At 39.9% G+C, this 72,089-nt stretch overlaps 4 protein-coding genes across 8 annotated transcripts; all 4 read right to left on the reverse strand.

Moving 5' to 3' along the window:
* Positions 1-1,538: 1,538 nt before the first annotated feature.
* On the reverse strand, positions 1,539-7,096 carry LOC135508743 (troponin I, fast skeletal muscle-like). Its single transcript, XM_064928972.1, has 7 exons — positions 6,994-7,096; positions 5,558-5,590; positions 5,367-5,403; positions 2,662-2,787; positions 2,344-2,433; positions 2,092-2,265; positions 1,539-1,797 (listed from the first exon to the last, which is right to left on the reverse strand). The coding sequence occupies exons 2-7, from the start codon at positions 5,563-5,565 to the stop codon at positions 1,714-1,716; spliced, it is 519 nt and encodes a 172-aa protein (XP_064785044.1). The 5' UTR covers positions 5,566-5,590; positions 6,994-7,096; the 3' UTR covers positions 1,539-1,713.
* Positions 7,097-8,433: 1,337 nt separating this feature from the next.
* On the reverse strand, positions 8,434-21,825 carry LOC135509561 (troponin I, fast skeletal muscle-like). Of its 2 annotated transcripts, none has more exons than XM_064930316.1 (7): positions 21,754-21,825; positions 14,325-14,357; positions 13,507-13,543; positions 12,080-12,205; positions 8,948-9,037; positions 8,685-8,858; positions 8,434-8,585 (listed from the first exon to the last, which is right to left on the reverse strand). In XM_064930316.1, exons 2-7 carry the CDS (start codon positions 14,330-14,332, stop codon positions 8,505-8,507), a joined length of 516 nt encoding a protein of 171 aa, XP_064786388.1. In that variant the 5' UTR covers positions 14,333-14,357; positions 21,754-21,825; the 3' UTR covers positions 8,434-8,504. The 2 variants fall into 2 exon arrangements, with proteins under 2 accessions (XP_064786388.1, XP_064786389.1); XM_064930317.1 differs by lacking the exon at positions 21,754-21,825 and adding an exon at positions 15,977-16,093.
* Positions 21,826-29,568: 7,743 nt separating this feature from the next.
* On the reverse strand, positions 29,569-45,292 carry LOC135509559 (troponin I, fast skeletal muscle-like). 3 transcript variants are annotated; one of them, XM_064930312.1, is made up of 7 exons: positions 45,257-45,292; positions 34,902-34,938; positions 33,115-33,151; positions 32,825-32,953; positions 31,344-31,433; positions 31,055-31,228; positions 29,569-29,846 (listed from the first exon to the last, which is right to left on the reverse strand). In XM_064930312.1, exons 2-7 carry the CDS (start codon positions 34,907-34,909, stop codon positions 29,760-29,762), a joined length of 525 nt encoding a protein of 174 aa, XP_064786384.1. In that variant the 5' UTR covers positions 34,910-34,938; positions 45,257-45,292; the 3' UTR covers positions 29,569-29,759. The 3 variants fall into 3 exon arrangements, with proteins under 3 accessions (XP_064786384.1, XP_064786383.1, XP_064786382.1); XM_064930311.1 differs by lacking the exon at positions 45,257-45,292 and adding an exon at positions 44,400-44,505; XM_064930310.1 differs by lacking the exon at positions 45,257-45,292 and adding an exon at positions 44,249-44,376.
* Positions 45,293-45,880: 588 nt separating this feature from the next.
* Positions 45,881-59,794, reverse strand: LOC135509560 (troponin I, fast skeletal muscle-like). 2 transcript variants are annotated; one of them, XM_064930314.1, is made up of 7 exons: positions 59,710-59,759; positions 54,084-54,107; positions 53,594-53,636; positions 53,322-53,450; positions 53,060-53,149; positions 46,473-46,649; positions 45,881-46,335 (listed from the first exon to the last, which is right to left on the reverse strand). In XM_064930314.1, exons 2-7 carry the CDS (start codon positions 54,089-54,091, stop codon positions 46,240-46,242), a joined length of 543 nt encoding a protein of 180 aa, XP_064786386.1. In that variant the 5' UTR covers positions 54,092-54,107; positions 59,710-59,759; the 3' UTR covers positions 45,881-46,239. The 2 variants fall into 2 exon arrangements, with proteins under 2 accessions (XP_064786386.1, XP_064786385.1); XM_064930313.1 differs by having other exon boundaries at positions 45,883-46,335; positions 54,084-54,110; positions 59,710-59,794.
* Between the last annotated feature and the right edge of the window lie 12,295 nt (positions 59,795-72,089).

Consider the following 72,089-nt stretch of genomic DNA (forward strand, 5'->3'; position numbering starts at 1 on the left):
AAGTATCTGACTGAGCAGTGGTAGGCATAAGCAGGCGCGTAAACATTCATTCAAACAACACTTTTGTGCGTTTTGCCTGCAGCTCTTTGATGTGCGTCAAACATTGCGCTGTTTATGACTTCAAGCCTATCAACTCCCGAGATAAGGCTGGTGTAACCGAAGTGAAATGGCTAGCTAGTTAGCGCGCACTAATAGCGTTTCAAACGTCACTCACTCTGAGCCTTGGGGTGGTTGTTTCCCTTGCTCTGCATGGGTAACGCTGCTTCGATGGTGGCTGTTGCCATTGTGTTGCTGGTTCGAGCCCAGGGAGGAGCGAGGAGAGGGACGGATGCTATACTGTTACACTGGCAATACTAAAGTGCCTATAAGAACATCTAATAGTCAAAGGTTAATGAAATACAAATGGTATAGAGGGAAATAGTCCCATAATTCCTATAATAACCACAACCTAAAACTTCTTACCTGGGAATTTTGAAGACTCATGTTAAAAGGAACCACCAGCTTTCATATGTTCTCATGTTCTGAGCAAGGAACTTAAAAGTTAGCTTTCTTACATGGCACATATTGCACTTTTGCTTTCTTCTCCAACACTTTGTTTTTGCATTATTTAAACCAAATTGAACATGTTTCATTATTTACTTGAGGTTAAATAGATTTTATTGATGTATTATATTAAGTTATAATAAGTGTTCATTCAGTATTGTTGTAATTGTCATTACTACAAGTTAATAACCGGCCGAGTAATCGGTATCGGCTGTTTTGGTCCTCCAATAATCGGTATCGGCGTTGAAAAATCATAATCGGTCAACCTCTACTTATTTATTTAATCAATTTTAGAATAAGGCTGTAACGTAACAAAATGTGGAGAAAGTCAAGAGGTCTGAAAACTTTCCCAAGGCACTGTACATAGAGAGGTAGGCCAGGTTTTAGAACGTCCATGTTCGCACCAATTTTGAAAATTATTCTTGAAAAGTTGGTGTATCCATGTCTTTACTGTGTCAACAAATTGCATATCTGCTTTCACTGGACATCTTCACAGGTTTTGAAAATGATTTGAAATAAACAGCACAACACAGAAGCGTTAATTGTCCCTTAGCAACCGCTATGGATGATAAAGTTGTGCTATCTGAACATTTAAACACATTGACCTAATTCTCTATATACTGTATATGGCTCTGGCTAAAACTGTTAGCACATCAGATGTTAAGAACAGTATTATTACGAACTTCAGATTACATCCGCAACAATTTCCTAATCTGGATGAAAAATGAGGTTGGCTATTTACTGAATAATAATTGGTTGTTCAATCCAGGGTTGTGTGTTTGTTGTTGTATCTCAATTATATATATATTTTTTAATAAAAAACTATCAATCAAACAATATATATTTTGTATATAATACTTTGCTAAATCTCAATTATATTTATTGTATTGGATTTAGCCACTGTACAGGTTCAATTTCCAGATCTAAAAATATGCAAACGGATAACAAAAACTTTCACAAGCTTTTTAATTTTTTTTATTGTTTTATTTGGCGGAGACAGCGAGACAGAGAGAGAAAGAGATCCAAAACCATAGTGTCGAATACTTGAACAGCTACAGTATAAAAAAATAACAGCATTTCGGATCAAAGATCCTCTTCCTGCAGGGATTCCTAACAACAAGGTCAAGTAAATCCATCTCTGCACCACAATACGACAAAAGACAGCTGTGTTTAACCCTGAAACTTTTTCATCCTGCCGTCCATGCCAGCCTGTTCATCAACGTTCTTGCGCCAGTCACCAACTGCATCCGCTGCCTGCATGACAGAAAGTTTGTGATAGATGATATGTCAGAGACATATTGAGGATATACTATCAACAGATCCTTTCATATAAAAAAAGGTTTCAGTCATTTTGCAGACACTATTATCCAGAGTGACTTACAGTAATGAGTGCATAGATTTATACGGGTCCCCCGTGTGAATCAAACCCACAACCCTGGTGTTGCAAGTACCATGCTCTACCAACTGAGCCACATTGGACAGTCAAAGCTCAGTACAGATTCGGTACACAGTACTTTCTGCTTTGCAGGTTTCCACACAAATACCCACCTCCTCTTTGACCTCCTTCTTCACTTCTTTCAAGTTCGCTCTGAAATCCATGGAAGCCTTGTGCTTGGTACCCAGCAGAGCCTGGAGCATAGCATCAGCAGACATACGCACTTTCTTCAGGGCTGGCTTCTTCATGCCCTGGATCTCAATCACTTTCATCTTCAAGTCCTCAATCTGGGAGGTGAGAAAGTCAGGAGAAAGATTAGATTTGCAATCTATATGAGGAAAGATACAAGATACAATGCAATCTACCTCTTTGTCAGCCTTCATCACTTTTGCTTCTGCATCATATCTGTCCTCATCAATCTTGTCAATGGTATGGGCCATCTTTTTGAGCATTTCCTGTTGGTACACAAACACATCAGTCATAGAATTTGTAACACAAACTTCTCCTGAAGGAATCCGTCTCTCCAGGCAACAGTTATTTAGAGTGAAGGAATTGGAGTCTGTGTACTTTGTATGCAAATACACATAGCTTATTACAAGAACCACCAATGGTACACTGCAGGCCTAGAACATTGGACTAGATGTGCAAAGCTTGTGTAAATGAATGAATGACTAGTATCGTACCATCAGCGCCGCTTGATCTCCAGACAAATCCAGGCCAGGGATCTCAGCCATGAAATTTTTTTTCACCTGCTCAGCCTCCTTTTTCTCGACTTCAATCAGCTCAAATGCTATCTGGAGCACCAAGCTCTGGAGAACAAAGACACACAGTATGGCCAAACCCAGTCTACAACATAGTATTGGTGAACAAAATGTGACTTAAAGTGGAAATCTTTGATTGCTACATACATGTTTGGACTTTTAAATCAATAATATATACCCATTGGGCCTATTACAATGCATTTTGGCCATTAGATTATCTCCAGTGTGTCTCTTGTTAAACCATCAATATGCACTGAATTAACCCATGCAGCTGATTTCAACTGCAACAACATTGGCAACTGATTTACTACTCCGTAACTCAGATGTTAGGGTAATTGTTTAGCACAGATTTTCCATTATATTGACCAGATAGGTTCTAGTGGCTGCTCTAACAATGAAAAGAAATGTCCTCATGGAAGGGAGTTGGGAGGAGGCACGATCAGGTGGGTACATTCTAGCCAATGAGTGGCAGAAACATGTGGTACAAAGGATTCCACTAATTATCACAGCCACAAAGTAGAAATTGGCTATATTGTAAAGATTCATGAAAACAAACATTTGCTTTTTGGTCTTAATTTAAGGTTAGGCACAAGGTTAGCAGTGTGGTCAAAGTTAGGTTGAAAATGACCTTTTATGAAGATACATTTTTAGAAATGGGCAGGGTTTGGGACTTTGTGACTGTGGTAACTATTGCACAACTATAACTATTGCACAACAACCAAGCACAACTCTGATATAAAGTGTTTTTTTCCATCTCAAAGTTGCTGAGATGTCACTTGTCCTACGTATATCAAAGCACTCCTAACAATCTTATCATTGTGAAACTTCTATTCGATCAAATAAGCCACACGTAGAAAATAAGCCATTACAGTTTTGTTAACCAAGTTCAACACTTTCTCATTGACTGACAAAAACGAATCACTTGGTGAAATCAGGATAAAACACCATATGTTAGAGAAGACAGGTTATCCCTATCTCTTCGCCTCTTCTTCTGGGCTTTTAGTCCTTATTGCAACCAACATTTTCCAAGAAAATGTTGCCCTCTGGTGAGTATTATCATCGGAACAATTTGATCCGGCAATTTTACCTAAGCCGGTTTATCTATATAGCAATTCTGTATTACTGAACTAAAGTATTTCATTTTTTTATTTACCATGGCAAATCTACTATGGAAATATATCATACCCCACACATTGTATGAATGTTTCTGATGTATGCATGTAATTCATTCATGATTTTACTTGTCTGAATCTAATATGGACATTTCTTATCAAAAGTGGGAAATTAAATATTCCCGAACTGTAGGCTACACATTTGACATTTGAAACTAAATTGTGTTGTATTTTGAATTAAATTCAAAATAACATTATTTAAAGTTGACAAATTACTGTATATTCCATTTTTTTTAGAAGGTGGTTATGCTGGTATAAGAGTAGCCTAACATTTCTTATGTTTTATGGCTAGCTAAGATGATTTCTTTATTTGTAGAACAAGTGAATAACCTCTATATTTTCTTACAGGCCAAGAAGACCAGTAGGCCCACTGTGGTATAAATGCCTCATGAACTTAGCTCAACTGTCATGCCCCATCAGAAGCCAAAGTATATGCTTGTTTACTCCATTGTTTGAAAATAATGTTAACTGCAAACAAACACTGAATAGCCCCAAAAAATAGTCTAATTTTGATATCATGAATGGTCCTTGAACCTATAACTTTGTCTTTGAATTTGAGAGTGGTTACATTTCTCCAGGCCCAAACCACATTGTTTTATTTATGGAAAAACCACAAGTTTTAGTAATTTAGTAGTATATGCTCTTACCTAGAGCGACTTACAGTAAGTGCATAAATTGTTGTACTTTTATTTATTTTTGTACCGGTCCCCCGTGGGATTCAAACCCACAACACTGGAGTTGCAAGCGCCATGCTCTACCAACTAAGTAAGCCATGAGGGACCATCCCTTAGCATTTTACCAAAACAGTGGTGAGGTGTTCACTGTGTTATTGTTTGAAGTGCAGATTTCCCCTTTAAAGTATTAAAGAGGGGCCTCCCGAGTGGGGAAGTGGTCTAAGGCACTGCATCACAGTGCTAGCTGTGCCACTAGAGATCCTGTTTCGAAACCAGGCTCTGTTGCATCCGGCCGCGACCGGGAGACCCATGGGGTGGGGCACAATTGGCCCAGCATCATCCGTGATAGGGGAGGGCTTGGCCCGGCAGGGATGCTCTTGTCCCATCGCACACTAGCGACTCCTGTGGCGGGCTGGACACATTGCACGCTGACATGGTCACCACGTGTAGGGTGTTTCCACCGACAAATTGGTACGGCTGGCTTCCCGGGTTAAGCGGACATTGTGTCAAGAAGCAGTGCGGCTTGGCTGGGATGTGTTTCGGGAAGACGGCTCTCGACCTTCACTTCTCCCGTACGGGAGTTGCATCGATGGGACAAGACTGTAACTACCAATTGGATACCAAACAGGGGTAAAGAAAATAATTATATAAAGTATTAAAGAGGTGAAAAGTTTTTAAACCAGTCGTGTGAAAGCCAAACTATTCTACTCAAGTGCTGGGTATTGGTGTGCCTGTGATGATTCTTTCAGACAATGGACCACAATTCATTGTATTCGTTTACCTTCAGATGATGCCTGCGACTCGACGTCATCTTTTTTCTATGAAGAAAGGTGGATTTGACATGTTGTTAGGTATAGAAGCGGCATTTGCATTACTGAGAGAATTTATGGCTGGATCAGACATGTTTTGTGTCAGGCTGAAAGTCTGGAATGCAACTTTTAGTGAATAAAAAAAAAATGTGCCAAGACTTACTCTGACATCTTGGCTGTTGTTGTGCTTCACACTCTGAATAGAAGACAGAAGAAAGAAGACTTGTTTTAATATTCATGATAAAAACCTTTCTATAATATCATTAGGGTGCAGTAAGTTCAAAAACGAGAGACAAGTCTGGTCTAAAGATCACGCTGTGATATTTAGCTGAAGATTGATAGGGTTTCACACGCTAACAACCATCAACCATTAAAAAAGTCAGAGATGACACCTGACTCTATCGGTCCAGTTTTAGCTCGCTCATAATCACTCCAGACTCTAGCTCTGAAAAGGGATAATGTTTCCCCTAAGAACCTAGTTTGGCCAAGTGTTCCCCAACAGACTTTAACTGCTGATGCCCTCAAAGACACACATCTCGATTTATGAACCTGCCGCGGTGGCATGTATCAGAAAAGCCTTCCTAATCACATAAATCAACAGCATCTTCTTCATTCTGCAGACAGATGTGTTGGTGTTGAATGAAGATAGTCACACTTAATCAACTAAAATATTGGTTTGCTATTTTCCCTCCCCACAATTACAGCAAGTCTCAGTTAAAAGTTAATTCAAACATTTTCAAAACTCAAAAAAGGTTTTGATGTGGAGATGAGCCCTCATCCAATTCCATCGGTTGTCTGGATCCAGCTACATGACTGAGCTCTAAGTTAATTAGAAAGATAGGCAATGTCTAAAGGGATTTAACTAATTAATTAGACCATGTTTGTGAACTGAGAACATCTGACACTTTACTTTCCCATTCATTCATTCATAATCTAATCAAATCAATTATTTACATTTCCAATCATCGAAATAAGTCAAGTATACAATTTAGCAAGCCAAGGCTGATGAAACATCGCTCATGAAACACAACTATTTTACCTTTCTCTTCTTGTTTCACATTACACATACATCGCAATTAACATGACACGGCATGCTGTCTATTATTCAGTTTCACAAAGCTGTTACCCCATCCAACTTCTCAAATAAACACATACCAGTTTACTGGATTTAGGTTAAATGTATTTACCAGCTTTGAATGCAAGAGTATCATCCCTAACCAGAAACCTAGCCAATAGCTTCACAATCTTCTATCGACCTCTATACATCTGAATACAAAACACAGAGGCCATGGCTCACATCATTCTGTCAAGACAACTGAACTGTTCTATCAGTATCACGTCTGGCTGTCAGAGGGAAAACCAGACGTGTAAAACACCTGTATTGCCAGGTGAATATGTCTGTTCCATATGTTCAATTTGTAATGATCCATAAGGTGATGTACAGTAATACAGCAATGTGCAACGAGTGTGTTTGATAGCTAAGATTGACATCTGTCGGGAGGCATTTTTAGACTCTTTCTATTTCTTTGTGCTTTTAATCCCAGTGATGCTACACACACAAAGAGTGTGATAGGAAGACAGGAAAAGAGAGATTCTCACCTATGAAAGGAAGAGGAAGAGGAAGAGGGCAGGACACACCTGGAGGAAGAAGGGAAGACTAGCACAGTGGCAAGCAACAGACAGTGAAACATGAAACACAGTATTTATGGTGTCGGATGATACATCAGCAGAGGCACTGGGTCCTCTTTATGGAAGTGGTTTCCGTGTCAGACCAATGGAACATCGAGCTCCTGAAATACACTCTGCCCAACCCTGTTCACCTCATATTATTTCCTTCAAGATGTCTTCCAAGAAAATACATATATGTTGCTCTGGCTAGTGAGTATAGAATTACAGTACAGTATGGGAGCGATTGGGAAAGTAATTATAGATATGAGTGAAGTTATTCTATGTCTATGATATTCACGGGCAACATGGATAACAAATGTAAGTATTGGAAAAAATGGACTTTCAGTTCCTTTTGGATGCCTAAATGTGTAATCAATACCGTATGAAAATGTTATTTCTAAAATCTCTATGAATTGAAGTTGGAATCTAATTAAACAAGTGAATCATAGTAATGTAATTAAACAAGTGAATCATACTATCAATTCCAGAAAACGACTTTACAATCTTAATAGATTTTCAAAAGTTGTACATTAATTTATTGTCTTAAAGACAAAACACAATCTAATAAGTTGAGTGCTTAAGCAGGCCGACATATAACAAATGTAGATAAACAAAATAATTAATAACACATAACTGAAATGCTACTCTATACTTATTATTCTGCTTGGTTACACATTACACTTGGTTACAAGTGCATTTTGCCTTTGTTTGTTCAAAGCTCATTAACTTTCCTCCCTTTATCCATTGCCATACCTTCAATTTGAAAGGTTATGGGGAGGATGTTTGATGAATGTTTGTCAAAGATGACATGCTTGTTTGTTGGTCAAAGAGGAATCAGTCCGAGAAAGAGGAGAGAGTGGGGTAAAGGGAATGAAAGTAAGAGGAAGGGTCATAAGAATGAGAAAGAATGTTCTACTATACTGACATCTTGTGGCTTATAATTCAGATTTGTTTATATAGTATTTGGATATCCTTGACCCAAGCTGATCTAGGCTTCTCCAGAATAGGGTTGCAAAATGCTGGTAACTTTCCCAAAATCTCTAGGTGTTCCAGAAATCCTGATTGGAAGATTCCCGAAATTAGAAGGGAAGCAAGTCAACTTTTTTTGCAACCACACTTCAGAACATCTTACATCCAAAAACATTGAGAGACCACATCTGAAAGGGGTAACAAAATTGAACACAATACAGGACCACGAAATGTCTATCATTTCACCATGTTGCTGATATTTATTTAATTACTGCAGTTTGGCAGTTGAATACATTTCTGATAAGCCTATACATTTGGAAAATATGTTACAATTCAATGACAGTTTACAGTTAGTATAAGTGCTTATCAGATGCTATACTCTAACTCTCTAACAGTGCCTCAAAATAATGACAAAGATAAATGAATCACTCAGTAGCCTCCGTGGTTTTGAACACCAAAACTAATTCAATCATTTATGTGGACTCAAACTTCTTCTTCCTGCCATCCATGCCAGCCTGTTCATCAACGTTCTTACGCCAGTCACCAACTTCCTCCTGCATGACACAAAGTTTATGATGTGACGTAGGACAAATGTTGCCAACTCCTACAGTGCTGTGATTCTCTGCTCTGTAAGATTCCACACAAATACCCACCTCCTCTTTGACCTCCTTCTTCACTTCTTTCAAGTTGGCTCTGAAATCCATGGAAGCCTTGTGCTTGGTGCCCAGCAGAGCTGCAAGCATAGCATCAGCAGACATACGCACTTTCTTCAGAGCTGGCTTCTTAATGCCCTGAACCTCAATAACTTTCATCTTCAAGTCCTCAATCTGGGAAGGGAGAAAGTCAGGAGAAATATTACATTTCCAGAGGTATATGTTTTCAGGATGAGGACAATATGGAATGCAATGTACTGTACCTCTTTTTCTGTCTTCTTCACTTTTGCTTCTGCGTCATATCTTTCCTCATCAACCTTGTCGATGGTCTGGGACAACTTTTTGAGCATTTCCTGTTGGCACACAAACACATTACAGATGATTTGTAAAAGGCTCCAGAGCACCAGTGTGGCACCAGCATCTAAAGTCTGTGGAATTAACAACTTTCTGCAGGCAACAGCTATCTAGAGAGAGAGGCTTTGCCTTACACTGAGTGTACAAAATATTAGGAACCTTCCTAATATTGAGTTGCACCACCTTTTTTTGCATTCAGAACAGCCTCAATTCGTTGGGGCACGGACTCCATAAGGTGTAGAAAGCGTTCCAGATGGATGATGGTACATGTTGACTCCAATGCTTCCCACAGTTGTGTCAAGTGGGCGCCGGAGGGGATGGCTGCCATATTACGGGCTCCTAACCAACTGTGCTATTTTGTTAGTTTTTTCTCATTGTTTGTTACTCATTTTGTAAATAATTTTGCTGCTACCGTCTCTTATGACTGAAAAGAGCGTCTGGACAGAAGAACAGAGATTAGTCAACTCGAACTGGATGAAGATTTTGTCCTTAATGAGACCGACGCGGAGGATATACTGCTTTCTCAAAACAAGCCCCAAATCCCCCAAATCCCCCAAATCCCCATCATCAAAAGGGTTAGGAGGACAGGGTGCCTTGTAAGAATTTGCAGACAAGTAGGTAACCACTTCCACTACCCTCTGTGTTATTGGCCAACTTGCAATCACTGGAAAACAAACGGGATAATCTATGATTAAGACTATCCTACCAACAGGACATTAAAAACTGTAATAGCTTATGTTTCACTGAGACTTGGCTGAACGACGACACGGATAATATAGAGCTGGCTGACTTCTCTGTGTTTCGGCAGGACAGTGCAGCTACGTCTGGTGAGACGAGGGGCGGGGGTGTGTGTCTATTTGTCAAAAACTGCTGGCGATGTCTAATGTTAAAGAAGTCCCAAGGTATTGCTTGCCTGAGGTAGAATACCTCATGATAAGCTGTAGAACACAATCTTATTTTTAGCTGTCTATTTACCACCTCAAACCGATGCCGGCACTAAGACTGCACTCAACGAGCTGTATAAGGCCATAAGGAAACAATAAAATGCTCATCCAGAAGTGGCACACCTAGTGCCGGGGACTTTAATGCTGGCAAACTTAAATCTGTTTTTACCTTATTTCTAACAGCATGTCACATGTGCAACCGGAGGAAAAACTCTAGGCCACCTTTACTCCACACACAGAGATGCATACAAAGCTTCCCTCGCCCTTCATTTTGGCAAATTGACCATAAATATATCCTCCTGATTCCTGCTTACAAGCAAAAACCAGTGACTCGCTCAATACGGATGTGGTCAGATGATGCAGATACTACAAGACTTCTTTGCTAGCACAGACTGGAATATGTCCAATGGCATTGAGGAGTATACCACCTCAGTCACAGGATTCATCAATAAGTGCATCGACGACATTATCCCCACAGTGACCATACGTACATTTCCCAACCAGAAGCCATGGATTACAGGCAACATCCACACCGAGCAAACAGGCTAGAGCTGCCACTTTCAAGGAGTGGGACACTAATCCTGACACTTGTAAGAAATCCCGCTTAAGCCCTCAGACGAACCGTCAAACAGGCAAAGCATCAATACAGGACTAAGCTGGAATCCTACTACACCGGCTCTGACACTCGTCGGATGTGGCAGGGCTTGAAAACTATTACAGACTACAAAGGGAAACCTAGCAGCTAACTGCCAAGTGACGCGAGCCTACCAGACGAGCTAAAAACCCTTTAAGCTCGCTTCGAGGCAAGCAACACTGAGGCATGCATGATAGCACCAGCTGTTCCGCTCTCCGTAGCCGATGTGAACATGACTTTTAAACAGGCCAACATTCACAAACCCCTGGGGCCAGATGGATTACCAGGACATGTACTCAACCAGGATGCTGCCCTTTCCCACCTGGACAAAATAAACAAGATTTGGCCTCAAAAAGTTCTACAGCTGCACCATCAAGAGCATCCTGGCCAGTTGCATCACCACCTGGTATGGTAACTGCTCTGCATCTAACCGTAAGGCGCTACAGAGGGTAGTGCGTACATCCCAGTACATCACAGGTGCCAAGCTTCCTGCCACCCAGGACCTATATACTCGGAAGTGTCAGAGGAAGGCTTAAAAAAATGTCAATGACTTCAGTCACCCAAGTCATAGACTGTTCTCTCTTCTATCGCACAACAAGCGTTAATGGAGCGCCAAGTCTTCAACCAAAAGGCTCCTTAACAGCTTCTACCCCCAAGCCATAAGACTGCTGAACAACTACTCAAATGGCTACCCAGACTATTTACACTGACCCCCCCCCCCACAACTGCTGGTACTTGCTGTTTATTATCTATGCATAGTCACTTTACAAATGACCTCGACTAACCTGTACCCCCGCACTTTGACTCGGTACTGGTACCCCCTGTATAAAGCCTTGTTATTGTTATGTAAATTTATTGTGTTACTTTTTTCTACTTTTTTTGTTGCTTTAGTTTATTTAGTAAATATTTTATTAACTCTATTTCTTGAACTGCATTATTGGTTAAGGGCTTATAAGCATTTCACGGTAAGGTTGTTGTATTCGGCGTATCTAACAAGTAACATTTGATTTGATTTGTTTTGATGTCCTTTGTGTGGAGGACCCTTCTTGATACACACGGGAAACTTTTGACCATGAAAAACCCAGCAGTGTTGCAGTTCTTAAAACACAAAAACCAGTGCGCCTGGCACCTACCTGCTACCCGTTCAAAGGCACTTAAATATTTTTGTCTTGCCCATTCACCCTCTGAAAAGGCACACATACACAACCCATGTCTCAATTGTCTCAAGGCTTAAAAAAATCCTTCTTTAACCTGTCTCCTCCATGTCATCTACACTGATTGAAGTGGATTTAAGAAGTGACATCAATAAGGGATCATCGCTTTCACCTGGACTCATCTGTTCAGTCATGGAAAGAGCAGGTGTTCCTAATGTTTTTTTTTACACTCGGTGTACATTGTGATATATTGAATAGATTAGAGTAGCTTTGTGGAACTTGTAAAGGAATGAATGACTTGTATCATACCATCAGCGCCGCTTGATCTCCAGACAAATCCAGGGCGGGGATCTGAGCCATGAAATTGGCTTTCTCCTCCTTAATCTCCTTTTTCTCCTCTTCAATCAAATTGGCTGCAATCTGGAGCATCAAGCTCTGGATGACAAAGACATATAGTGAGGCCAAACCCAGTCTAGTACTTTGTTTGGTGTACGTTTATGACACACTAGCTTGTTTTGGATGCTTAAAGATTGTGGAGGACAAAGAGATACATCTGTACATTGTCATACCTAGAGCCAAATAATACTTTTAAGCAAACCCATCAACAAAATGCAATTTTGAACACCAAACTCGCCGAGCACACCATAAGAATACTTACAGTGCCTTCAGAAAGTATTTATACCCCTTGACTTATTCCAATTTTTTTTGTGTTACAGCCTGAATTCAACACTTCCCTGATATATCTATACACAATACCGCACAATGACAAATTAAAAACATGTTTTTAGAAATGTTTTCAAACGGATTGAATATTAAATACAGAAATAGCTCATTTACATAAGTATTCACACCACTGAGTCAGTACTTTGCAGAAGCACATTTGGCAGCTATTACAGCTGTCAGTCTTTCTGGGTACATCTCTAAGAGTTTTCCACATCTGGATTGTGCAACATTTACATATTATTATTTTCAAAATTCTTCAAGCTCTGTCACATTGTTTGTTGATCATTGCCAGACAACCATTTTCAGGTCTTGCCATAGATTTTTTAAGTAGATTTAAGTCACAACTGGCCACAGGAACATTCACTGTCTTCTTCGTAACCAACACCAGTTTAGATTTGGCCTTGTGTTTTGGTTATTGTTCTGCTAAAAGGGGAATTCATCTCCCAATGTCTAGTGGAAAGCAGACTCAACCAGTTTCTCCTCTAGAAATTTGCCTGTGCTTAGCTCCATTCCGTTTATTTTTTTTATCATGAAAAACACCCCAGTATTTAATGATGAAAACCTCTCTGATCTTTGTGGTTGAATCTGTGTTTGAAATTCACTTGTCGACTGAGGGGCCTTACAGATAATTGTATGTCTGGGGTACAGTGATGAGGTAGTCATTCAAAAATAACGTTAAACACTACTATTGCACACAAAGTCCATGCAACTTACTGGCGACTTGTTCAGAAAATCTTTACTCATGACCTTATATAAGCTTTTCATAACAAAGGGGTTGAATACTTAATGTCTCAAAACATTTCAGCTTTTCATGTTTAATTAATTTGCAAAAATGTCAAAAAACATAATTCCTCTCTGACATTATGGGGTATTGTGTGTAGGCCAGTGACAAAAACTATTAATTTAATCCATTTTAAATTCAGACTAACACAACATAATGTGGAAAAAGTCAAGTGGTGTGAATTCTTTGAAGGCACTGTAGAAAGTTGTTGCAATGAAATGTGTTGGTTTACCTTCAGATGATGCTTACGGCTCGAGGTCATTCTTTTCCTGTGAAGAAAGGGGATGACTAGTTAATATGCTGAGGGGACATAACTGGTCAATACGCTGACCAAGGGTTGTATCAATGATATTCCATGGCATGCTGCATAGAATAGAAAGGTCATAAATGTCTCATTTACTTTTACTTTTCTCACATTATTGTTGAAAAAAGAAAGAGGCAAACCCAACAGTTTCTATGTAGTTTAGGAGCAATGTGGTATCATTAGTGGAATTGTAACAATTGTCGTCGGGAGAAGGAGAAGAGGACCAAAGTGCAGCGTGGTACATATTCATTATAATTTTAATAAAGATGAACACTGTACAAAAACAACAAACCGACAAATGAACAGTTCTGTAAGGTGCAACAAAAACACTAAACAGAAAATGACTACCCACAAATCATAGTGGGAAAACAGGCTGCCTTAGTATGGTTCTCAATCAGAGACAATGATAAACAGATGCAAAACATAGAATGCCCACCCCAACTCACGCCCTGACCAAACTAAAACAGAGACATAACAAAGGAACTAAGGTCAGGACGTGACAGGAATTACGTATTGCTATGCAATTAAAACATTTAGCCCTAAGTAAATATTAAGTTTCACATATTATACATGTGTATATTTGCCCATATTAGGGTATGGTTTAGACATACTAGCAATTGGTCAATTTGAGGGTTAGGGTTTGCTGTTTGTTTTCTGTCTGCCTGTCTGCCTGTTTGTTTTGGTATAACAACTCCATTACTTTCTAACACCAAACGGTAGTAAACAACAAGGTCATGGCTACTTACTCAGACATGATGGCGGAATGTGTGCTTCAGACCCTGTCACAAAAAGACACAACAGGCAAGAGAAATGTTTTTAGCAATAGTGCGCACTGCAGGGTGCTGTCTGCCTAAAGTTAGCAAAGGCTATTTTATCCAGCTCAAGATTGATTAATGAACACTGGCTGCTAATGGAACAATCTGGACTCTTCAAGGAAGGGAGGGGAAACCTGATCCTTTTTACCTGATAAGACCTTTTGGAGCAATTATGATCAGGCTACATTTGGACAGCTGGAGACTGGAGTCACCCATGACATTCATGGGCTGTCATTTTATTGATGTCATTAATAGACAAAACCTCAGCAGGCGCCATGGTCCTGCTCTACCCTGAGAACATCTTGAGTATCACTCATATCAATGCAACTTGCGTCCTCAGCGAACCCTAGCGGTATCTCTTTGAAAAGTCCTTTCAATCAAATACAGTGTGGTCATCAGAAGGCCTCAAATGTGGTAAGACACTGTTATTTAACCACACTGCAGCAATGAATATCGATGTTAAGAATAGGATCTACTTTTGTTTGTCTTCATTTATGAAGAACTTCTCTGTTTATCCCTCGTTTTTAATCAATGACACATTCAGTTGAAATAGGCTCACGTGCAGTCATATCAATTGATGAAATATATGGTACTATTATACTTTGGCAAACAGAGAAATAGTGAATAAAAACTCTTTATAAACACATCCTTCTCCAATCTGTCAAATAGGATCATACACGGCGAGCAAAAGTTGCTTTAAGCTGTTACCTTCTAACGCAAGATAGACATAACTGTAGAGCTTCCATACTTCAAGAGAATTATACTTTAATATAATAATAATATATTCCATTTAGCAGGTGCTTTTATCCAAAACAACTTACAGTCATGAATGCATACACTTTTGGTATAGGTGCCCCAGCGGCAATCGACCCCACGACCCTTGGCGTTGTGACCTACCAAATGTTTTTAGCCCACACCCAGTTCTTAGCTGTCACCCAAGAGGAACTGGCCACGAACCAATGGCCCCAGAGCCCCGTTCAGTAAACACTATCTGCTGTAACCTAGTTATCACACACTAGTTATAATCTAACTTATAGATCTCCATCACAAATCCCATGTTGTTACCCATAACAGTTCTTCACATTGAATATTGGAGCAACATAAATCACTCAAAGAGAGAAGTGTTAAATACCACCAAAAGCAAACAGAAACTCAACTCTTAGGTATGTGTATAGCTAAGTCAACGTCTTCAACCACCTTCCATGCAAGAGTAAAGCCTGTGAACAGGAGCCTCCCCCCCCATGGGCCACATCATCCTGTCTAGACAGGCTAATTTGTCTCTCATATTATCAACTGGCTGTCAGGAGGAAATGATGCTATATTTACCTCAATGTATTCACCTGTACTGACAGGTAAAACGTAGTGATCTTGTGACAGACGTCACTTAGTGTGATCATTTCCAGATGCTATCTGTAAATGTAGCCATGAAATCACCGTATCATCACAGTCTACACAGTCTTAATTAACAGGTAAACCTACGACCCACTGTGTGACTTTGTGTTTCGTTATTTATCAATAAGACACATCCAGACTTCATTTTCCGTGTAATAAAGATCAGAGAGGAGGAAAAGAGATGTTCTCACCTATGAGAAGAAGAGGACAGGACACACTCTGGTGAAGAAGGGGAGACACTGGCAAGTCACAGGCCAAGAACAAATGAAACAGGGTTTATATGTAGACTAGTGATGAATCAGCAGAAATCCAGTACCTTCTTATGGTGGTGGACACTACTTAGGCCAATGGAACTGCGAGCTCCTGAAATACCACCAACCCTTTCCTCCAACTCATATCATAAATTTCCCTTCATGCAAAATGTCTCCCAAAACCTGAGCTGCCACTTGGCTTCCGTTCCTACTGTGTTGGAAGGGATAGACAAAGCCATCCCAGTTAAGCACTGACAACATGGATAGGTAAACCCGGTTAAGCAAGGGACAACATTGATATATTCTTGGAACTATTTTGGTTGAATGATGATAAAATCAGAAAGCAATTGTTGAAGGGGCAATCTGCAGTTCAAACGATAACAAAGTGGACAACCTGCCACTGTTTTGCAGGGCTAGAGTTCCTCATTGCAGTGCACTAACTTAATATTCACTGTAATGCCTGCAAATTAAATATCTACAAATAATGACAAATTCCTAAGAAAAAAGTGAGCAAGCAAACAGCCCTCTGTTGCTCAAAGGTGAGATGGGATCGGAGGTGGGGAGAAAGAGCGAGAGATTGAGAGATTGAGGGAGGGAGGGAGGGAGGGAGGGAGGGAGGGAGGGAGGGAGGGAGGGAGGGAGGGAGGGAGGGAGGGAGGGAGGGAGGGAGGGAGGGAGGGAGGGAGGGAGGGAGGGAGGGAGGGAGGGAGGGAGGGAGGGAGGGAGGGAGGGAGGGAGGGAGGGAGAAGAGGCAAGGAGAACAGGTGCTCAATGACATCTTGTGGATTTTGTTTTATTTATTAATTCATTAATTAATTAATTAGTTCATTAATTACATTATTAAATGTTTAATAAAATATAAATACTATTTTAAAATATGAATTAACATCTAAAATGTTTAACTAAATCATGCCAATCGTGATTGAGTTAAAGAACCTCGATGCAGCTGTCTGGTATCAAATTCGCTTGACACATGAGATCAACTGCTGTTTTTTTATTGTGGGTTTTCGGTTGCAAGCAAGTTTGTTTTAACACTTAGGTGCATGTAATCTGCTGTTAATAGCAGTTTAATTGATAGATAATTACTTTATTACTAAAATAAATTTGATCCAGATGTGTTGGTCATTACTGAGACGTGGTTAAGAAATAGTGTTTTGAGCCCTGATATTAACCTTTTTGATTATAACCTTGTTTGACAGATCTTCCAAAGCTGGTGAAGTGGCCATCTTTACCAAGGAACACCTTGAGCGCTCTGTCACCAAGTCTGTCACTCAAACGATTTGATTTGCTGGTTTTAAGCATGAATAATTAAGCATTCAAACAGCTCTTTGTTGACTGTTGCTGGATGTTGTCTTCCACCATCAGCACCAGCCTATACCCTAACAGCCCTAAGCTCTCTCTTCTCCTCTAACACTAAGTCTGAGTCTGTCCTGCTAGGTGACTTAACTAGGGACATGGTTAAACCAACTGAATAAGTCCTAAAGCAATAGGACTCCCTAAATCTTAGAGTATTACCAATCCCTTTGTATGACTCCAAACACCCAGAAAAGTCTACTCTTCTTGATGTTATCCTCACAAATAATCCTGATATTAGTTTGGTGTTTTCTGCAATGACCTGAGTGACCACTGTTTTACAGCCTGTGTTCGTAATGGTTTCTCAGTTAAACAACCTGTCCTGATTTGTCATTGCTAAAATACTTTAATGAGCAACACGTCCTTCATGACCTGGCCTCTGTAAATTGGTATAGAATGAGCTTTATCCCCTTTGTCGAAGACGCTTGGACCATCTTTTTTTATATTTGTTAAACCTCTTAGGGCTAGGGGGCAGTGTTCAGAAGTTCAGATGAATGATGTGCCCAAAGTAAAGGGCCTGTTACTCAGGCCCAGAAGCTAGGACACTCCCCATAAAGAAAATTAGAATTAAAAAATGGTTCAGCCCCTGGTGCGACCGTGATCTGGCAGAGTTCCTCCACCTCAAGAACACCATTTGACAAAAGGCTCGGCACACAAATAGTCAGGCTGACTGGCTGTCGTTCAGAAAAATGATAAATAATTGCACTCAGGCGATCAGGAAGGCCAAAGTTAGTTACTTTAAGGAGCAGTTCTCTCCCTGTGGGTCTAATCCCAAGAAGTTCTGGAGAACGGTGAAAGACCTGGAAAACACACCCTCCTCCTCACAGCTGCCCGTGTCCCTTAATGTTGATGATGTGGTTGTTACTGACAAGGAGTGCATGCCCGAGCTCTTTAATCACCACTTCATTAAGTCAGGCTTCCTATTTGACTCAGCCATGCCTCCTTGCCCGTCCAACATTTCCTCATTTCTCAGCCCTTCTAATGCAACAAGCCCCAATGCTCCTCCCTCTTTTTCCCCTGCCCCGGTACACAGTTTCTCCCTGCAGTCGGTCACTGAGTCCGAGGTGCTAAAGGCTTTCCTTAATCTTGACCCAAAGAAAACATCTGGGTGTTAGGAAGCTCTCCTTTCCATTTATATGCAGATGATACAGTCTTATACTCAGCTGGCCCATTCCCGGATTTTGTATTAAAGGTTCTACAACAAAGCATTCGTAGTGTTCAGTTGTTTTTCTCTGTCCTTAACATTATTTTGAACACCCACAAAACAAAGGTCATGTGGTTCAGTAAGAAGTATTACCCTCTACCCACCATTGTGATTATTCACTCTGAGGGTTTAAATCTGGAGGTAGTCACCTCATACAAGTACATGGGAGTGTGGCTAGACAGTACACTGTCCTGCTCTCAACAAATATCCAATCTGCCGGCTAAGGTTCAATCTAGACTTGTTTTCCTCTATCATAATCACTCCTCTTTCAACCCAGCTGCCAAATGAACCCTGATTCAGATGACCATCCTACCCATGCTAGATTACGGAGATGCAATTTATAGATCGGCAGGAAAGGGTGCTTTCGAGCAGCTAGATGTTCTTTACCATTCGCCATCAGATTTGCCAACAATGCTCCTTATACGACACATCACAGCACTCTACAGTATACTCCTCTGTAAACTGGTCATCTCTGTATAACCAACGCAAGACCCACTGGTTGATGCTTATTTATAAAACCCTCTTAGGTCTCACTACCCCCTATCTGATATACCTAATGCAGCACATACAACACCCTTTCTGCCAGTCACATTCTGTTAAACGTCTCCAAAGCACACACCTCCCTGGGTCACTCCTTTTTTCAGTTTGCTGCAGCAAGCGACTGGAGTGAGCTGCAAAAAAAACCACTCAAACTGGACAGTCTTACTGACACGTGTGGCTGCTTCGCGTAATGTATTGTTGTCTCTACCTTTTCGCCTTTTGTGCTGTTGTCTGCCCAATAATGTTTGTACCATGTTTGTGCTGCTACCATGTTGCACTGCTGTCATGTTGTGTTGCTACCGTGTTGTTGTCATGTTGTGTTGCTACCGTGTTGTTGTCATGTTGTGTTGCTAGTATTAGGTCTCCGTTTATGTGGTGTTGTGGTGTCTCTCTGGTCATGATGTATGTTTTGTCCTACATTTTTATTTTGAATCCGAGCCCCTGTCCATGCAGGAGGCCTTTTTGCCTCATGGTAGGCCATCATTGTAAATAAAACATGTTGACTTGCCTTGTTAAATAAATGAATAAAATATTCTTATTAAATACTTTTTTCTTTACATAGTTGAATGTGCTGACAACAAAATCACCCAAAAATGATCAATGGAAATCAAATGTATCAACCCATGGAGGTCTGGATTTGGAGTCACACTCAAAATTAAAGTGGAAAACCACACTACAGGCTGATCCAACTTTGATGTAATGTCCTTAAAACAAGTCAAAATGAGGCTCAGTAGTGTGTATGACCTCCCTACAACGCCAAGGTGGCGTATGGTCTCCTGAGGGATCTCCTCCCAGACCTGGACTAAAGCATCCGCCAACTCCTGGACAGTCTGTGGTGCAACGTGGCGTTGGTGGATGGAGCGAGACATGATATACCAGATGGGCTCAATTGGATTCAGGTCTGGGGAACGGGCGGACCAGTCCATAGCATCAATGCCTTCCTCTTGCAGGAACTGCTGACACACTCCAGCCACATGAGGTCTAGCATTGTCTTGCATTAGGAGGAACCCAGGGCCAACCACACCAGCTTATGGTCTCACAAGGGGTCTGAGGATCTCATCTCGGTACCTAATGGCAGTCAGGCTACCTCTGGCAAGCACATGGAGGGCTGTGCGGCCCCCCCAACAAAATGCCACCCCACACCATGACTAAACCACCGCCAAACCGGTCATGCTGGAGGATGTTGCAGGCAGCAGAACGTTCTCCATGGCGTCTCCAGACTGTCATGTCTGTCACATGTGCTCAGTGTGAACCTGCTTTCATCTGCGAAGAGCACAGGGCGCCAGTGGCGAATTTGCCAATCTTGGTGTTCTCTGGCAAATGCCAAATGTCCTGCACGGTGTTGGGCTGTAAGCACAACCCCCACCTGTGGACGTCGGGCCCTCATACCACCCTTGTGGAGTCTGTTTCTGACCGTTTGAGCAGACACATGCACATTTGTGGCCTGCTGGAGGTCATTTTGCAGGGCTCTGGCAGTGTTCCTCCTGCTCCTCCTTGCCAAAGGCGGAGGTAGCGGTCCTGCTGCTGGGTTGTTGCCCTCCTACGGCCTCCTCCACGTCTCCTGATGTACTGGCCTGTCTCCTGGTAGCGCCTCCATGCTCTGGACACTACGCCGACAGACACAGCAAACCTTCTTGCCACATCTCGCATTGATGTGTGGGTTGTAGAGTCCGTCTCATGCTACCACTAGAGTGAAAGCACCGCCAGCATTCAAAAGTGACCAAAACATCAGCCAGGAAGCATAGGAACTGAGAAGTGGTCTGTGGTCCCCACCTGCAGAACCACTCCTTTATTGGGGGTGTCTTGCAAAATGCCTATAATTTCCACCTGTTGTCTATTCCATTTGCACAACAGCATGTGAAATTTATTGTCAATCAGTGTTGCTTCCTAAGTGGACAGTTTGATTTCACAGAAGTGTGATTGACTTGGAGTTAAATTGTGTTGTTTAAGTGTTCCCTTTATTTTTTTTAGCAGCGTATATATTGTCCTCATCAAACTCGTTGATGGTCTGGGCCAACTTTTTAAGCAATGTGGCACCAGTGTCTACACAGTGTGTCTCTCAATGGTCGGATTCAGCTTTTTGCACAGATTCCAAGGAGGAAGTTTAAGATCGATTCATTTCATTCAATTCATTTAGTTTCCATGCAAATCAAATCCATCCAAAATAAGCTTTAACACATACTGCAAAATCAATATTTGGCACAGAAGATAATTAAGTTAGGATTTTGTATGGCTGTATGGGTGATTTCACATGTCAGGTATTCAAAGCAGATCAAATGAGAATAAATTGGTCAGAGTGGTATGATTGCCATTGTAATTGTTTGTAAACTTGTGTAGTTAAATTAATCTACGATCGTATGCTGTCCATTTGTTGTTTGTATGTTGTTCTTTGTATGACATTTTAATATTTGATTATTAACCAATGATATTAGGCCACTCTTGGCCATGATTCTAGACACCTGTGTCTTTTGACACTATATAAACGTGTCATCCCGCAATGTTTGTGATTATACCCTGATGAAGACAGCTTGGCTGTCGAAACGTTGGTATTACATTTTTGCATCTGAGCTCCTAGAGTGTGCGGCTCTCTTTTATTTTTATTTTCAGAGTGGTACGATACCTGCAGCTCAGGAAGACCCCCAGGCATATCCGGGAGCAGAGCAGTTATCTTCTACATACGCTGCCTTTTCCTTTACTGCTTCTTCCTCCAGCAGGTCATGGGCAATCAAAAGCATCAAGCTCTAGAGAACAGGGGGAGAATGGGTGTTAGAGCAGTTAACACAAACCAAGACTAGGCAAAAACATGTGTGACTCACCAATGGAAACAAGGTGGCTTAGTGAGTTTGTATTTCTCTTGATACCATCTTGTGCTACCATTTGTAAACATAGTTACTCTGTGGTTATTTGATAAAATAAGGAAAGATATTTGTATCTTCTATCGCTGCTGTGCTCGCCTTTTGACATTCATATTTTTGTAAATAATTGAGTTACTTGTATAGATAAAAGTCAAATAAAAAGAGAGCAAGAACAAAACAGCTTTCCATATTGGAGGGTAAAATTGGATTAGATCAGTATATTTACCATCAGATGACCACTGCGACTCGATGTCAGCTTTTTCCTGTGAGATGAAGATGTAGACAAATTGTGACATGATATAGATCTGACAATCAAATCCAATTTTATTTGTCACATGCACCGAATACAACAGGAGTAGACCTTACAGTGAAAAGCAGTTTTATGGAAATACCCCAAAAAAGTAAGAGATAAGAAAAACAAATAATTAAGGAGCAGCAGTAAATAACAATAGCAGGGTCATATACTGTACAGGGATACTGGAACAGTCAATGTGTCAATGTGCGGGGGCACCGGTGTCGAGGTATTTGAGGTAATTATGTACATGGAGATGGGGTTATTAAAGTGGCTATACATTGATAATAGAGTTGCAGCAGCGTGGGAGGGGGGTGCAGATAGTCTGGGTAGCCATTTGATTAGCTTGCCATATGGTAGCAGAGAGAATAGTTGGGGAGTTTCTCCCATTCTTCTCTGCAGATCCTCTCAATCTCTGTCAGGTTGGATGGGGAGCGTTGCTGCACAGCTATTTTCAGGTCTTTCCCGAGATGTTCGATCGGGTTCAAGTCCGGGCTCTGGCTGGACCACTCAAGGACATTCAGAGACTTGACACAAAGCCACACCTGCTTAGTCTTTGCTGTGTGCTTAGGGTCGTTGTCCTGTTGTAAGGTGAACCTTTGCCCCAGTCTGAGGTCCTGAGTGCTCTAGAGCAGGTTTTCATCAAGGATCTCTCTGTCCTTTGCTCCGTTCATCTTTGCCTCGATCCTGACTAGCCTCACAGTCACTGCCACTAAAAAACATCTCCTCAGCATGATGCTGATGCCATCATCATGCTTCACCGTAGGTATAGTGCCAGGTCTCCTCCAGACATAACGCTTGGCATTAAGGCATCATCAGACCAGAAAATCTTATTTGTCATATACTGAGAGTCCTTTAGGTACCTTTTGGCAAACTCCAAGCGGGCTGTCATGTGCTTTTTTACGGAGGAGTTGCTTCCGTTTAGTCACTCTACCATAAAGGCCTGATTCTTGGAGTGCTGCAGGGTTGTCCTTCTGAAAGCTTCTCCCATCTCCACAGAAGAACTCTGAAGATCTGTCAGAATGAAGGTTAAGACTTCATATACATATACAGTACCGTTCAAAAGTCTGGGGTAACTTATAAATGTCCTTGTTTTTAAAGAAAAGCATTCTTTTTGTCCAGAGTTGCAAAGAAAAAGAGTTGCAAAGAAAAAGCCATATCTCAGACTGGCAAATTAAAAGAAAAGATTAAAATGGGCAAAAGAACACAGCCACTGGACAGAGGAACTCTGCCAAGAAGGTCAGCATCCCGGAGTCGCCTCTTCACTGTTGACGTTGAGACTGGTGTTTTGCGGGTACTAAACTCAGCAAAAAAAGAAACGTCCCTTTTCAGGACCCTCTTTCAAAGATAATTCGTAAAAATCCAAATAACTTCACAGATCTTCATTGTAAAGGGTTTAAACACTGTTTCCCATGCTTGTTCAATGAACATTAAACAATTAATGAACATGCCCCGTAGAACGGTCGTTAAGACACTAACAGCTTACAGACGGTAGGCAATTAAGGTCACAGTTATGAAAACTTAGGACACTAAAGAGGCCTTTCTACTGACTCTGAAAAACACCAAATGAAAGATGCCCAGGGTCCCTGCTCATCTGTGTGAACGCGCCTTAGGCATGCTGAAAGGAGGCATGAGGACTGCGGATATGGTCAGGGGGAGAAATGCCAATGTCGGCACTGTGAGACGCCTAAGACAGCGCTACAGGGAGACAGGACGGACAGCTGATCATCCTCGCAGTGGCATACCACGTGTAACAACACCTGCAGAGGATTGGTACATCTGAACATCACACCTGCGGGACAGGCACAGGATGACAACAACAACTGCCCAAGTTACACCAGGCATGCACAATCACTCCATTTTTTTTATTTTACTAGGCAAGTCAGTTAAGAACAAATTCTTATTTTCAATGACCGCCTAGGAACAGTGGTTAACTGCCTGTTCAGGGGCAGAACGACAGATTTGTACCTTGTCAGCTCGGGGATTTGAACTTGCAACCTTTCGGTTACCAGTCCAATGCTCTAACCACTAGGCTACCCTGCCACCCCTCAGCAAAAAAAGAAACGTCCCTTTTTCAGGACCCTCCATCAGTGCTCAGACTGTCCACAATAGGCTGAGAGAGGCTGGACTGAGGGCTTGTAGGCCTGTTGTAAGGCAGGTCCTCACTAGACATCACTGGCAACAACGTCGCCTATGGGCACAAACCCACCATCGCTGGAACAGCCTGGACAGCCAAAAAGTGCTCTTCACTGACGAGTCTCGGTTTTGTCTCACCAGGGGTGATGGTCAGATTCGCGTTTATAGTCAAAGGAATCAGCGTTATACCGAGTCCTGTACTCTGGAGCGGGATCGATTTGGAGGTGGAGGGTCCATCATGGTCTGGGGTGGTGTGTCACAGCATCATCGGACTGAGCTTGTTGACATTGCAGGCAATCTCAACGCTGTGCGTTACAGGGAAGACATCCACTTCCCTCATGTGGTACTCTTCCTGCAGGCTCATCCTGACATGAAACTCCAGCATGACAATGCCACCAGCTATACTGCTCATTCTGTGCGTGATTTCCTGCAAGAGGGAGATGTCAGTGTTCTGCCTGCTAAGAGCCCGGATCTCAATCCCATTAAGCACGTCTGGGACCTGTTGGACCGGAGAGGGAGGGCAAGGGCCATTTCCCCCAGAAATGTCTGGGAACTTGCAGGTAACTTGGTGGAAGTGTGGGGTAACATCTCACAGAAAGAACTGGCAAATCTGGTGTAGTCCATGAGGAGGAGATGCACTGCAGTACTTAATGCAGCTGGTGGCCACACCAGATACTGAATGTTACTTTTGATTTTGACCCCCCTTTGTTCAGGGACACATTATTCAATTTCTGATAGCCACATGTCTATGGAAATTGTTCAGTTTATGTCTCAGTTGTTGAATTTTGTTATGTTCATACAAATATTTACACATGTTATGTTTGCTGAAAATAAATGCAGATGACAGTGAGAGGACATTCAGTTAAGAATAAATTCTTAGTTTCAATGATGGCCTAGAAACAGTGGGGTAACTGTCTTGTTCAGGGGCAGAACGACAGATGTGTACCTTGTCAGCTCGGGGATTCAATCTTGCAGCCTTTCGGTTACTAGTCCAACACTCTAACCACTAGGCTACCTGCCGCCCCATATAAGATGACCTGGCCTCCACAATCCCCTGACCAACCAAGTTGAGATGGTTTGGGATGAGTTTGACCGCAGAGTGAAGGAAAAGCAGCCAACAACTGCTCAGCATATGTGGGAACTCCTTCAAGACTGTTGGAAAAGCATTCCAGGTGAAGCTGGTTAAGAGAATGCCAAGATTGTGTAAAGCTGTCATTAACGCAAAGGGTGACTATTTGAAGAATCTCAAATATAAAATATGTTTTGATTTATTTAGCACTTTTTTGGTTACTACATGATTCCATGTACAATGTAGAAAATAGTAAAATAAAGAAAAACCCTTCAATGAGTAGGTGTTCTAAAACTTTTTACTTATAGTCTATATGTTTTTATATTTTTTTGCTTTTCTTTCAATTTCCCTAAATTGTTGTTGTTTCCTCCTAACTGTTTTTCGAAAATACAAATTTACATAGAGTTTGGAGAAATGACAACACTAAAAAATAAGCGAATAGTTCAAAAAAGTTCAACATCAGTTATTTTTGTAAAGAATGCTGCAATCTTACTCAAAATGCAACTTGTTTTATTAATTCATGAAACAACAAGGTTTCATATTCTGATCATTGTTTATATTTCATTTCTATGCATTCCTGACATCTAGAAGACAATCTATTCAGGAAAAAACATTTTTTGCATAAGATTACACAGACATAGCGAAAGTAAAACATCCAGGTAACAAGGTTCCCTTGAGCATCTTCATGCATGCAATCTGCCTACGAAGGAAACTATTCTTAGTGACCTAGATGGCTCAAACTATTGAGCTAACTATACCTGCTGCATAGCTAGATTCACATTTGGTGACGCAAAACAGTCCAGCAATGAAATAAAAGCAATTAAGCATTTAAATTCCTTAATATCTGTCAATCATGTGCACATAATGAATCATTACAAATAACATATTTTACATACAAAACTAACTACGGAGTGGATACAGACCTATATTTACCTCCACAATTATACTGTATGCCATTTAACAGATGATTTTAACCAAAAGCAACTTAGCTGTCATGCATGCATAGATTTCTTTGCATGGCTGGCCCTGGGAATTTAACCCACAAGCATATCGTTGCAAGCGCTGTGCTCTACGAACTGAGCCATAAAGCACCACACTTCAACTGAGATCTTAATACCTCACAATATGCAGAAACCGTAAGTTAATACACAACTGCAATACTAGACACAGTTCAAAACAGTCAAGAGACAGGAGCACATTATGGATGCTGGAGCACTATCAGATCCCACTATAATCCTCACCTATGAGAGAAACAATGATGAGAAATGAAGAGCAGCTGTGAGAGGATGGGAAGCCACTGGCAGATGAGCGAGGCAGTACACTGTATTAAATGCTAATAGTGGATGTCAGTTGTCTATCCCGCCCTCTACATGGTATTTTTTCCTACGGTCTTTATGGTAATAGAAAATGATGCTGCCGGCCCCCTGTCAGCCTGATATACTGCCCTGTCATGCCCTGTAATATCATCATATCCTAACATCCGCAAGCGAAGGTTGGCTCTTGCATTATTCTACAACATGAGAGGTGACACGTGTCATGGGGGTCAGTCTGGGCCCCAAGCTTAATATAGGCTCCACACCGACCAACCAGATAACTACAGTATCAATACAATTTGCACGTCTTGCTCTGTAACGTAAACAAAAAAAAAAACATGGAACTGCTTGTCACAATTTCATCCCTCTCTCTCTCTCTCTCTCTCTCTCTCTCTCTCTCTCTCTCTCTCTCTCTCTCTCTCTCTCTCTCTCTATATATATATATATATATATCCCTATATAGTTTTCTTGTTGTGATTGAGTTTTAATCAATTCATGCTGAATAATGTGGTCATAGTAGGCTTACGTTACAGGGCCAGATGTTATACTTCTTGGAAATAGTAAATCTTACTATTTAGAGTCGCTGACACCCTTCACTGTAACTTATTATGTACTGTGGTTGGTGCTTCAGGATCTGATGGTAGGATAGGTAGGGGGTCTGATCCATACTTTGATCACATCTATAATGTTTATTTACTGTGGGTAATTTGGTGCCAGAATTAGCTTGCTAACCATGTAGGCCTAGTCCTATATTCCCCAGCCATGTAACTAAAGGCATAAAGTCTGGCAAAATCATCTGCCAAAATGTAATGGTCCCTACTAGACACATGTATTGGAATATGTGGTGGCAAATGTTTCTGCGGCTCTTCATTGGATATTGTAGGCGTCCTCTAATTTGGGGTGAAGGGCTCCTCTGTATTAGTGACACGCAAACTTGGAATGCAACGTTTGCCTAATGTGAAACTGTAAGGGAATATGTCCGTTAAAGACACAGTCGGTTAAATTTGATATCCAGTGAAAAGTGTCACGTTGAAAGTAACAGGGACGATTTTGCAAATGGGCCTTGCAGCAACCAAGAAGTAGAGGCAGAGACCAAGACAGACACCAAGACGTAGAGACAGGGGAATCATGCACCCTATGGTTTATCAGCTTATATATAGAAGATATTGTCACGCATTGCTTACACAGAGTTTTGATCCTGTAGGCTTCAACAATGCCATCACACAACCATTTCCTTTTCACCTCATAAAGCACCATGATCTAAACAGTACTTACATCACTCACTCAAATATCCTTTTTCCATTAGATGTCTCAATTGTTCATGTACCCAGACTGAATTCTACACTGTAATTGACAATAAAACCAAGGCACTTGTCAATAAATCACATCAAAGCTGTTGTAAGTGAAAGGTAAAGATAGGTGTACTAACACGGATGGATTGATTCGTTTTTACATCGTCCAGCAAACAGGTTTCTTATTTCTTCCTTACCTGCAGTTGTGTGAGCTATGGTGGGGCAGTAGAGGGCATCATATCCATGCTAGTCCACCACTGTCCCGCTCTCACTGCACCGGAGATGTCACAAGATACAGCACCAACCTATGGTGTCACAAGACACAACAAAACATATGTTTTTCATCATGAATACTCAACCACCCTGGTCAACACATGCATGCTGATTTTGGTGTGAGAAATACTAACAATCCTAAATTCTGTAACTCTTTATTAAGCTTTATAACATGTATTTAAATGTACTTTGTTTACAAACTTTGGAGTAAAGCGAGCTTATATTTTGGGTTCTGATGGGGCATGACACTTGAACTAAGCTCATGAGGCATTTATAAGTATTATTCTTCAAGAGTCAATGGGTATATATAATTCATTTAGGATTCCAAGATTGCCCCTTTAAAATAAAGGGATATGAATAAGCCATTACAAATGCTTACAAAACCTATATGATCATTCATGTCATAAATGCTTATGAACTGTAATGCTATTTCTGCTTATAAAAGTTTATAAATGTTTACAAATGATAGATTGTAAATAGTTAATTAAGACATTCGTAAAATGTGTTAGAACATGTTAGTCTATGTTCATTCTTCATTACTTATATCAAATGAGTGTTGTAGTTTAGTGTTAGTACTGATAAAACATCAACAATTGATTAAATCCTAGCTTAAATATGTTTCTATCAGTTTTAACGCACAACATGCTCACACAATAAAAATATGCCATACCAGTTATAGGAGTCGTAATTACCTCAAGTTCACTAGGTCAGCAGATTGACACAGAGAGAGGGGCAAAGGGAGAGCGAGAGAGAGATGGGAGAGGGGGAGGCAAGGAGAACAGGTGTTCCACTGACATCTTGTGGTTTTGGTTAATATATATAAATAGTTTATTGTTATACTATTTAAAAAGTTATGCAATGATTAATTCATGAAATTAATATGTATAACATGAGAGCAAAAGAGTACATGCACAGAGAATATGCCTTTTGGTGTGTGTGATATGTTCCAATAAATCAAGTCCTAGGTTTCAAGTCCTTTAGTTATTCCGTTTGTTTTTTTACACCTAGCCTTTCATGCCCATTATCTTCTATTGAATAACATTGAATAGTATACTAATCCTACCCAAATCAAGTAGACTACTACTACTACTGCATAAGTAGTTTTCGTTTTTTAATCTCACACATTATGAAGACGTGCAAGCAAAATAAAACTGCTATTCCAGTTGTAAGTATTGAAATATTTATTTCATATACAATAAGTGCCTTTCAAAATGTGTTCAAGTTGCTGTGAGGTGATTACCTGGGTCTGGGGTATACAGACAAAAAGGAAGCAGTGAAATCGATACAAATCCACCACAATACCATCTTATATATCCAACACAAAAGATGGCCATGGCTACCAACTGATTTATTAAGACACAGAGAAAAGCAGGGGGAAATGGTCTTGCCATAGCGTTTATGCGGCCTCAAACATCTTCTTCCTGCCGTCCATGCCGGCCTTGTCGTCAATGTTCTTACGCCAGTCACCAACTGTATCTTTGTCCTTTAATGGAGAGAGGGTGTTACAGCAGAGATATCAGGCCAAGAGAGACTATACGCTATTTGTTTAGGTCAAGGAAATTATATATTTTGAGCTTTAAAGGGTAAATAAAAGGAAAATAAATACACAGGATGATATTAGTCAATATGAAGTGATATTTGTGCCAAAATAATTGGATAAGAGTAAAATGATTGACTACAAATATAATGTACTGTATATTGGCACTGATACATGGTCTCGGGAAGTAAGGGTGCTGGAGTTTCTGCAGCACCCTCTGATAAATGAAATACAGTTAACCAAAATTATAGAACTACTCCTGTCTGTACAGAAATATAATCAAATCATTCAATTACTACACCAGAGAGCATAATTTAGCCAGAGAGACTCAATAGCTTCTTTAGCTGTGGATTGTGTGTAATCACAAGCGCATACGGTCAGGAATCCTGCTACAATTTGGACAGCACATATATCCAGCAGCTGATTTTTGAGTGAACAGCAGCTAAAATATCCTGGCCTCTCGCAATATTTTGAAATACAATCACGGGAAAAACAGTTTGGGAATCAAACGGCTAATGCTGAAAAGAGAAGTCAGGCTGCATAAGTATTACCTATAGTTAACTAAATACTGTATGTTATCGACTTTGCAATATTGAATGAACAGCATTGTTTTACAAAGTATCTATGAGAGATGGGCTATTGGCACGGCCGCATCTGTCATCGCTGGTGAGGCGTGTATTCAGTCTCTTCATCACTGGTAGTCAAAGCTTTTGAGGACTATAAATTCTTCCTCATATGGTACAGTCTGTGTGTCTCCACTCTTTTCATTGGCCAAGGCTATTGGTTGCATTCAAGGCTAGGTCGTTTCAATTGATCTTTGTCAGTTTGTCAGTGTCAGAACCCTGTCCATGTGATCATATGTGTGGTATTAAAAAATACTCTGGTAACGTCTCCACGCGTAAAATTATGTAGAATTGCATGAAATACGTTTTTAAAACGCCATATTTTCCATGGACCTTACTAAAAGTCTGCATTCCTTAGTCCCCATGTGTGAAAATTCTAGAAACACCACTGCTCTACTCTATGCCACTATACACAAATAATATGATAGACGTACCCCCCCCAACTCAAAACATCATCCGGCGGCTATGCACTGATATCAATCCATAGAACATATATATTTTTGAACATTATTATGCCTCCATGTTACTCACATCCTCTTTGACTTCCTTCTTCACTTGTTTCAGATTGGATCTCAGATCCATGGTCACCTTGTGCTTGGAGCCCAACAAAGCCTGGAGCATAGCATCAGCAGACATACGCACTTTCTTCAGAGCTGGCTTCTTAATGCCCTGGATCTCAACCACTTTAATCCTCAAATCATCAATCTGTAAAGAGAGAAGATCAGGGAAAATGCAAGATATGCTCTTTTATCTTCAGGTCTTCAATCTAAACAAGAGAGAAAATCAACAAAGGGAATTGACCTCAACTGGATGACAATACCTCTTTGTCACACTTGCCCACTTTGCCTGCAAGGTCGTATCTCTCCTCATCCACTTTATCAAGCTGGTGATGGATTGTCTTGCACATTTCCTGCAGTTGGTTATCAACAAAAGGAACCTTCAACAACTGTACTGTAGTTTTACAGTGAATTTCCTGACAGCGTAGATTGAAAATCCAGTTTAAAGGCCCAGTGCAGTCAAAACATGATTTACTTCATCTACACTGATTGAAGTGGATTTAATAAGTGACATCAATAAGGAATCCTAGCATTCACCTGGTCAGTCTGTCATGGAAAGAGCAAGTGTTCCTAATGTTTTGTACACTCAGTTTATATTTCCACACTATGAGATTGGAATAAAACTGTGAAAATTCTGATTATTCCCTTTAAAACTTCTTTAGGATCGGCGTCCTCTCCTCGGGACGGTTGAGCTAATGTAGGCTAATGCGATTAGCATGAGGTTGTAAGTAACAAGAACATTTCCCAGGGCATAGACGTATCTGATATTGGCAGGAAGCTTAAATTCTTGTTAATCTAACTGCTCTGTCCAATTTACAGTAGCTATTACAGTGAAGGAACACCATGCTATTGTTTGAGGAGAGTGCAACATTTTGAAAATGAAAAAAGTTATGCATATACACTGATGCCATCTAGTGCCCAAAATCTAAATTGCACCTGGGCTGGAATAGTACATTATGGCCTTTCTATTGCTTTTCAAAGATGATTGTATAAAAAAATACAAAAGAACAGTGTTTTTTTCTTTGTATTATCTTTTACCAGATCTATTGCGTTATATTCTACTACATTCCTTTCACATTTCCATAAACTTCAAAGGTTTTCCTTTCAAATGGTACCAATAATATGTATATCCTTGCTTCAGGGCCTGAGCTACACACAGTTAGATGTGGGTATGTCATTTTAGGCAAAAATGTGGAAAAAACGAGGCTAATCCTTAATTAAGTGTAAGACCGTATGAAATTTCATCCTGTTTTGGTGGGATGGAGTTATGGCCTGATATACTACATTAATTAACAGACCGATAAGAGAGTTCCAAACCTCTCTGCCAATGAAAGCTAGTTTTCAGCTTTCCCCTCCCCACTCAGACCACTCCAAGACAGTTCTCGCAAAATTCTTGCTTGAGAAATTGCTCTTTGCTAAGAAGCTATTTTTGTTTCCTTTTGACCATTGTATTTGAAAACAAACACAGTAAGGTACTAAATTATTTGGGTCCTGTGTGGCTCAGTCGGTAGAGCATGGCGCTTGCAACGCCAAGCGTCGTGGGTTCGATTCCTGCTGGGGCCACCCATATGTAAAAGCCCCAGCCGACTTGTAAGTCGCTTTGGACAAAAGCGTCTGCTAAATGGGATATATTATTATTTCTCATAAATGATGCCTGCATTGGACCGTTATGAATGGCTGTTTAAGCACTGCTCTGTGAAGCTATGTTAAACATGGGTGATTTCAACTATTGGTGATACTGTACCTGCAGTTCCACCAATGACCCAGACAGGTCCAATGCAGGGCAGCTCTCATCCATGTACCTTTTTTTCTCTTCCACTGCCTCTATGGCCTCTGCCTCCAGCAAGTCCTTAGCAATCTGGAGCATCACGCTCTGGAGGAGAGAGAAGCATGAATAGTGACACAACTGGATTATGGTAAACAAGGAATACACAACACACAGAGACATTTATAATTATAATAATATAATATATTTTGCTCAAGAGTAAGTTTCATTCTAAAAATAACAATTCAATGTTACTAGTAACCATTTACCTTCAGATGATGCTTGCGACTCGATGACATTTTTTTCCTAAAATAGTTCAATGAAGAGATGTGTGAATTTTCCAGAAAGGTACACATTTCTGACACATATCGTTTTGACATGGGGCACTGGGGAGGTCAAGATAAGTTTCTAACCATTAATAAAAAAAGGAAATCTTTTGATTTCCATGGATGACCAAGATCCTGAAGATGATATCATAATAGAGTGAATACTATATTTCCACATTGAGCATCTCTCCTCTATTAGGAGGATATTACACAGATGAACACCAATATTAAGGAGATGTTAATATAATTCAAACAGGGTATAAAATATACAGTTGAATTCGAAAATGTACATACACTTAGGTTGGAGTCATTAAAACTAGTTGGTCAACCACACCATAAATTCCTTGTTAACAAATTATAGTTTTGGCAAGTCGGTTAGGACATCTACTTTGTGCATGACACAAGTAATTTTTCCAACAATTGTTTACAAAAATATTATTTCACTTATAACTCACTGTATCACAATTTCAGTGGGTCAGAAGTTCACGAACACTAAGTTGAATGTGCCTTTCAACAGCTTGGAAAATTCCAGAAAATGATGTCATGGCTTTAGAAGCTTCTGAATTACATAATTTGAGTCAATTGGAGGTGTACCTGTGGATGTCTTTCAAGGCCTACCTTCAAACTCAGTGCCTCTTTGCTTGACGTCATGGGAAAATCTAAAGAAATCAGCCAAGATCTAATAAAAATAATTGTAGACCTCCACAAGTCTGGTTCATCCTTGGGAGCAATTTACAAACACCCGAAGGTACCACATTCATCTGTACAAACAATAGTACACAAGTATAAACACCAAGGAACCAAGCAGCCTTCATACCGCTCAGGGAGGAGACACTTCTGTCTCCTAGAGAAGAACGTACTTTGGTGCGAAAAGTGCAAAGCAATCGCATATTAACAGCAAAGGACCTTGTAAAGATGCTGGAGGAAACAGGTTCAAAGTATCTATATCCTCAGTAAAATGAGTCCTATATCAATATAACCTGAAAGGCCGCTCAGCAAGGAAGAAGCTACTGCTCCAAAAATGACCTAAAAAAGCCATACTACGGTTTGCAACTGCACATGGGGATAAAGATCGTACTTATTGGAGAAATGTCCTCTGGTCTGATGAAACAAAAATAGAATTATTTGGCCAAAATGACCATCATTATGTTTGGAGGAAAAAGGGGGAGGCTTGTAAGCCGAAGAACACCATCCCAACCGTGAAGCAAGGGGGTGGTCGTATCATTTTGTGGGGGTGCTTTGCTGCAGGAGGGACTCACAAAGCCCTGACCTCAGTCCTTTAGAAAATGTGTGGGCAGAACTGAAAAAGCGTGTGCGAGCAAGGAGGCCTAGAAACCTGACTCAGTTACACCAGCTCTGTCAGGAGGAATGGGTCAAATTTCACCCAATTTATTGTGGGAAGCTTGTGGAAGGATCCCCAATACGTTTGACCCAAGTTAAACAATTTAAAGGCAATTCTACCAAATACTAATTGAGTGTATTAAACTTCTGACACACTGGGAATGTGATGAAATAAATAAAAACTTAAATAAATCATTCTCTAAAATTATTCTGACATTTCACATTCTTAAAATAAAGTGGTGGTCCTAACTGACCTAAAACATGGAATTTGTACTAGGATTAAATGTCAGGACTTGAGAAAAACTGAGTTTAAATGTATTTGGCTAAGGTGTATGTAAACTTCTGACTACAACTGTATACTGATATCATAAAAACATATTGGAACTTACTCAGACATCTTGGACTCTTGTTTCTTTCCAAAGGGGTCTGAAGCAAACAATACAACAATGTAAAAAACTCACAGAATATACATTTCACTTGCAAATAATTTTGCACTGTTGACAACCATTTCTTTATTCTAATTGCATTTGAATACCAATAGCAATCTTTGACCAAAAATAATTGTCTTCAATGAATGACATGTTTATCAAAAGTGTTGGAAAAACTCAACTCAACTCAATAATCAACTGACTGGCTTTCTTGATGTTTTATAGTATTCTCTCTGGTATGCAATCTGGTTTCCCTTCAGGTTATGGATGTGTCACTCCAGCCTTAAAGGTCCTCAATGATGTCACAATTGCTCTTGATTCTAAGAAAAGTTGTGCTGCTATTTTTATTGACATGGCCCAAACCTTTGATACTGCAGACCATTCCATTCGTGTGGGCTAAGGATTATTGGTGTCTTTGACCTGGTTTGCTGACTACCTTTCTCAAAGAGTGCAGTCTATAAAGCCTGCAGAAAATCTGCTGTTCTCAGCCACTGCCTGTCACCAAGGGAGTACACCAAGGCTCAATCCCAGGCCACACGCTCTTCTCAATTTACATCAACAACATAGCTCAGGCAGTAGGCAACTCTCTCATCCATTTATATGCAGATGATACAGTCTTATATTCAGCTGGTCCCTCCCCGGATTTTGTGTTAAATGCTCCTCAACAAAGCTTTCTTAGTGTCCAAAAAACTTTCTCTACCCTTAACCATGTTCTGAACAAGAAAGAAGAATGCCCCTCTCCCCAACGGTGTACTTACTACCTCTGAGGGTTTAGAGCTTGAGGTAGTCACCTCATACAAGTACTTGGGAGTATGGCTATATGGTACACTGACCTTCTCTCAGCTCATATCAAATGTGCAAGTTAAAGTTAAATCTAGACGTGGTTTCCTCTATCGTAATCACTCCTCTTTCACTCCATCTGACAAACTAACCCTGATTCAGATGACCATCCTACCCATGCAAGATTACAGAGACATCATTTATAGATCGGCAGGTAAGGGTGCTCTGGAGCATTTAAATGTTCTTTACCATTCGGCCATCAGATTTGCCACCAATGCGCCTTATAGGACACATCACTGCACTCTATACTCCTCTGTAAACTGGTCATCTCAGTATATCTGTCACAAGACCCACTGGTTGATGCGTATTTATAAAACCCTCTTAGGCTTCACTCTACCCTATCTGAGTTATCTACTGCAGCCTTCATCCTCCACATACAACACAAGTTATGCCAGTCACATTCTGTTAAAGGTCCCCAAAGCACACACACCCCTGGGTCGCTTATCTTTTCAGTTTGCGGCAGCTAGCGACTGGAACGAGCTGCAACAAGCACTCAAACTGGACAGTTTTATCTCAATCTCTTCACTCAAAGACTCAATCATGGAAACTCTTACTGACAGTTGTGGCTGCTTTGCGTGATGTATTTTTGTCTCTACCTTCTTGCCCTTTGTGCTGTTGTCTGTGCCCAATAATGTTTGTACCATGTTGTGTTGCTACCATGCTGTGTTGTCATGTGTTGCTGCCTTGCTATGTTGTCGTCTTAGGTCTCTGGTTAATGCTGGATCTGATTTGAATCTAGGCCTTAGTATTACAACTTAGCAGTAGATAGCAGCAGATATAATTTCATAATACTGTTTATGTTGTTAATACAGATATATTTTCAGAGTTAATCAAAACAAGTACTACAAATGTAGATACATTTTGAAATAGGACTTGCTGGGTCTCAGGATGCTTGACACTTTTTAAAAGATTTGTTCTATTAATAAACTATGCCTCTTGAAAATAACCTAAAGATTACGTTAAAAAAACAGCTGCTAGGTTGACCCAGCATGAAAGTAAAAAATACCCAACCAATGGTAAAATTAACCCGTGTTTGGGTAATTTCAACAACCCAATATGTTGGGTTATTTCTGTCCAATATTTACCCAGCGCTGGTTTACCAAATAGCCCAAATTGGGTTGGTTTTAACCCAGCATTTTTTTATAGTGTATGTTCCCCGCTATTGTCCTTAATTAAGGGCATGGATTTCCGATAGATTTTATTGACCACCCGTGAGAGTAAACGTCATTCCTGTTCATCATGTTAAATTCACATACTGCACATTTTTTCACAAATTCTTCTATTATATTACAGTTATTTACGGCATATTATAATAAAGTATACTACATTATTGCATAAGGTATACCACGTTATTGCATCCCAACAATTTACATAGGCTTTTAGGGAACTCATACACTTCTGTAAGCCTCTTTGAAGATACACAAATGTCAATGTTCAGTTGGTGGGATGTAATTCTTCCAACACACAAGAATATTCCTTGCAAAGTAGAAATAGTTATCAGCAACCTTATCTTGTCTGGATCAAGCATGTAATTAACAAGGTAAAGGCTTGGGGATTGTACCATTCCGTATTTAATTCATCTGTCTGAGTAGCTGTATGAATAGAGTGCCAGAAATCCATTTGTTTATTGCACTGCCAAAAAAGTTCCTTTCTCGGCATTACATTTCAGGCAATTTGGTGAAGTGTCTGGGAACATACGATTTAACTAAACAGGAGTAAAATACAACGTTAACATGAATTTGTAGTTAGTTTCTTTAATATTGGGACTAGTTAGTGGGTAGTGGATCTTTTTACAGATCTCAAGCCATACCTCTAATTAAATTCCATGCCGAGGTCGTTTTCCCACGCCCTTTGAAGAGGGACATAGGAGGATTCATATTGTTTGTGTTACGTCCTGACCATAGAGAGACTTTTTTATTCTCTATTTTGGTTAGGTCGGGGTGTGACTAGGGGGGGGGTGTTCCTATCGAGGTGTTTTATTTCAATGTTGGCCTGGGATTGTTCCCAATCAGAGGCAGCTGTTTATCGTTGTCTCTGATTGGGGATCATACATAGGCAGCCTTTTCCCACCTATTTGTTGTGGGATCTTGTTTTTGTGTTGATGCCTCTGAGCTCTACAGAATGTCACGTATTGTTTATTCTTTATTGTTTTGAGTTAGTGCATGTAGCACCTCTGACGTTACGGTTCGTTGTTTGTTTCCTTTTGTTTTGTAAGTTTCACACAAATAAAGATGTGGAACTGTGCCTTGGTCCGTCTCTCCACACAATCTTGACAGTTTGGATCATGTACAATAGAGAATAGCAAATATTCATTTGATAGATATATATGCGGCTATTCATTCTTCAACTTCTGACAAGTGAAATCTCAACCTTTTCTTCTTTTACAAACTTAAAGACAAGAGCTCTAATTTGAAGATACATGAAAAAACCCGTACCAGGGATGTTATATTCAGTACTGATTTCGTAAAAATTCTTCATATTAGATCCACTATCGAACAAGTCTGCAAACCTCCTAACATACAGTGCCTTGCAAAAGGATTCATCCCCTTTGGCTTTTTTCCTAATTTGTTGCATTACAACCTGTAATTCAAATGGATTTTTATTTGGATTTCATGTAATGGACATACACAAAATAGTCCAAATAGGTGAAATGTAAAAAATAACTTGTTTCAAAATATTTAAAAAAAATTAAAACAGAAAAGTGGTGCTTGAATATGTATTCACCCCCTTTGCTGTGAAGCCCCTAAATAAGATCTGGCGCAACCAATTACCTTCAGAAGTCACATAATTAGTAAAATAAAGTCCACCTGTGTGCAATCTAAATGTCACATGATCTGTCACACAATCTCAGTATATCTACACTTGTTCTGAAAGGCCCCAGAGTCTACAACACCACTATGCAAGGGGCACCACCAAGCAAGCGGCACCATGAAGACCAAAGAGCTCTCCAAACAGTTCAGGGACACATTTGTGGACAAGTATAGATCAGGGTTGGGTTATAAAAAAATATCCAAAACGTTGAACATCCCATGGAGCACCATTAAATCCGTTATTATGAAATTTAAAGATTTATGGCACCACAACAAACCTGCCAAGAGAGGGCCGCCCACCAAAACTCACAGACCAGGCAAGAAGGGCATTAATCAGAGAGGCAACATAGACACCAAAAATTACCCCAAAGGAGCTGCAAAGCTCCACAGCGGATAATGGAGTATCTTTCCTGAGGACTACTTTATGCCATACACTCCACAGAGCTGGACTTCATGGAAGAGTGGCCAGAAAAAAGCCATTGCTTAAAGAAAAATATAAACAAACACGTTTGGTGTTCACCAAAAGGCATGTGGGAGACTCCCCTGGTCAGATGAGACTAAAATTTAGCTTTTTGGCCATCAAGGAAAACACTGTGTCTGGCGCAAACCCAACAGCTCTCATCACCCGAGAACACAATCCCCACAGTAAAGCATGGTGGTGGCAGCATGCTGTGGGGATGTTTTTCATTAGGCAGGGACTGGGAAACTGGTCAGGATTGAAGAATTGAATGATGGATGGCACTAAATACAGGGAAATTCTTGAGGGACGAAGGTTCACCTTCCAGCAGGATAATGACCCTAAGCATACTGCTAAAGCAACACTTGAGTGGTTTAAGGGGAAACATTTAAATGACTTGGAATGGCCTAGTCAAAGCCCAGAACTCAGTTCAACTGAGAATCTGTGGTATGACTTAAAGATTGCTGTACAGCAGCGGAACCCATTGTGAATATTTCCACAAGCCACTGTATAAGGCTGGTGGCACCTTACAATTGGGAAGGATGGGCTCGTGGTAATGGCTGGAGTGGAATGAGTGAAATGGTATCAAATACATCAAACATATGATTTCCATGGGTTTGATGCCATTCCAGGCGCTCTGTTAGATACATTATTATGAGCTGTCCTCCCCTCAGCAGCATCAAATGCCTCATAAGACCCCACAAGCATCAATTATGAAGGCCGACCTTTTAGAGACAGATTGGTCAGCTCAGGGTTAGAAGAAATAGGAGCAGGTGTTTGAAATACCCAAGTGTTATCTATAGTCTGCCCATGCCATTAAGGCGTTGTACATAGTGAAGGTCTTACGGTTATCACGAATATCTTCAGAGGTAAAGGATAGCTAGATTGAGATTCAATCTGAACCCATAGCGAGTCCAGTCTGCCCAAAGTCCAGGACAGCAAATTGCAAGTTTGGGCTGACCAATAGTAAAGTTTGAATTGGGCAGACCCAGAATCCCCATAGACTTGGGTTTGACCAGAGTAGAGTACTTAATTCTTTGTTTTTTTTGTTGCCCCATATAAACATCCTGGTTATGTTTATCCATCCAATCATTGTCACTGGGAGAGTGGGGAAACTGATCAGGTCTTCTTTCATTTTGCTAACGAGGGAAGTGTTATATACTTTAAACAGATTGTTTATGTCTGTAGTAACACTTATTCCCAGATATTTCAATCCATTTGGTTCCCAGGAGAAAGGGCAGACTAAACTCAACTCATCTGATAGCTGGCTATTTAAAAAAAAAACATGCATGTGATTTGCTTTGTAGCCAGAGAATTTATCTAATTGGGCAAGAATATCAAAGATATGTGGAATAGAGTTCATTGGGTTAACAACATGCAATATCATATGATTTGCGTATAAAGATACTGTAGCTTAAGTTCCTAATGAGCAATAGTGGGAACTCTGATACTCTCATTGGAACGTATGGACTCTGCCAATGGTTCTACAGCCATCGAAGGAGGAGGGGAGACAGAGGACAGCCTTGCCCCCACTCAGTGGGAGTTGTTGTGACCTTAAACTGTTAGTGGAGACCATAGCTCTGGGACTGGTATACATCGATAGCTGGCATTCAACTCTGTCAAACACCTTCTCGGCATCTGATGACAACAGTATAGGAGTCTTATACTCATTTAAGTGGTCGATAACATCAAACAGTCCTGACTTTATCCAATAAATACCCTTTTTTTTTAGAAATCCCGTTTGGTCTGGCTTAATAAGCGAGTGAAATAAGGACTCTGGTCGTCTGGCTATCAATTTAGTAATCACTTTATAATCCAAATTCAACAAACTTCAAATGAAGAGCATTCTAATGGGTCTTTCCACTTTTAAGCAAGACAGTGATACAAGCTCTATTCATAGAACCAGGCAAAATTATCTTATTACGAAAGTAATAGCCATAAATATAGGACATAGTTCTGGCCAGGACTGCTTGTAAAAATTGCATGGGAAGCCATCTGGGCCTGGGGATTTATTAGCAGGCATGGACTTAATAGCTACTAACACTTCCTCATGTGTAAAACTAGAATTGCGAAGCAGCTGATCTGGTTCTGATAGTTTGGGGAGGAAAATGCCGTCCAAATATGATAGTAGTTCACTCAGGAACATTCAATATCATCTTGGTACAGTTAGCAACTTCAGTGTATATTTGGCCTTGTGTTTTATGGATATTTTCCTGCTGAAAGGTGAATTTGTCTCCCAGTGTCAGTTGGAAAGCACACTGAACAAGGTTTTCCTCTTAGGTTTTGCCTATGCTTAGCTCTATTCCGATGACAAGCATACCCATAACATGATGCAGCCACCACCAGTCTTGAAAATATGAAGAGTGGTACTCAGTGATGTTTTGGATTTGGCCCAAACATAATGCTTTGTATTCAGATTGTATAGTTAATTCTTTGCCCCGATTTTTTCTTTGTACCTCTATTCAAATGTTATTAGTCGCATGCGTCGAATACAACAGGTATGACCAGGTATGGCCAGAACTATGTCCTATATTTATGGCTAGAACTATGTCCTATATTTATGGCTATGACAGACAACTTTTGTAATAATGGAATTTTGCCTGATTCTATGAATAGAGCTTGTATCACTGTCTTGCTTAAAAGTGGAAAGACCCATTAGAATGCTCTTCATTTGAAGTTTGTTGAATTTTGATTATATTTCACCTTACAGTGAAATGCTTATTTACGAGCCCCTAACCGACAGTGCAGTTCCAAAAAAATACAGATAAGAATAAGAGATAAAAGTAACATGTAAATAAAGAGGAGTAGTAACAAATAACAATATATAAAGGGGGATGCCGGTACAGAGTCAATGTGAGGGGGCACCGGTTAGTTGAGGTAGTATGTACATGTAGGTAGAGTTAATTAAAGTGACTATGCATAAATGACAACAAAGAGTGTCAGTGGTGTGGAGAGGGGAGGGTAATGTGAATAGTCTGGGTAGCTATTTGACTAGATGTTTAGTACTTTAGTACCTTATCGCAAACAGGATGCATGTTTTGGAATATTCTGAAGAGGCTTCTTTCTTTTCACTCTGACATTTAGGTTAGTATTGTGGAATAACTACAATGTTGTTGATCCATCCTCAGTGTTCTCCTATCACAGCCATTAAACTCCTTAACTGTTTTAAAGTCACTGTTGGCCTCACGGTGAAATCCCTGAGGTTTCCTTCCTCTCTGGAAACTGAGTTAGGAAAGGACGGCTCTATCTTTGTAGTGACTGGGTGTATTGATAAACCATCTAAAGTGTAATTAAAAACTTAACAACTTATCCTCAAGAGGATATTCAATGTTTGTTTTTTTTTTTTTTTACCCATCTACCAATAGGTGCTCTTCTTTGCAAGACTTTGGAACATTTCTCAGGTCTTTGTGGTTAAATCTGTGTTGGAAATTCACTACGGGACTGAAGCACCTTACAGATAATTGTTTGTGTGGGGTACAGAGACGAGGTAGTCAATCAAAAATAATGCTAAACTCGAAGGTTTCACACAGAGTGAGTCCATGCAACTTATTTTGTGACTTGACACAACAATGTGGTTGAATCCTTAATGACTCAAGACATTTCAGCTTTTTATTTTCAATTAATAAAAATATGAAAATGAAAAACATAATTCCAGTTTCACATTATGGGTGTGGTAAGCCAGTGACACAAAATCTACATTTAATCCATTTTAAATGCAGGCCTTAACACAACAAAATGTGGAAAAAGTCAAGGGGTATGAATACTTTCTGAAGGCACTGTAGGTTTCTAAACAAATTGCTTGTGTAGGAGTCTGGTTTCCGAATGTCACATCAACAGTTCATATATCAAATAGCTGGCAATGTCACCAAGAATTAGCTACACTTCATCAGACAGCGATGTTCTCCAGAATTGGAATCTGATTCCGGTCACGTCAGTCACAAAATTGGAAAGAATATGATACATGTAACACTATATTCCAGAGTATATGGAACTCAAACAAACCTATTAAATGAGATCACCATGTTTTACCCAGCAGTTTTTTCCCCCTGTTTGATTTAATTTTTCTACATTTATTCCAGGTTTAAATAATATACACTCCCCTACGTATTTGTTTGACGAGTGAAGGTGACACTTTTCATGAGGCTCTATACTCAGGCATTTTGGTTTTTGATAATATGTTTTTTGAGGTGAAAGTACAGAATATCAACTTTTATTTTCATATAAATGAATATGTCTAGTCCCCCCATTTGAAGGTGTCATAGTTATTTGGAGAAATTCACTTAGTGTATTAAATTTAGTCAAAGTTTATTATTTAGTCATATTCCTAGCACCCAATGTCAACATCAAGCCTGTAACTCTACAAACTTTTTGGATGCATTTGAAGTTTCTACATTAGTGTGGATGCTACCATGATTACAGATAATCATAAATGAATAATGAATAATGATGATTGAGAAAGTTAAAAACATGCTAAATTTCTTGGTTATTGATAACGGTTACAGGTTAGTATTTTTGGGTGGGTATAATCTTTGTTCCCTTTAACTTTCTCACTCATCATTATTCACTATTTATTCATGATTGTCCATATTCGTGGTAGCATCAACATTAATATAGAACTGTTCAGAAACATCTTCTATTCTAATTTACAATAATCCTATTGGGCAAAACAATCTGAAACACAACCAAAACAAACTGCAAATATATCCAAAAAGGTTGTAGAGAAACAAGCTTCATTGCATGCTCGGAATATGGGACCAGATACTAAACTTTGAACTACTTTAATACACTGTAAGTTAATTTGTTCAAATACTTATGAAAAAAACCTACGTATTCAGTTGGGGGGACTAGATACATAAAGTGCTTTTATTTCTAAATTATAAAATAAATATTTATGAAAATACCCTCAAATGAAACATTGTACCTCAAATCTAAAATGCTGGAAAGTAGAGACACATTTTTAAAAATGTGCTTACACATTTTAATTATTTATGGAGTGTATAATGCTGCATATGTTAGGAAGAGCAATTTGCTTGTTAGGGTCAATACTTCTTAATGCCCTCCACACATGGTAAATGTGGAATACAAATAGGACATGCTCAATATAAAATACATAGCTATTGCAGTCATGCCACCTTTCAATTAAAAAACAAAAACATCATAGCATCATTTTGCACATAGAGAGACACATGGTCTGATCTCACGTGTGCAGCTGATTGCAGAGTTTCCAAATAGAAAAAGTAGTGCTAATCCAGAAAGGGAGAGCCAGTGGAGTTGCTGAAATTCTGTCATGCTTAACCAAGCCGAGAACAGAGAGCAGACAGAGTCAGGATAGACAGGTGAGAGGTATCTCACCTATTAGAGAGAGCTGGTGATCAAGCAGGACGCACGCTTGGGACTGGGACAGGCAACTGAAATGCTCTGGGGGTTTTAATGGGTTTCTATGATGGGTCAGCAAAACTCTGCATTCTCTTTATGAAATTGGAACGGAGTCCCACTCCAGACCAATGGTTCAGCAAGCTGCTGAAACTCTAGCCACAACCTAACCTCCATGCATATAAATAACCAACCCTTCAAGATTGTTATTCTAGTTTTATTGCTTATTTATTTAAGCTTTGATGAGTTACAAAATGACAGTGCAGATTGGATAGTTCAACTCTACATCTTTGTACAATCTTGATGAAGTGACCAGCGTTGGCCTAATATTATACAACTCTTTCTGAGAATATAATATGCATGTGAACTGACATAACTGACAGAGTGGCGGGCAGCATAATGGTTAAGAACATTGGGCCAGTAACTACAAGGTTGTTGGGTTGAATCCTCAAGCTGACTAGGTGAGATAAAAATGACAGATTTTCCCTTGAGCACTTAACGCTAATTGTTCCTGTAAATCGCTCTGGATAACAGCGTCTGCTAAATGTAAAACATATTTATGTGATTGATTTAAACTTTGTTTAACTAGGCAAGTCAGTTAAGAACACATTCTTATTTACAATGATGGCATAGGAACAGTGTGTTAACTGCCTTGTTCAAGGGCAGAACAACAGGTTTATACAGTGTCAGCTCAGGGATTTGATCTAGCAACCTTTTGGTTACTGGCTTGAAGTTCTAACCACTAGGCTACCTGCCGCCCCAAATGATGATGGTGAGATGGTGGGAGACGTGATGGTTGGAGAATAAATAAATATCCTGAATATATAGACACTTACCTCTGAAGTCTCCATCTGATGTTGAAGTGACTGTTTCTGTTGAGAGTAGGAAAGTAATAAATTACAGTAAATGGCAATGTAGACGGGAAAGATCATTTGAAACAATTTAACTCTGATTTTGAAAACATAAAATTGCTTGGTCAATGTGTTACTTTTAAAACAATTCAACAGTGGACTAATAATATACTTGATAACTTTGTGATGCAACAAAAAAGAAAAACCAATAAAGAAACTCACTTTATTTTCAGTTGCCCTAGTGGTAAAAACAACAACAACAGAATTAGGTATTAGAATATGCAGAATAGCAGGATCTCTATGCGACAAAACTACAAAGACCTCAAAAAGTAGAAATGGATACAGAATGCAACAGAAAAAACTGTGCCCAAATTTTCAAGCTCTTAAAATATATACAAAAACTCATGATGTTACTTAACATGTCTTGGGAAGTGATCTTAATCCAACAGTAACAATACGTAATAACAGTAATAACAATCCAAATATAGTTATATAACATGACAGAAAACATTGATTTCAAAACCTCTAGAAACTTGTTACATGTTGCTCCATTTAGACTCAATTGAGATGAGTATCAACTATAGTAGAACATTACCAAGGGTCCACCAAGGGTCCACCCTATATGGTAATGTACTATTAGTGGTACTGATAGTGGTTCCCGAGATATAGCATTTTAGTTCTCTTAGTGCATCAGCATGACAAAATATAAATAACACAAACTTAGAAAGATTTCCTTTAAAGGCAATTTATTAGAAAAGTTGTCCACTTTTACCTCTACTACAGTAAACCAACTGTCAAACAATTACACACATCTTGTTTCTGTTTCCTTCTGTTTCTTTCTGTCTTCAAAAGAAACAAAGATGTATTACATAGTTATGATATTAGTTGTAATGCATATCAGTATGTGGTTGACAGCTAGACATAACAGGACAGTAGTCAGCCACATCACACAAACACATCCCAATGATCTAAGAATCTCCCTGAAACATCTTCTTCCTGCCGTCCATGCCAGCCTTGTCGTCAATGTTCTTACGCCAATCACCAACGTCACGCAAATCCTTATCCTGTGATGATAGAAAGGGTGAGAAGACATTGAAGGGTGGAATGTTAATTAAGGCCTAAAGTTCATTCAACATTGACAATGTCTCCCGATGCGATATCTCTGTAATATATTGTGTTAGCCTAATGGACAGATACTCACCTCTTTCTTCTCGTCTTTCTTCACTTGTTTTAGGTTGGATCTCAGATCCATGGTCACCTTGTGCTTGGAGCCCAGCAGAGCCTGGAGCATAGCATCAGCAGACATACGCACTTTCTTCAGGGCTGGCTTCTTGAACTTGCCCCTCATGTCAACAATTTTTATGTTTAGGTCTATAACCTGGTGGGTGGAATTTTTATACAGGAAAATCAGTGATTCAGGAAGGCTCAACGGAGGAAACATATGCAGAGTTTGGACACACCTACTCATTGCAGGGTTTGTCTTTATTTTCACTATTTTCTACATTGTAGAATAATAGTTCAGACATCAAAACTATGAAATAACACATATGGAATTATGTAGTAACCAATATATTTTATATTTCAAATTCTTCGAAGTAGCCACCGCTTGTCGTGATGACTGCTTTCTGCAGTGATACGCCATCCCATCTGGTTTGAGCTTAGTGCAACTATAATTTATTTTTCAACAGGAGAATGACCCAACACACCTCCAGGTTGTGTAAGGGCTATTTGACCAAGAAGGAAATAGATGGAGTTCTGCATCAGATGATCTGGCCTCCACAATCACCCGACCTCAACCTAATTAAGATGGTTTGGGATGAGTTGGCCCACAGAGTGAAGGAAAAGCAGCCAACAAGTGCTGAGCATATGTGAGAACTACTTCGAAACTGTTGGAAAAGCCTTCCAGGTGAAGCTGGTTGAGAGAATGCCAAGAGTGTGCAAAGTTGTCATCAAGGCTGGTGGTTGGAGCGTTGGACTAGTAAATGAAAGGTTAAAAGATCAAATCCCTGAGCTGACAAGGTAAAACTCTGTTGTTCTGCCCCTTACCAAGGCAGTTAACCCACTGTTCCTAGGCCGTCATTGAAGATAAGAATTTGTTGACTTGCCTAGGCTAAGGGTGGCTACTTAGAAGACTCTAAAATATAATTAGATTTGTTTAACACTTTTTATATTACTACATGATTCAATGTGTTATTTCATGGTTTTGATGTCTTCAATATTATTGATGCAATGTAGAAAATAGTCAAAATAAAGAAAAAACCTTGAATGAGTAGGTGCGTCCAAACTTGACTGTTACTGTATATACAGTATACACAGTACATTCAAGGAGTGTAGATGACGGAGAGGCGCTCCGGTTTGAGTGTGTAAAGAACTGCAACGCTGGCGGGTTTTTCATGCTTAACAATTTCCCATGTGTATCAAGGATGGTCCAACACCCAAAGGACATCCAGCCAACTTGGCACAACTGTGGGAGTCAACATCTGCCAGCATCCCTGTGGAACGCTTTCGACACCTTGTAGAGTCCATGGCCAGACGAATTGAGACTTTTCTGAGGGGAAAAGGGGATGCAATACTAGGAAGGTGTTCCTAATGTTTTGTAGACTCATATATACAGTGGGGCAAAAAAGTATTTAGTCAGCCACCAATTTTGCAAGTTCTCCCACTTAAAAAGATGAGAGGCCTGTAATTTTCATCTAGGTACGAATCAGACGGGTACACTTCAACTATGACAGAAAATGAGAAGAAGAAAAATCCAGAAAATCACATTGTAGGATTTTTAATGAATTTATTTGCAAATTATGGTGGAAGATAAGTATTTGATCACCTACACACAAGCAAGATTTCCTGCTCTCACAGGCCTGTAACTTCTTCTTTGCCCCACTGTGTATACACACACACACACACACACACACACACACACACACACACACACACACACACACACACACACACACACACACACACACACACACACACACACACACACACACACACACACACACACACACACACACACACACACACACACACACACACACACACACACACACTTGAAGCCAGAAGTTTACATACACTTAGGAGTCATTAAAACTTGCTTTTCAACCACTCCACACATTTCTTGCTAACAAACTATAGTTTTGGCAAGTCGGTTAGAACATCTACTTTGTGTGAGACACAAGTAATTTTTCCAACAATTGTTTACAGAAAGATTATTTCACCTATAATTCACTGCATCACATTTCCAGTGGGTCAGAAGTTGACATACACTAAGTTGACTGTGCCTTTAAACGGCTTGGAAAATTCCAGAAAATGATATCATGGCTTTAGAAGCTTCTGAAAGGCTAATTGACATAATTTGAGTCAATTGGAGTTGTACCTGTGGATGTATTCCAAGGCCTACCTTCAAACTCAGTGCCTCTTTGCTTGACATCATGGGAAAATAAATCTAAAGAAATCAGCCAAGACCCCAGAAAATACATTGTAGACCTCCACAAGTCTGGTTCATCATTGGGAGCAATTTCCAAATGCCTGAAGGTACCACGTTCATCTGTACAAACAATAGTACGCAAGTATAAACACCATGGGACCAAGCAGCCGTCATACCGCTCAGGACGGAGGAACATTCTGTCTCCTAGAGATGAATGTACTTTGGTGCAAAAAGTGCAAATAAATCCCAGAACAACAGCAAAGGACCCTGTGAAGAAGCTGGGGGAAACACGTACAAAATAATCAAAATATCAACAGTAAAACGAGTCATATATCGACATAACCTGAAAGGCCGCTCAGCAAGGAAGAAGCCACTGCACCAAAACTGCCATAAAAAAAGCCAGACTATGGTTTGCATCTGCACATGGGGACAAAGATTGTACTTTTGGAGAAATGTCCTCTGGTCTGATGAAACAAAATATAATTGTTTGGCCATAATAACCATTGTTATGTTTAGAGGAAAAGGGGGATGCTTGCAAGGTGAAGAACACCATCCCAACCGTGAAGTACGGGGGTTGGGAGCATCATTTAGTGGGGGTGCTTTGCTGCAGGAGGGACTGGTGCACTTCACAAAATAGATGGCTTCATGAGAAAGGAAATTAATGTGGATATTTTGAAGCAACATGTCAAGACATCAGTCAGGAAGTTAAAGCTTGGTTGCAAATGGGTCTTCCTTATGAACAGTGATCCCAAGCATACTTCCAAAACTTAAGGACAACAAATTCACGGTATTGGAGTGGCCATCACAAAGCCCTGACCTCGTTCTATAGAAAATGTGTGGGCAGAACTGAAAAAGCGTGTGTGAGCAAGGAGGCCTAAAAACCTGACTCAGTTACACCAGCTCTGTCAGGAGGAATGGGCCAAAATTCACCCAACTTATTGTGGGAAGCTTGTATAAGGCTACCCAAATGTTTGACCCAAGTGAAACAATTTAAAGACAATGCTACCAAATACTAATTGAGTGTATGTAAACTTCTGACCTACTGGGAATGTGATGATAATAAAAGCTGAAATCATTCTCTCTACTATTATTCTGACTTTTCACATTCTTAAAATAAAATTGCAATCTTAACTGACCTAAAACAGGGAATATTTACTAGGATTAAATGTCAGGAATTGTGAAAAATGAGTTTAAATGTATTTGGCTAAGGTGTATGTAAACTTCTGACTTCAACTGTATATACTGTATATATACACACACACACACACGCACACACACACACTACCATTCAAAAGTTTGGGGTGACTTAGAAATGTCCTTGTTTTTTAAAGAAAAGCATATTTATGTCCATTAAAATAACATCAAATTGATCAGAAATACATTGTAGACATGGTTAATTTTGTAAATGACTATTGTAGCTGAAACGGTTAACCTTAACAAGGGCCCAAGCATCAGTTGAAGCAAAATAGCTCCATAACATCAAAGATCCACAACCATATTTTATAGAAGTTATGGGGGTTCTTTTCTGCATGTAATTTGTATTTTCAACACCCAACCCACCACTAGTGTTGGTGGGGATATTTTTTTTTATGTCATCTGACCATAGCACCAGTTCCAATCCAAGTGCCAATGCCTTTTAACAAACTCCAGGCGTTTACATTTGTTGGATGACATGTTTTATTTTGTTGAAAAGAGGAATCATATGCAGAAAAGAACCCTGTACAGTAAAATACAGTGGTGTATCTTTGATGTTGTGGTTGCCTCTGCCAGGAGGCTGAAGCTTGGCCTTGTGTGGAGCTTCCAGAAAGAAAATAACCCCAAGCACACCTCAAAATACACAAATAAATGGTTAATTGGACACAAAGTCAACATTTTGCAAAGGCCATCTGTGTCAATCATTTTGATCTTTACCGTTTGGAGGGAAAAAAGATGACTTGTTAGTTAAACAAAATCTCATTCTCTGACCATTTGTTTAAAATAATACAATGTTTCAATATTTCTGAGAATACAATGTCAAATGAAAAAAATCTAATTGTATTGGTCATGTAAACATATTTTGCAGATGTTATTTCAGGTGCAGCAAAATGCCTATGTTTCCAGCTCCAACAGTGCAATAATAATTAACAATACAAAACAATAAACACAAATCTCCCAAAAATTGTATTAACAAATTAAGAAAAATCAGAACGAGCAATGTCCAAGTCCGGAATATATATATATTCTATATATAACACATATGGAATCATGTTGTAACCAAAAAAGTGTTAAACAAATCAAAATATATTTTATTTTTCAAAGTAGCCACCCTTTGCCTTGATGACAGCTTTGCACACACTTATGGTTCCTACTCTGCATCTCACAAAGACACGGCGGTTGGAACCAAAAATCTCAAATTTGTACTCATTAGACCAAAGGACAGATTTCCACTGGTCTAATGTCCATTGCTAGTGTTTCTTGGACCAAGCAAGTCTATTCTTCTTATTGGTGACCTTTAGTGGTGGTTTCTTTGACTGACCTTCATGTCTTAAAGTAATGATTGACTGTTATTTCTCTTTGCTTATTTGAGCTTTTTTGCCATAATATGGACTTGGTATTTTACCAAATAGGGCTATATTCTGTATACCACCCCTACATTGTCACAACACAACTGATTGGGTCAAACGCATGAAGAAGGAAAGAAATTCCACAAATTAACTTAAAAATGCACACCTGTTAATTGAAATGCATTCCAGGTATCTTCCTCATGATGTTGGTTGGGAGAATGCCAAGAGTGTACAAAGCTGTCATCAAGGCAAAGGGTGGCTACTTTGAAGAATCTCAAATATATTTAGATGTGTTTAACAGTTGTTTGGTTACTATATGATTCCATATGCGTTGTTACATAGTTTTGATGTCTTCACTATTATATTAAAATGTAGAAAATAGTAAAAATAAAGAAGACCCTGGAATGAGTAGGTGTGTCCAAACTTTTGACTGGTACAGTATATACACAAACACTTAAATAAGAATATAATATGTATCTCAACATTTCTAGATTAATGTGGATGCTACCATGATTACAGATAATCCTCAATGAATCGTGAAAAATTCTGAGTGAGAAAGGTTGGTCAAAGATCATACTTCCAAGACATGCTAACATCTCCCCATTACCAGTAACAATTCATCCAGGAATGTCCGTAACCATGGAAGCATCCACATTATCATAGCAGTGTTTAGAAACATATATTCTTATTTACAATAAAAGTGACTCCAAAATGACAGAATACATTCATTAACATTAATTTCTATTTGGCACAAATAATCTGAAATATAATGAAAAGGAACTGAAAATGCATCCAACAAGTTTGTACGGTCCCAAACTTGATGTAGTCATTGCGTGCTAGGAATATGGGACCAAATGCTGAACCTTTGAGTACTTGATTTATAAATAATAATTTTGTCCACAACATTTGAGAAACAATTATATTTCTTGTTAAACAATATCTCTTTCTCTGAGCAATTGTATTAGTATAAAACTATATAATTTCCTTGTTGTTTTTTTTGCATAAAATATAGCTCAATATTTTAATTATATATTTATACAGTCATTATTGCTCATCTTTATCAAGGATGTCAATCATTTTTAACCCCACTGTAAGGTGGGGTCACTCTCAACATCTCATTGAGTACCACTCTTCATATTTTCAAGCATGGTGGTGGCTGCATCAGGTATAGGTATGCTTGTCATTGGCAAGTACTAAGGAGTTTTTTTAACATAAAAAATAAATGGAAAAGAGCTAACCAGAGGCAAACCATAGAGGAAAACCTGGTTCAGTCTCCTTTCCAACAGACACAGACAAATTCACCTTTCAGCAAGACAATAAGCTAAACCACAAGGCCAAATTAACACTTGAGTTCCTTACTAAGACAACTTTGAATGTTCCTGAATGGCCTAGTAACAGTCTTAACTTAAAATGGCAAGACTTGAAAATGGTTGTCTAGCAATGATCAACAACCAACTTGATACAGCTTGAAGAATAAAAAATAATAATAATGTGCTAATATTGTACAATCCAGGTTTGCTAAGCTCTCAGAGACTTACAAAAGAAAGACTCACAGCTGTAATTGCTGCCAAGGTGATTCTAATGTGTGTATACTTATGTTAATTATATATTCGTGTGTTATGTTTATTTGTAAAAAATAATTGTTAGAATTTTTCTTCCACTTTGACATTACAGTGTATTATGGGTAGATCATAGACCAAAACATGACAATTAAATCCATTTTAAACTGTTAAAATGTTTGCTGGGGTGTGAATACTTTGAAGGCACTGTAAATATATTTATATTGAAACATAAATCAATTAAAAGAGGGTTGCTTACCTCATTGCAAACCATGACTGCTTTGTATTCTAAGTTGTATCTCTCCTCATCAATCACATTGATTTTGTCGTACATCTTTGTGCAAAGGTCCTAATGAAAGAATACAACAAAGAAAAATGTTACCACCAGCATATAATACCTCATTCTATGCCTTAACCTCCTTGGTACAGCTGAACCTGATAGAAGCACAGCTCATACAGCACACTGTATCAAGCAGTTATGATATGTTTTCATAATATCTGTGAATATCTGAATATCATACCACCAAATCATCCTTGGAGTGGGGAATCTCCAGAAGAGGGCAGTTCTCGTCCATGTATCTCTCCCGCTCTTTAACTTTCTCTAATGCTTCAGCTTCGAGCAAATCCTTAGCAACTGCCAGCATACAACTCTGTAGACAAATTTATGACAGCTTATATTTTGACAGTTGATAAGACGATTGACCAATATCTCCCGTTGTTTTACGACTTTATAAAAAAGTTTTAATACATAAAAAACAAAACATTAAAGGAAGGACTGAGTGGGATTCCTTACCTTCAGAGTATGCTTACGGCTTGAGGACACATTGCCTTTCTTGCTATTGGACAAAGGAAAGAAAGTCAGGTTTAGTAACACTCCAAACCAACTCATATTAAATCATACTCCAATTCTGAATGATGTCTCTGCACAATTTTTTAAAGTGTTCCACTGTCCATACGTTCATACTTTTGTTGTTGCTACAAAAAGCATCATTCAAACATGGATTTACGGCACAGTGGACACATGTTTTATTTATTTGGTGCAGAGACTATTCAGAATGGGATTCTGATTTAATATGAGTTGGTTTGGACCGTTTTCCAACTTGCTTTAGACACATTTTCATAATGCATTGTAGTCAATGGCAAAATGTGACAACCAATTTTCTCTGTAAGGAAACAAGATATAAAGCAATGGTTTGGGGGATCAACTACGAGCCCAGATAGAGTAAAAATGAGTGAGCGACCCCTTTGAAACACAACATGCAAACAAATTGGCATATACTTACTCAGCCATCTTAAGTGTTTGGTGTCTTCTATTCCAAAAAATGAAAAACAATAATTATTATGAAATGTGTACTTAAAACAGCCAACATTTTACCAGCAATACTTGTATATACTCCATCAGCTATAAAAAAAAAACTATACCAATACGATTACTGATACAACGATATACAGTTCCTGTCAAAAGTTTGGACACACATACTTATTCCAGGGTTGTTCTTAATTTTTACTATTTCCTATATTGTAGAATACTAGTGAATACATCAAAACTAGGAAATAACACATATAGAATCATGTAGTAACCAAAAAAATATTCTTCAAATTAGCCACCCTTTTCCTTGATGACAGCTTTGCACACTCTTGGCATTCTCACAACCAGCTTCATGAGGTAGGCACCTGGAAACATTTCGATTAGCACATGTGCCTTCTTAAAAGTTCATTTGTGGAATTTCTTATTAATGCATTTGAGCTAATCAGTTGTATTGTGACAACTTATGTAGCTAGGCAAGTCAGTTGAGAACAAATTATTTTTTTCAATCATGGCCTAGTAACAGTGGGTTAACTGCCTTGTTCAGGGGTAGAAGGACATATATTTACCTTGCCAGCTCGGGATCCAATCTTGCAACCTTTTGGTTACTAGTCCAACACTCTAACCACAAGACTACCTGCTGCCCTGGGGTGGTATACTGAAGATAGCCCTATTTGGTAAAAGACAAAGTCCATATTATGGCAAGAACAGATGACTCAATCTCAATCGCACTCCACACTGCCCTTTCCCACCTGGACAAAATGAACACCTATGTGAGAATGCTGTTCATTGACTACAGCTCAGCGCTCAACACCATAGTGCCCATGAAGCTCATCACTAAGCTAAGGATCACAGAACTAAACACCTCCCTCTACAACTGGATCCTGGACTTCCTGATGGGCTGCCCTCAGGTGGAAAGGGTAGGCAACAACATGTCTGCCACGCTGATCCTCAACACTGGGGTCTCTCAGGGGTGTGGACTTAGTCCCCTCCTGTACACCCTGTTCACCTATGACTGCGTAGCCAAACACAAATCCAACATCATCATTAAGTTTGCTGATGACACAACACTGGTAGGCCTGATCACCAACTATGATGAGACAGCCTATAGGGAGGAGGTCAGGGAACTGGCAGTGTGGTGCCAGGACAACAACCTCTCCCTCAATGTGAGCAAGACGAAGAAGCTGATCGTGTACTACAGGAACAGGCCCCCATTAACATCAACAGAGCTGTAGTAGAGCAGGTAGAACGTTTCAAGTTCCTTGGTCTCCACATCACCAATGATCTATCATGGTCCAAACACACCAAGCCAGTCGTGACGAGCGGACTGTTTTCTCTGCTACTGCACGGAAAGCGGTACCGGAGCGCCAAGTCTAGGACCAAAATGCTCCTTAACAGCTTCTACCACCAAGCCATAAGACTGCTGAACAATTAATCAAATGGTCACTGGACTATTACATTGACCCCCCTCCATTTGTTTTGTACACTGCTGCTACTCGCTGTTATTATCTATGCATAGTCACTTCACCCCTTCATACATGTACAAATTACCTCTAACCTTTACCTCCTCACACTGACCCGGTACCAGCACCCCCTGTATATAGCCTTTTTATTGATATATTATTGTGTTACTTTTTATATATTTTATTACTTTAGTTCATTTGGTAAATATTTTATTAACTCTTCTTGAACTGCATTGTTGGTTAAGGGCCTGTAAGTAAGCATTTCACGGTAAGGTCTACACTTCTTGCATTCAGCACATGTGACAAATAAAGTGTGATTTGATTTGAAATAAGCAAAGAGAAACGAACGCTCATCATTACTTTAAGACATGAAGGTCAGTCAATCCGGAACATTTCAAGAACTTTGAAAGTTTCTTCAAGTGCAGTTGCAAAAGCCATCAAGCGCTATGATGAAACTGGCTCTCATGAGGACCGCCACAGGAAAGGAAGACCCAGAGTTTCCTCTGCTGCAGAGGATTAGTTCATTAGAGTTAATTGCACATCAGATTGCAGCCCAAATAAATGCTTCATGGAGTTCAAGTAACAGACACATCAACTTCAACTGTTCATAGACGACAGTGCGAATCAGGCCTTCATGGTCGAATTGCTGGAAAGCAACCACGACTAAAGGACACCAACCAATAAGAAGAAGAGACTTGCTTGGGCCAAGAAACACAAGCAATAGAGATTAGACTGGTGGAAATCTGTCCTTTGGTCTAAATTTGAGATTTTTGGTTCCAACCGCCTTTGTCTTTGTGAGACGCAGCGGAGTCGGTGAACGGACGATCTCCACAAGGTGTCACTTTGCTGGTGACAGTGTCAGTTATTGATTTACAATTCAAAGCACATTTAACCAGCATGTCTACCACAGCATTCTGCAGTGATACGCCATCCCATCTGGTTTGCGCTTAGTGGGACTATCATTTATTTATCAACAGGACAATGACCCAAAACACCCCTTCACACTGTGTAAGGGCTATTTGACCAAGAAGGAGAGTGATCGAGTGCTGCATCAGATGACCTGGCCTCCACAACAACCCGATCTCAACACAGTTGAGAAGGTTTGGGATGAGTTGAACCACAGAGTGAAGGAAATGCAGCCTACATGTGTTCAGCATATGTGGGAACTCCTTCAAGACTGTGGAAAAGCATTCCTCATGAAGCTGGTTGAGAGAATGCAAAGCTGTCGTCAAGGCAAAAGGTGGCTACATTTCTCTTTGCTTATTTTAGCTGTTCTTCCCATAATATTGATTTGGTCTTTTACCAAATATGGCTGTCTTCTATATACCACCCCTACCTTGTCACGAACAACTGATTGGCTCAAACGCATTAAGAAGGAAAGACATTCCAAGGCACACCTGTTAATTAAAATTAATTCCGTGTGACTATCTCATGAAGCTGGTTGAGAGATTACCAAGAGTGTGCAATGATGTCACCAAGGAAAAGGAGTGGCTACTTTGAAGAATCTAAAATATCAAATATATTTTAATTTGCTAAACACTTACGGGTACTTTCTGTTTCCATATGTGTTATTTCATAGTTTTGATGTCTTCACAATTATTCTACAATGTAGAAAATAGTAAGCATGAAGAAAAACCCTGGAATGAGTAGGTGTGTCCAAAGTTTGACTGGTACTGTAGGTTTAGATAAATTGAGAATGTTAGACAGGTCAATACAAAACAGTTTCACTTTATTCAAGCACATTGAATAACAACACTCCAGATTGTTTCTAATTTGTGTTATTGAGTCTGTCCCTTCTTATAATTGTCCCCACTCTCCCATACTTCCAACAGGGGCATTACAGCCAGAAATTACAATGGACGTCTTTGCTTGGGTTTGTAATGGAGACAAGTAATTAGAATACATTCTGAATCCCTTAAACTCAGCCAACTCAATCTTTGGTCTGGGCTCAGGGTGTCCCCGGAGATGGGAACGTTATCTTGAGTTGAGTGGAGGAGATCTAAATTGGTCCTAGATCTTGTCTTAAGTGGCTCTACTTTATGGCAGACTTGTCTCCGAGAGGTCACAGTAAGCCAACACGACAGCTGGTGGTGCCTTCTAGAACATCCCTTAGATGACCAAGACGTTATGCCACGTTAGGCCAAAAATAACTGCTTCTGCTCTATCAGGTCTGTTCAGTGCACTAACTCAACTGTTTCCACTCTTCATGATTTCATACACTGAATAGATGTATTGTCAAAATAAGTTTATAAGCATCTCTTTTTCTTTCGAGGGTAATTATTGTTCAGATTCAAATTCAGATTAGTTTACTGTGTAATAAACCAGAGCCATGAATGTCTCATAATGCTATTTAAAGGAGTAGAGTTCTCAAAAACTACAGTCCTAGACAGTACATTTCAGACCTGCAGAAGAGCGGGTACTTCACAGAGCTGCACAGTACTTTTAAAATTGGAATAGTATCACTCCGGCATCAATAAGCTCAATGACACGGGGATAGAGGTATTTACAATACAGCAACTCTTGTGTGCTGACATGTCAGCTGTTCAACTTGCCGTGGTATGAGGTCATCTATTGACAAAAGCGTATTCTCACTATGCCCATGAACTCCAGTTCAGTAACTCAAGTGCTTTGGTCATATCGAAAATCAAAACGCAGGACGTTTTTGCCGCTCTGAAAATGCAGTGGAGCCAATACTGTGAATTAGGTTATACACTGGGTGTACTAAACATTAGGAACACCTTTCCATGACATAGACTGACCAGGTGAATGTTATGATCCCTTATTAATGTCACTTGTTAAATCCACTTCAATCAGTGTAGAGGGAGTGGAGACAGGTTAAAGAAGGATTTTTGAGACATGGATTGTGTATGTGTGCCATTCAGAGGGTGAATGGGCAAGCCAAACCATTTAAGTGCCTTTGAAATGGGGTGTGGTAGGTGCCAGGTGCACCGGTTTGAGTTTGTCAAGAACTGCACCACTGTTGGGTTTTTCACACTCAACAATTTCCTGTGTATATCAAAAAATGGTCCACCACCCAAAGGACATCCAGCCAACTTGATACAACTGTGGGAATCATTGGAGTCAACTTGGGCCAACATCCCTGTGGAATGCTTTCACACCTTGTAAAGTCCATCCCCCTACAAATTGAGGCTGTTCTGAGGGCAAAAGTGGGCGCAACTCGATATGAGGAAAGTGTTCCTAATGTTTTGTACACTCAGTGTATGTTCAGATGGCGAATTAGGTGATGTATCAGAGATGTCTACGATGTTGTAACAGGCTGTTTAGTTATCTCCAAAATATGTTGACAGGAAGGAAAACATTTGTAGATCACTTTCAGATTCATGTCTTGTGGTGGTGTACCCTTTCAGCATGTCAAGTCATCAGTCCATATATCAATCATTTACCACCCCATGGATAATTATACAGTTGATGTCTGCTCACTAAAACATATTTAATACACTACTGGAACCTGAGAAACTTTTCTTTATGCAAATACTACTATTGAAATGTTACACATTAAGATCCATCAACAACATAAATCAAGAAATACTGTACAAAACAACTGAAATATCAAATGTATTGAAATAAACCAAGTAATTAAGAAATTGATGTTTGCTCATTAAAACACTGATGTCAATATTTTATCATTTATATTTGAGTCATTTGAACATGGATCATTTTATTGCAATTCAGCCGACTATGAAAATATGTATTAGTGTAATATATTACATTTGTTTAAATAGGAATAAAATGTAATAGACAGAGAGCATTACCATGTGAAGCAACGACCAAAAACCTTAATTTATGATTATAGGAAATAAATCAATATTTCCAAAACATCCTAACACTCATGGACACTCTATCACTTAATGTTAATAGCTAATAAAAAAAGAGTAATCACATTCAAATACAATTCCAATGCACAATACGATTCTCAAACATTTCACATATTCAAATGCATTTCACACGCTAAAAACTTTTTTCCTCAACCAACAGGCATATCACTATAATACTACAAGTACTCATGAATAAGTTGGCGCAAAAGCGTCATGCTACTATATAGTAATTAAGACACTATTCCTCTGGATAGTGTCTAACTAGATAGAAGCACAGAACAGAGACAGACTGGATGGTTCTCACCTTGGAACTGAGGAGAGCGGCACAGGCTTGTTAAGGGATGTCCAACTGACTGACTGCAGCCAGCTCAAGTGTTAAGAAGGTATATATTGCATTCTCTGATCACTCTCTATAATCCTACATTCTCATTATGGAAGCGGATTACAGATCAAACCAATGGGCTGACAAGGTCATGAAATACAGTATAGTGTTTCCCTGTTCGCTCCCCTCCCCAGCGTCTCCATTATAAATAACCCGTCCTTCAAGATTGTTGTTTTTATTTCATTATATTTTATTTAGCATATGCCATCACCCATAAGAGGCAGAGAGGGGTAGAACTTTAAAGGCCACTCACATCAACAGTAATAGAGAATGCTGTAATTCACACACATGCAGTATGTTCAGAACACCAGACGTGCAACTGTCTGGCATCCATGTTGTATATTGTAAAAGGATGACAAACTATTAAACTGGTCATACCTCGGAGGCGTCATGTGTCTGGGATTGATGTCCGTGCCTCCTGAGGCGCCCAAAGGACATGATGACAGTTCTGTCACTTTCGGATCTTTTACTGAAAGAAAAGTAAGGTAGACAGGGATTTCAAGGATGGTTTATGGATATTTATTTTACTACAAACTCAAGTTTTCATTATGGATGAAAGAATTAACCTTGGAAACATATTGAGTGCTACTTGGAAACATTAATCAGCAATACCTAAATACTAACATTTGTAATCAGTTCGCACATTGAGAGCTCTATTTTAACAAACCTAATGCAATGGTAAATCTATGCAATCACAGTAGCACTATAGGCCTGGGTGTATGTACAATATTTTGGCTATTTTCACAGCCATTACCATTAGTGCAATAGCTGGAGGTGGTGCAAAAGGGCTGGGTTTTGATCAATAAACAAGTTGGAGGTGTGTCACGGGTTTGTCCACTCATGGCATTCCATGGCTTAATACTGCATTCATTTGTCTCAAGTTTTGTAAGTTATTGACACCAGTGTGTCATGAACAACATTTGCATAAGCAGCAATAATGGAATTCAAAATAAAAGCCCCCTATTACAACTCATGCAAAACCTATAGAAATTGTGAAAAAATGGACTAAATATTACTACACAAGGTTGGAGTGTTGTTAAATAAATTAAATTAAATACAATTTGTTAGTTGAAATTGCACGGGGGGCATTGCATTGGGGGCATACTTACAGTGGCAAGAAAAAGTATGTGAACCCTTAGGAATTACCTGGAGTTTTGCATAAATTGGTCATCAAATTTGATGTTCATCTTAGTCACAACAATAGATGAACACTGTGCTTAAACTAATAACATACAAATTATTGTATGTTTCTTGTCTCTATTGAATACATCATTTAAACATTCACACTGTAGGTTGGAAAAAGTATGTGAACCCCTAGGCTAATGTCTTCTCCAAAAGCTAATTGGAGTCAGAAGTCAGCTAACCTGGAGTACAATGTTTGTATAATTTCATTATTCCAATATGTTTCATTAACTGAATTAACTTTTTATAAGAAGACCTAAGATTAAGAATTGTTGATATGAATAAAGCTGGAAAGGGTTTCAAAAGTATCTCTAAAGCCTTAATGTTCATCAGTCCACGATAAGACAAATTGTCTATACATGGAGAAAGTTCAGTACGGTTGCTACACTCCCTAGGAGTGACCGTCCTGCAAAGATTACTGCAAGAGTACAGTGCAGAATGCTCAATGAGGTTAAGAAGGATCCTAGAGTGTCAGCTATAGACTTACAGAAATCTCTGGAAAATGCTAACATCTCTGTTGACAAATCTATGATACGTAAAACACTAAACAAGAATGGTGTTCAATGGAGGACACCATGGAAGAATCAACTGCTGTCCAAAAAAAAACCATTGCTGCATGTCTGAAGTTCGCAAAAGAGCACGTAGATATTACACAGCGCTTCTGGCAAAATATTCTGTGGACAGATTAAACTGAAGTTGAGTTGTTTGGAAGGAACGCACAACACAATGTGTGGAGAAAAAAGGCACTGCACACCAACATCAAAACCCCATCCCAACTGTAAAGTATGGTGGAGGGAGCATTATGTTTTAGTGCTGCTTTGCTGCCTCAGGGCCTGGACAACTTGCAATCAGACAGAAAAATGAAGTTTATCAAGACATTTCTCAGGAGAATGTACGGCTATCTGTCCGCCAATTGAAGCTCAACAGAAGTTGTGTGACGCAACAGGACAACGAACCAAAACAGAAGTAAATCAACAACAGTATGGCTTCAACAGAAGAAAATATGCCTTCTGGAATGGCCCAGAAGAAGACCTCAACCCGATATAAAATGCTGTGGCATGACCTTGAGAGCGGTTCACACCAGACATCCTACGAATATTGATCAACTGAAACAGTTTTGTAAAGATGAATGGTCCAAAATTCCTCTTGACCATTGTGCAGGTTTGATCCGCAACTACAGAAAATGTTTGGTTGAGTTTATTGCTGCCAAAGGAGGGACAACAAGTTATTAAATCCCAAGGGTTCACATACTTTTCCCACCCTACACTGTGAAAGTTTGCACGGTATGCGCAAGAAAGACATGAAAACATATAATTGTTTGTGTTAATAGTTTATTTAAGGGCACCGGGTGAGACCCAGATGCAGACACGGGAAGCAGATGGTTTGAGACTCTGATATTTATTAGTATCCATGGGGCAGGCAAGAGAATGGTCGTGGACAGGCAAAAAGTTCATGACAAGGTCAAAGTCCTGGAGGTAAAAAGTGGCAGGCAGGCTCGAGGTCAGGGCAGGCAGAATAGTCAGGCAGTTGGGTACAGAGTCAGAGCAGGCAAGGGTCAAACCCAGGAGGACTAGAAAAAGAGAGAATAGAAAAAGCAGGAGCACAGGAAAAACACGCTGGTTGACTTGACAAGACGAACTCGCGCAGAGAGAGACAGGAAACACAGGGAATTATACACCGGGGAAAATAAGCGACACCTGGAGAGTGTGGAGACAATCACAAGGACAGGTGAAACAGATCAGGGCCTGACAGTTGAAGCAGACTGTGTTTGTCTATTGTTGTGACTTAGATGAAGGTCAGATAAAATGTTATGACCAATTTATGCAGAAGTCCAGGTAATTCCAAAGGGTTCACATACTTTTTCTTGCCACTGTATATGCACTGTACAACCTAACCTATGGATTATGCACCCGTGAAATGGGCATATCATACTACTCAGTGACACCCAAAGAACACAACTATGTAGAGTTTACACAAAATTAGAATCTTAGCTGTTATTGCAGGACTTTAAATGTGGGAATTCACCTCACTATTCAGCAAATGTTGTGCATATTGACATTCATATTGCACACACCCAGGAAATGGTGTATCAGCCTACTCAGTGACACTCACAGAACACAGCTGTGAAGAGTTTACTCAAATATTGGCATCGTCGCTCTTATTGCGGTACTCTGAAACCGCTGTGAAATAAGCAACATTAAGCTCACCAGTCAATTCAAATCAATTTTATTGGTCACATACACACGGTAAGCAGATGTTAATGCGAGTGTAGCAAAATGCTTGTGCTTCTAATTCTGACCGTGCAGTAAAATCTAACAAGTTATCTAACAATTTCACAACAACTACCTTCTACACACAAGTGTAAAGGAATGAATGTTAATCTCTCGGTCCCAGCTTTGATGCACTTGTACTGACCTCGCCTTCTGGATAATAGTGGGGTGAACAGGCAGTGGCTTGGGTGGTTGTTGTCCTTGATGATCTTTTTGGCCTTCCTGTTTTCCCCCGCTGATGCATTGTGCAGACCTCACTACCCTCTGGAGAGCCTTACGGTTGTGGGCGGAGCAGTTTCCGTACCAGGCGGTGATACAGCCCAACAGGATGCTCTCGATTGTGCATCTGTAAAAGTTTGAGTGTATTTGGTGAAAAACTAAATTTCTTCAGCCACCTGAGGTTGAAGTGGCACTGATGCACCTTCTTCACCATGCTGTCTGTGTGGGTGGACCATTTCAGTTTGTCCGTGATGTGTACGCCGAGGAACTTAACACTTTTCACGTTCTCCACTACTGTCTCGTCGATGTGGATAGGGTGGTGCTCCCTCTGCTGTTTCCTGAAGTCCACGATCATCTCCTTTGTTTTGTTGATGTTGAGTGTGAGGTTATCTTCCTGACACCACACTCCGAGAGCCCTCACGTCCTCCCTGTAGGCCGTCTCATTGCTGTTGGTAATCAAGCCTACCACTATAGTGTCGTCTGCAAACTTGATGAATGAGTTGGAGGCATGCATAGCCATGTAGTCATGGTTGAACAGGGAGTACAGGAGAGGGCTGAGAACGCACCCTTGTGGGGCCCAAGTGTTGAGGATCAGTGGGGTGGAGATGTTGTTTCCTACCCTCACCACCTGGGGGCAGCCGTCAAAAAGTCCAAGACCCAGTTGCACAGGTTGGGGTCGAGACCCAGGTTAATGACTAGTTGAGGGTACTATGGTGTAAAATGCTAGGTATTCCTATTGTCCAGATGGGTTAGGGCAGAGTGCAGTGTGATTGCGATTGCGATTGCTTCATCTGTGGACCTATTGGGGCGGTAAGCAAACTGGAGTGGGTCTAGGGTGTCAGGTAGGGTGGAGGTGATATGATCCAGGTGATATGATGATTGACTAGTCTCTCAAAGCACTTCATGATGAAGTGAGTGCTACGGGGCTATAGTCGTTTAGTTCAGTCACCTTAGCTTTCTTGGGAACAGGAACAATGGTGGCTCTCTTGAAGCATGTGGGAACAGCAGACTGGGAAAGGGATTGGTTGAATATGTCCGTAAACACACCAGCCAGCTGGTTTTACTCACGTTGGCTGTGGTGAAGGAGAGCCCACAGGTTTTTGTAGCGGGCTGTGTCAGTGGCACTGCATTATCCTCAAAGGGAGCAAAGAAGTTGTTTAGTTTGTCTGATAGCAAGACATTGGTGTCCGCGAAGGGGCTGGTCATCTTTTTGTCATCCGTGATTGACTGTAGACCCTGCCACATACGTCTTGTGTGAGAGTTGTTGAATTGCGACTCTACTTTGTCTCTATAATGACGCTTAGCTTGTTTGATTGCCTTGCAGTTGGAATAGCTACACTGTTTGTATTCGGTCAAGTTTCCGGTCACCTTGCCATGATTAAAAGCAGTGGTTCACGCTTTCAGTTTTGCGCAAATGCCATCAATCCATGGTTTCTGGTTGGGGAAAGTTTTAATAGTCACCGTGGGTACAACATCACCGATGCACTTGCTAATAAACTCGCTCACCGAATCAGCGTATACATCAACGTTGTTGTCCGATGCCACGTGGAACTTATCCCAGTCCACGTGATCGAGCAATCTTGAAGCATGGAATCAGATTGGTCAGACCAGCGTTGAATAGACCTGAGCACAGGCGTTTCCTGTTTAAGTTTCTGTCTATAGGCTGGGAGCAACAAAATGGAGTCGTGGTCAGATTTGCCGAAGGGAGGGCAAGGGAGGGCATCGCGTCACAGAAGTTAGAGCAGAATTTTGCCATCCCAAGTTGCGCGTTCAATATGCTGATAAAATTTAGGAAGCCTTGTTGTCAGATTAGACTTGATAAAATCCCCAGCTACAATAAATGCAGCCTCGGGATATGTGGCTTCCAGTTTACATAGAGTCCAATGAAGTTCTTTCAAGGCCCTCGAGGTGTCTGCTTAGGGGGGGTATACACGGCTGTGATTATAATCGAAGAGAATTCTCTTGGTAGATAATGCAAACGGCATTTGATTGTAAGGAATTCTAGGTCAGGTGAACAAAACGGCTTAAGTTCCTGTATGTTGTTATGATCACACTGCAACTTGTTAATCATAAGACATACACCTTGTTTGTTTCTGTCAGCGCAATGCGTGAAGAAACCGGGTGGCTGTACCAACTCTGATAACGTATCTCGAGTGAGCCATGTTTCCGTGAAACTGAGAATGATACATTCTCTGATGTCTCTCTGGAAGGCAACCCTTGCTCAAATTTCGTCTACCTCGTTGTCAAGAGACTGGACATTGGCGAGTAGTATACTTGGGAGCGGTCTACGGAGCCTGACCAGAAAAATGCCCCTTCTGTGGCGCCGTTGTTTTGGGTCACCTACTGGGATCCGATCCCTTGTCCTGGGTGGTGGTCCAAACAGAGGATATTCCTGGTCGTAATGTTGGTAAGTTGACGTTGCTCTTATATCTAATAGTTCCTCACAGCTGTATGTAATAAGATTTCCTGGGGTAACAGTGTAAGAAATAATACATTAAAACAACTAAATACTGCATAGTTTCCCAAGAACACGAAGTAAGGCGACTATCTCTGTCGGTGCCATCAAATACATTCCTATTGCAATGTACAGCCTAATCTATGGATTGTATGCCCCCAATACAATTCGGAATTCAAAAACATCCACAATGCAATAACAAGATTCAGTCCAATTAACAAAATAATCGTATTTTGTTTAATTTATATAACAACAATTCAATGTTTAGCATTATCTAGTACAATTGTGTCATTTTCACAATTTTGATCCGTTTGCATCAGATTCAATGTGGGGACTTTTCTTTTGAAAGAAACCCGCCGATTACACTATTGTTGCTGAGGCTAATGTTGATCATGATTATACACACGTGTTATTGGCAGTCTTTGCGTTGTCATCAACTCCAATACGCCTGCGGTTACGAAATATTCTCATCCTACTCCATTGTGGATTGATAGGCTAATACAGTTTATTAATTAAAAAGCATAGGCTACAGTGACAAGTGATAGCAACAGAAAACAAACATGCAGTGTTTGCTCAATATGTTTTGAGCACCGGAGGTTGGTGGCACCTTAATTGGGGAGGACAGGCTCGTGGTAATGGCTGGAGTGAAATCAGTGGATACCAGCCATTATTACGAGCCGTCCTCCCCTCAGTAGCCTGCACTGGTTTGGAGTGTTGACAGTCAACATTGTTGTAATTGGTTTCAATGAGTATAGGCCTTTACGCATCGCACTTCTCGTCACATAAAAAAAATAGGCTTCCTTAATTTGATTTGTATGTGTGAGGCACGTTCTCAATAAGAAAATATAGCCTCGGCATACCGTTGTATGGCGTTATACACTCTAAAAAGAAAAAGTTTCCTGGAGTATCATTTAGGGGTTCTTCAAATTTAAATTGTGGGGAATCCCCTATAAGTTCTTCGATGAACCATTGAAAAGGGTTCTTGAAAGAATCCCTTTTTTTGGGTCCTCGAAGAACCTTTTGAAGAACCTTTTGGGGTACATTTTTTAACTACCCCCCCTCCCATTGTTATTATTATTAATCATAACAATAAGCATAACAAAAACACAATATTAGAGTTCTCAATGTTTATTATGGTCCCATGTGTATATATTTTGGCATGTAGATGTTAATGTGTTGATGTTCTCTGTATCCATAGCCAGAATGATTTTGCAGTGAGTGGTGATCGAACATGTTTCCCTGTTATATACATCAGAGGTGATTGAACTCTGCAAATCCCCCAAATAGTAATTATACAGCTGATTAACAAAACATGCACACGGCAGTATTCATACCTTGGTTTTTGTAGTAAATGTGAATGAAACAAACTATTTGGATAATTATTTTCATACGCATTCCTTGTCCATAATGTAGAGGCCTATGCGATATTCATTGAAGAGGTGAGGGAGGAGGACGCTAAATGTGATCTGCATAACATACCAATAACAATTGACATACCTTTGTTTGCCTCCTCGTCTGTATGCCTGCAGACACAGACACAAAAGTGAGCAGTTCAGTCATCTGCACCCAATACAGCTAGACTTCAACATATTGTTATATCCTACATATTCTTACCTCTTTGTTGATTGATATCCATTGAATTGCGTCCAATTTCTGCTTTAGAAATGTTTGTACAAATATGAAAAGATAGATGTTATCATCATAAATCAATATCAATTTAGATCAAACAGTTGACAAACCTTATCTTAAATTGAGGAGATCTTTAAATTTTTTCAGTTAAGTGACTACTCCTGCTGTCCTTTCAAATCCAAATGTTTCTCTTGGGCAGTTAGGTTCCTGAAAAAAAACACTACCTAAGGAGGTTCCTCAATGAACCCTGTCTCCTATGGTGTTCTCGGAAGAACCTTTTGGGGGCAATTTTCAGTGCCAAGAACCCTAAGGTTTTTCAAAGAACTTTGAGAATCTTTGAAGAACCCTTGTTTGAACTCCTAATTTTCAGAGTGGAGGACCGACAAATTTGAATAGCCTATGTTCGTAGGAGCGCGTCTTTGTTAACTGGACAAGAGGCACACTTTGAAAATGGGGATGGATACACATGAATGGAGTAAGCACTGTATGTAGGCCTATGTGAATTGTGAATAGAAACATGTTATGGATAAGCTACTTGGCTAATGCATGGCCGGGATACCAGAGACACGAGAAGCATTACTGTTGAACCAGCTTTCGTTATTGTAGGTACTAAGGGCGTGTTTGTTTAATGAAAGTAAACGGAAAACAAGCAATTGTTGGAAAATAACTTAAATGTTTATAAATACAAATGTCACCGGATTATCGCATATCTCCTTCCATGACATATACTGTCGCCTACATAGTACATTTTTGTTTTGCGCACATCCAAAATAATAACAGGGGTTGATGATGGAATAGCCGACATATAGCCTTTACAGACTGACCTTACTGTGTGTCACCTGTAAAAAAAGGCCACGTTTTTTAGATCCCAATTCATACAGTCCCATTTCAACCACATTATTGGCATAATGAGTCTTTTGTATATATGTGCACATGCCGGCAAGTTTAGTAGTGGGAGTGGAGGTGGCCTGATGTGGGCGGACTTCTGTTTTAATAAATACATTGAATATACATTATCACAAATAAATCTATTATTAAATTTGTTTTCTGCAGGTCCTAAGAAACATTAGAAAAATGTATTTTCAAAAGAATAGAATGGCATATTTTGAATTGCATCACCGCAATGTGTGGAACCAATGCCATATGAAAAAGGCAAATGTTGATATTTATTTTAAGACGGAAGTTCTAAGTCTCTTTTAAAAATGTGCCCTGTATGTATGTATGTATGTATGTATGTATGTATGTATGTATGTATGTATGTATGTATGTATGTATGTATGTATGTATGTATGTATGTATGTATGTATGTATGTATAAGTATGTATGCATGTATGTATGTACGTAAGCACAGTTGACACCATCGAGGTGCGCATGTTTACTTTCTACATCCGCCGTGGAGCCCAGTTTCATAATACGACCATATTTTCCAGCTGCTTGTCATCATTTAGAAATAATCACGAAAAAACAGGCCTTATTTTAGTGCATAGACCCTGCCAACTCCTATTAGTTCTGTTGATCACCGTGGCACCAACTCGCCTTCTGAATGTTCTATTCCCAGCTTATTGTTCAACATCACAATGCCTGTTTCTCTATTGTTGGCAGTGAGACCTGCTCATGTTGTTTAATAGTTCAAATGTAAACAACAAAAATAATATTGGAACTCTGCGGTCTTTCCATTGTTTCCAATGGGGGAAATATAGGCATGTCTGTCTATTTCGCCAAATATCTCGCAATGTGTATATTTAGATTTTTTTCAAGTCGGGTGTTCAATGGGTAGCTAGTTAGCGGGGTGCTCGCTAATAGCGTTTCAATCTGTGACGTTACTTGCTCTGAGACCTGGAAGTAGTTTTTCCCCTTGCTCTGCAAGGGCCGCGGCTTTTGTGGAGCGATGGGTAAAGATGCTTCGAGGGTGGCAGTTGTCTATGTGTGCAGAGGAGCCAAGGTTGGGGCGAGGAGAGGGACGCAAGCAAAACGTATACACAGGCACCATCTAACCACAAGGCGGGTAGCCTAGTGGTCACGGCATTGGACTAGAAACTGAAAGGTTGCAAGATCAAATCCCTGAGCTGACAAGGCAAAACTCTGTCATTCTGCACCTGAACAAGGCAGTTAACCCACTCTTCCTAGGCTGTCATTGAAAATAAGTATTTTCTCTTAACTGACTTGCCTAATAAAAAAACCTGGAGAATCTCCTCTTTGTATGTCTGGGCAGCGAACTTGTTTGTCATTGATCGCTAGACCAGAAATAGTCCTAAGATTTCATTTTTCCCTACTTTTTAATTCCACAGACATAAGTACAGTTGCCACCATGGAGGTGCGGATGTTAACTTTCAACATAAGTTTTTCTTTTCTAGTTTTGTCCGATGAACAGATTGTAGTAGTAAAATAAAAAGGGATACATTTTTTAATGGAATTCTAAGCATCACTCCAGTCAAAACAGGCTCTGCGTACGTTCGATTCCACTAATTTGCTATGGGGCTCGCGCTAGTGTTCCAGTTTAGCCAACGTTCTTAAGCCGTTTTGACCCTTTCTATTGTTCAGCCGATAGATGGCCAAAGCGAATTTCCGAAAGCACCCGAATGTCCATTGTGAATGCACAACGACTATATCATTTAGCTAAGCTAAGAATGACGAGAATAATCAAGTCAATAAATGTTGGGTAGTTAGATAGCCTATAATAAATATACTGGCAAGTTTGATGTATAACTACTAATGTTAGGTAGCTGGCTAACATACCGGTACATACTGCTGTAATGATATGCTATGTGGTTCGGAAGGACAGCGTATCTAACAAATTGTCAGCCAACATAACGTGTAATGTAACTTATTTGAAAAGTCATTATTTGTTACATTGAGTAGCAGGCTAGCCCTTGGTCATTAGGGCAAATCTGGTCTGTGATAGGAGGGGTATTTTTCACACATAGCTCGGCAATTAGACTATTCTTTAGTAAAGGTTGAAAAGTCTATTGTTCAGCTATTAGCCCTCCTCCCCAACTTGCAACAAATTTCTGTTCCCATCTCATTCCATTCCCTCTTCCTCGCGTCATCATTCTGCTCCTGAGTGGCTCGCTTGTGGGCATGCTGGCAGGATAGAGCAACATCTTCGGTTGTGCGTCAAGAATTCTGCATACAGTAACATGTTTGTATGAAGGTGTGGTTATTCACAGGAAAATTGTTAAATGCTATGGAGGTACATTTGTGGCTTTTTGTTGAGAGCAAAACCTTTTTTATTTTCAATCGAAAATAATTGTTCTGAAAGCAACTTTTTTCCGACACTAAGGAAGTCAAAGCAGACACCTACGAAGATGGCATCTCAGGTAAGCAGCACAGGGCTGTATTGACGTATCGTAAAAATGACATCTGCTGCTTTAGATTGAACGGTCATATCTCAGTTAATGTTTTCATATATATAAAAAATAAGCTGTTTTCTATAATTTCAGAGAGCGAGCTGACCAAGGGGTCGAAAATGTAGATATTGCCACATGTTCACTGTCCGAGGAACAGGCTGTGGAAGCTTTATTGTTGGCAAAAGTGTCCATAACCAGTGGTAATTAAACTGTTCTGTGTTCTTTTTTTCCATCTCTGCCTGCCTCTACACAATAAGCAAGTAGATAGTTAGCTAGCTATGTTACTTCAGCTGCAATGCAAGGCAAGCTTACACAATTGTACATTCAATTTGCAGGAAATACTTTAGCTAGCTAGATTCTTTACATCCTGTTTCACAAGACGACAGCCTGGTTTTATCAGGAGTCCCTAAAACAGTAAACAACACAAATTACACATTCATTCTCCTAACACTAGCTAGCTGGCTAATGTTAGTTAGTCAGATAACTTGCTAAATAGCCATTTTCGTAAATTAACCTTGACAAAAAAATATGCACAAATGTTTGTCTACATTAAATAACGTATTCCTCTCAATTGCATTTTTTAATTGACTTGTTATGACGTTATAACAACTTACATCTGGATCCACCATAATGTTTTGTCACCCATGTTTGTTGAAGAACGCCACAAGGCAAGGGTGGCTCGTGTCAAAATTCATCATTCATTCAAAATTCATTCATGGAACCACTCGATATGATTGGTCATATAAAAACCTTGGGACGCAAATGCATAATGAGTGCTCTAACTCCCCCTTGTGGTGGTCTGTAGCAATGACGCCATGACACTGGGTACCTCTAAGTCCCGCGGTGCAAGCTCGCAACTTTTAAATGAGGAACCACTGTACGGACTGATGACAACAGAGCCTAAATAAAGGGGAAGTAGTCAGGGAAGTGATGAAGACCAGGTGTGTCTAATGATGAGGCGCAGGTGTGCGTAATGAAGAATACCAGGTGTGTGTAATGATGGGTTGCCAGGATCGGTGTTTAGTAGACCGGCGATATCAAGCGCCGGTAGACGTGACAGAAGATAGCCTAACATTTGTTTTTTTTTATTTTGCCAAGTGTTTCCTGCTCGGAAATTTCGAGATACTCTGTCCAACTTTCATCACTCAAACTTTCCTATCGAATTAATCTATAGTTATTCAAATTCTCAAAAGAGATTTA

Source organism: Oncorhynchus masou, chromosome 22 (assembly GCF_036934945.1).
Source record: "Oncorhynchus masou masou isolate Uvic2021 chromosome 22, UVic_Omas_1.1, whole genome shotgun sequence".
Lineage (NCBI taxonomy): Eukaryota > Metazoa > Chordata > Actinopteri > Salmoniformes > Salmonidae > Oncorhynchus > Oncorhynchus masou.

Excerpts from the sequence above, each read along its gene's own strand:
- LOC135508743 (XM_064928972.1), bottom strand. Across the intron at positions 2,434-2,661 it reads GAGATCAAGCGGCGCTGATG|GAAATGCTCAAAAAGATGGC; the intron begins GTACGATACTAG and ends GTGTACCAACAG. Across the intron at positions 2,266-2,343 it reads TGATGAAGGCTGACAAAGAG|ATTGAGGACTTGAAGATGAA; the intron begins GTAGATTGCATT and ends CTCACCTCCCAG.
- LOC135509559 (XM_064930310.1), bottom strand. The coding sequence starts at position 44,336 with ATGACAGAATTTCAGCAACTCCACTGGCTCTCCCTTTCTGGATTAGCA. Across the intron at positions 33,152-34,901 it reads CAAGAGTCCAAGATGTCTGA|GAAAAAAATGTCATCGAGTC; the intron begins GTAAGTTCCAAT and ends GAACTATTTTAG. Across the intron at positions 29,847-31,054 it reads AGAAGGAAGTCAAAGAGGAT|GACAAAGATACAGTTGGTGA; the intron begins GTGAGTAACATG and ends TCTCCATTAAAG.
- LOC135509560 (XM_064930314.1), bottom strand. Across the intron at positions 53,451-53,593 it reads GCCGTAAGCATACTCTGAAG|AGTTGTATGCTGGCAGTTGC; the intron begins GTAAGGAATCCC and ends ATTTGTCTACAG. Across the intron at positions 53,150-53,321 it reads ACTCCAAGGATGATTTGGTG|GACCTTTGCACAAAGATGTA; the intron begins GTATGATATTCA and ends TTCTTTCATTAG.
- LOC135509561 (XM_064930316.1), bottom strand. Across the intron at positions 12,206-13,506 it reads GCCGTAAGCATCATCTGAAG|AGCTTGATGCTCCAGATTGC; the intron begins GTAAACCAACAC and ends TTTGTCATCCAG. Across the intron at positions 9,038-12,079 it reads GAGATCAAGCGGCGCTGATG|GAAATGCTCAAAAAGTTGTC; the intron begins GTATGATACAAG and ends GTGTGCCAACAG.